The 53478-nt window shown below is 34.4% G+C and overlaps 4 protein-coding genes across 4 annotated transcripts; 2 read left to right on the forward strand and 2 right to left on the reverse strand.

The window, feature by feature from the left end:
• Window positions 1–2589: 2589 nt before the first annotated feature.
• LOC131652929 (ultraviolet-B receptor UVR8-like) lies at window positions 2590–10634 on the reverse strand. Its single transcript, XM_058922927.1, has 11 exons — window positions 10474–10634; window positions 10239–10383; window positions 9300–9410; window positions 8746–8806; window positions 7518–7636; window positions 6251–6336; window positions 5257–5458; window positions 4066–4119; window positions 3613–3726; window positions 3196–3252; window positions 2590–3058 (listed from the first exon to the last, which is right to left on the reverse strand). Exons 1-11 carry the CDS (start codon window positions 10500–10502, stop codon window positions 2855–2857), a joined length of 1182 nt encoding a protein of 393 aa, XP_058778910.1. The 5' UTR covers window positions 10503–10634; the 3' UTR covers window positions 2590–2854.
• A 3271-nt stretch (window positions 10635–13905) lies between these two features.
• Window positions 13906–16631, forward strand: LOC131647398 (uncharacterized). The gene is made up of 3 exons (XM_058917294.1): window positions 13906–14064; window positions 14214–14361; window positions 16390–16631. The coding sequence occupies exons 1-3, from the start codon at window positions 14010–14012 to the stop codon at window positions 16466–16468; spliced, it is 282 nt and encodes a 93-aa protein (XP_058773277.1). The 5' UTR covers window positions 13906–14009; the 3' UTR covers window positions 16469–16631.
• Window positions 16632–18448: 1817 nt separating this feature from the next.
• LOC131652930 (uncharacterized) lies at window positions 18449–21836 on the reverse strand. Its single transcript, XM_058922928.1, has 4 exons — window positions 21636–21836; window positions 19347–19622; window positions 18894–19097; window positions 18449–18807 (listed from the first exon to the last, which is right to left on the reverse strand). The coding sequence occupies exons 2-4, from the start codon at window positions 19584–19586 to the stop codon at window positions 18559–18561; spliced, it is 693 nt and encodes a 230-aa protein (XP_058778911.1). The 5' UTR covers window positions 19587–19622; window positions 21636–21836; the 3' UTR covers window positions 18449–18558.
• A 6262-nt stretch (window positions 21837–28098) lies between these two features.
• Window positions 28099–33820, forward strand: LOC131652931 (probable dolichyl pyrophosphate Man9GlcNAc2 alpha-1,3-glucosyltransferase). The gene is made up of 6 exons (XM_058922929.1): window positions 28099–28603; window positions 29868–30051; window positions 30168–30275; window positions 31822–31983; window positions 32255–32507; window positions 33294–33820. The coding sequence occupies exons 1-6, from the start codon at window positions 28188–28190 to the stop codon at window positions 33743–33745; spliced, it is 1575 nt and encodes a 524-aa protein (XP_058778912.1). The 5' UTR covers window positions 28099–28187; the 3' UTR covers window positions 33746–33820.
• Window positions 33821–53478: the final 19658 nt, after the last annotated feature.

A 53478-nucleotide genomic window follows, 5' to 3' on the forward strand; every position in this document is an offset into this window, starting at 1 on the left:
TCTAATGCCTAACCCTCCTTTCCCTTTGGGTTTGCACAGTCTCTTATTTTAACACTTAATCGTATAAGAGTAAAGATTTTTTAGAATAAATTAACGAAATATACAAATGTTAATATTAGAAACAGTAGTACTTTTTACTCAATAAAACTCTAGTAAAAAGTAAAAGATAAAACTTACAACGATTATGGATGATTTTCTAATGATGAATTTCATTTATTTTACTCATATGCTTCTGAATTGTCTTTTTTTCTCACAAAAATTTGGAACCCTTATGACTAATCTTATGTTAAATAATTAGCCATAGATTCAATCAAAATGACAGAGTTCATATAGTGTCAACTATTAGTATAGCAAATAGTGAAAGCTCGAAAATTTTATTGGTTGGTCTATAGTTATTATTTTGACTAATTGAAAATTTCACGACTTGACTTATGTTAAGAGTCCCACATTAGACAATATATAGCCTGAACATGTCCTTATAAGTGGGGGCAATCCTCACCCTACAAGCCGATTTTGTAGGATTGAGTTTGGTCAAACCAAATTTCTTAACATGAATCCATTGTGATGTTTAAGATGTGTCTTTTAGGGATTATGTTGTGAAAAATTAAAACCACTAATATATGTGTTCTAGTAGTTAGATCTTGATCCAATAACTACACGAATTGTTGATGATACTAGTTTTATATGTTTAACTTTGTTTTCAAATATCCCTTGCAATCTCTTCAAAATAAGTCTAGTGTGAATAATCATTGAGCAAAATCATCTGAGTCATCTCTAACTTGTCAGAATTGGTTACCAAGCTATACAATGAAGGTTTTCTTGTCATATGGTATTGTGACTCTCTAGACTATTGAGTGTTATTCCATTGGTTCTTCATTTGTGGGGATTATGTTAAGTGTTAACAATGAACTCCTTCATGATGTCTATGATATATTGGTATACAATTTGTGCTATTTGTTCCCATCAATAGCTGATATTAAAGAAATATGCTTTCCACCAAACTTATAAAAATATTTTCCATTCTTATAGGATTTTTGGTTTGGGATGTTCGAGAATTTTTCTGCATGAAAATTTTTGCAAAATTGCAAGGCTAATTATACTCGTCCTAATATATCATTAGCTGTAAATCTATTGGCAAGATATGATTCTTCACTACACAAAAAAATTAGAACAAAGTAAAACATATATTAGAGTTAAACATATACTTTGTTACCTTAGATGTACAGTAGACATGGGTTTGTTTTATAGCAAAGTATCCAGATTCGAATTAACAGGTTATGTAGATGCAAGTTACTTGTCAGATTCTCATAATGGTAGATCAAAAATAGATTATTTGTTTACGCGTGGTGGTACAACTATTTCATGGAGATCAGTGAAACAAACAATAGCAACAATTTCATCTAATCATGCAGAACTTTTAGTACTACATGAGGCAAGTCGAGAATGCGTTTGGTTGACATCCTTAATCCAGCACATACAAAATACTTGTGGTTTGTCTTTTGAAAAAACAAATACAACAATCATATATGAAGATAATATTGCATGCATCACTCAATTGAAAGATTATTACATTAAAGGAGACCGAACAAAACGCATCTCCCCAAAAGTCTTTTTCACTCACGATCTTCAGAAGAATAATGGTATAAACATCCAACAAATCCGTTCATGTGATAATCTTGCTGGTTTTTTCACAAAATCACTCCCAAGTAGAACTTTTAATCAACTAGCATAAAAGTTTGGTCCTCATCGTTGAAAAAATGAATTTTTTATTACATGGTCGGGATATTATCCTATAAATATGACTAATCTCTTTGTAAAAATACACCAATAAAATAATACAGAATTGTTCTCATCTTTCTCTCTTTTTTATCTTCTTTCTCCTTATTTTATAACATTAATAACATAATAAACACAATATCTTATATATTTTTATAGAAATAAATATATAAATTAGGAATTAATAGATATTTTGACCTCTGCGGTATAAACGAGTTTTAAAAAATCGTAAAAAAAAAATTTGAATTCGTCCTCTACCATATAAAATTTATTTATCTGTTTTGCCCCTTCAAAAAAGTTTATCATCAAAGTATATCCAATAAACGGTAGATTCACTATTAAGACTTATTAAGACTTACTTCAACAAGGATCCTGCCATAACCTTCTTCCTTTCTAACATTATGGTCTAAGCATAGTGAACACCGAAGATCTATTCTAATGCACAACAGTGTGAAACACATGTGACATCCAGTTTAAGTTATTGTTCATTCTCTTAGAAGTTGAGCAATTTGTAAAATAATAAGCTTTTGATTTACCTGATGAAGATGAACCCATTTTTGAACTCCTTGCAAAATATAGAACGCATAAGATTCATGTAAAACTATTCAATCTTCGTATTGTTATCATGCATGGAAGATCTAGAGAAATTCCATAAGCTCACACATTTTTTTCAAAGTTTGTGCTCTAATTAATCGGAAAGCTCGAGTTATTTGTTTGTCCGTTCGATAATTTTATCCAATTGCGGCAAAATTTTCACACAATGTATTGAGAATTGAAAACATTCAACACTGAAATAACTTATGAAACCTCAAGTTATTTTCGATTTATTTTCATAAACTATTTGATAGCTTTTCAGAATTCAAAGCTGGTGTGAAATTTAGCATCAAAAGCCTCATCAAACCAACTTAATTTCTACATGAACACTTATGAGATAAACGCTTATTCAATAAGCATTTATTTAAATTATTTATCCAAACACACCCGACATCAACACAAGAACTCTATCTCGTGGACTGAATTCAAAATCAGTCATTAGCCTAATCTACTTACTAATTTCCATTTAATTTTATAATTAGATTCAATCTTTAGATTCATCTTCTTTCCATTCTACTATTGCCAAAGTATGGCGACCGCCACACGCGACGATTTTGGCTATCCAACTTCCCTCGGCTTCACTGTCACTGAGATTCTGTGGAGGAGGGATGTCTATAGGGACCTCCACTGGTTGACCAGTAGTGACTTTCCTCCCATATCCAAGACGTCCATGATCACCTCTACCAAACTGCCATTAGTTCCATCAAAATTTGTTAGAAAAACGGATAAATGAGCACGTTAGTGTCTGTTTGCACGCTGACCGATATAACGAAGTTGCAACTGAATATAAGCAAAGAAAATTGAGATGGTGAGAAAACTACATACAGAAAATATGCGCCCATCTCGGGATAATGCAACTGAATGAGTACCTCCACAAGACACCTGACCACAAACCAATAAACAGATATCTCAGCAATATAAACTAGACATAAATATGTAATTCAATGGAAGCCATTTGAGAAGGCAAAAGCATTTCCACTTTGAAAGTGACTAATGTTCCCTTGCCATGATACATATGCTACATATTTTGGATCCTGAATCCTGGTGGACACGCATTTACACGCAGCATTCAATCTCAGCTTGAAAGGTTTAGATTACACACCAACAAAACATTTGAAATGATTTTGATCATTAATTTAAGATCAGACAGTTGAAATTAAAAACTACGTGACATAGTACTGAAGTAAATCCAAATCCACATGCTTGATTAGAAACTGGTAATGAGTGTTGCAGAGTTAATACCTGAACAATATCTTGGCCAGTTAAAAGTTGAACCCTCTGAGGTAACATTTTACTGCTCTTATCACTATCACCAAATCCAAGTCTGCCATGTTCTCCCCTTCCCCAGCCATATACCTGAAACAAAAACAAGAGCAGAGATATAATTATAGTTTATTCTCATTGGAAAAACGGCACCATGGACAAAAATCCACTAACATCTTCGGAACTCAAATTTCTGATTCCATGCGTATTGCAAGATTTTATCTTTTTTATTTTTGTTAGTAGGAATCAAACTTAATACTCCGGGATTTTCAACACTCACACTGTAAGTTATTAGTTTCACAAGAATAAATAGGAACGCAAAACTTTGAATAGATCATAAAAAATTGTCAAACACGCGCTTCAAATATTTGACATAGATTTCTTGAAAGTAAAACTTAAACATAATAGAATCCAGAAAAAAAGAAAGAGCACCTCTCCTTCATCTGTCAATGCAGTAGAGTGCCATCCACCAGCTGCAATATCTACCTATAGTTTCAAACAGATTAAGAAAATAAATGAGACAACTAATTTAATATATGAAAATGAACAACAAAAAACATACATCTAGTTTATCTTCTGTAACACGTAACTCATGCCAATACTAATAAAATTTCATTATTCTAAGTATCTTTTTGTTCCTACTTCCCTCTCTAAAATCCGTATAGTTTCAACACGCTATACAAGCAGCATCCGTGCAATTCAGTGTTGTCAAATAGCGGATATTGTGGCAGTGAATCATAGCAGAATTAAAGCTTTAACACCAAGTTGTTTATAGTCTGTGCTTGCTTTGTATGACCTACTACTACACTTAAGTTTATCACTGAGGATGAAATATTATCAAACTGTGGCATTACCTGTGTCTCACCGATGTCATTAGTCATTACATTGAACTAGTGTGATTTCAAGATCCTTAACAATAATCAAACTTAAGAGTCTATGCAAACTCGTGACATTTTCATAGACTTACCTCATAAAGTAGTAATAGTTACTGAATATATAAATAATGTTTAAAACATCTTCTATAGCATTTAAACACAATTTGGCACTATGTGGTAGTTTTCAGCATTTTAACCCAAGACCAGACCATAAAATCCCTGAGTACACAACTATAGCGTCACAGTTCAAAATTTGATTGAATTTACACATAAAATTACAAGATAAGTTCACAACTCAGCACACAAAGAGCACATTATTGGTTCAAGCTGAAAAAGAAACAGTTTACACACAGCAGACAAATACAAAGGATTGAATTTAAATGTAATGCCTTTAGACAGTATTTATGATAAAACATTGGTTCATTGCGTGATCCATGAAATGTAGTTAACTCTACCTAGTAGGAAAAAGCGTTGGTGGTTGTTGTACACAACAAAATATGTATTAAAGTTTAATTTTGATACACTAATAGAGTAACATGTTTTACCGTGTCAATAAATCACAGTAACCATGTGACTTTAGAAGTAGTTATAATTAAAGTTTAACATTTTTAATAATATGATGGTTATACTTGATTGACATTGTAACAAATTTTGCACTAAAAGTGTATATGAATTAAATCCATTTTGTTATGCATATTCAAAAAATGAACTGGAAATCAACGCTGAGTTTGGAAAATGAGATACAAACCACAGTAAGTCCAGCAAGGCCTTGCACGGGAATAGGTTGTGATCTTGGTTGTGTATCTCCCGTCCCAAGTTGTCCATATTCATTATTACCCCATGCCCACAAAGTTCCATCCTCTTGGAGAGCCAAATTATGAAATGCGCCTACTGCTATAAGCCTAATATTTTCAAGACCTTGCACCCGAACCGGGACTGAAATTTGTTTACTGTAACATGAAGCAAAAATATTAGAATTAGCATAAAGCAAAAGTTGCTTTGTCAGCTAAAGAGCAGATAAGCATCCTATGTAAAATAAATCCAGGCTTATATAATAGTGATATTGTTATGTAAAGACAGAATAAAAATTTAAGAAAACAAAATTATCCAGATTGGGGAAACTAGTTTTTGGTAAAAGTGAAGAAACAATATTGAGTGGCAATGGGCAATCTATACTGCAATTTGGTGCATTTAGTTTACACAAAATTCTCAGTATTTTTTAGAAGACTTCTTTGATAGGTAACTTGGTTTATGGTAAGATTGGCCATTTGGCATCTTTCTGGCTTAAGCACATGGCCATTTCAATAGGATTTCACTAATGAATATCCTACCAAGCCTTTTAGAGGCCCACGAATATCTTATATATGTATCAGACATGATGCATATGATATATCCACTTAGGGGAATGTTGATATATGAACCTGGTTTACTTTCCTTTATTCCTATAGTGTAGATATTTTATTTCAACTAACTTGATAGATATAGGCTCTCCTGCTTATTATTATAATTAAAGGATCTTGATTGTAATTTTTTCATTATAGGGGTTGGCTTTACAAGTAATTCAGATTGATTATTTCCCTATTTTCAACCAAATGAACCCTATATGATTTTGTTTTTTTTCCCTGGTTTGCCTTCTGATTTGTTCTTTTGTTTAGAAGGATTTCATATCCTACTTTCTCCTTGTATAAGTCATTCTCTTCATCACAATAAGTTATTTCTTTTATCTGAAAAGAAAAACTTACATATCACCGGGAGGCCACGGCTGACCCCATGTCCAAACATGCCCTTCACGTGTAAGTACCACTGAATGAGTTCCTCCAGCAGCAACCTGCACCATAGCAATTAGGAAAATATCAAACAGCAATCTAGAAAAGCCATTTATGATATTGAAAATAGATATAGTTTGTTGCATAATGGCTGCACAAAATAAAAAACAAATTCAATTTATCGAGTCTATATGGGATAGGGTGGTAGCACCAATTATGAATCTATGATCATGTCATACAGATGCAGTCATGCAACAGCTAAAGAATAAACTGATATGAACAAGTAAAACTTCCATGAGCCATTAAACTAATTCTTTGAACTCTAATATACTGGAAACCAGAAAGGAGAATCATAGTTAATCCTATTACTGAATAATTCAAGAAGGATTGAAGAGAATGGCTAATGGTAAGGCAGTTGAACTCAATAATATACCAATTGTGTTACGGAAGGGGTTAGGATAGAAATGTATAAGATAGCTCATAGAGTTGTTTAACAAGATTATGAGGCTTAAAACGTGTTGAATGGATGGAGAAGTATTCTTATCTATAAGAACAAATGTGGCATACAAAATTGCACAAATTATAGAGGGATTAAACTCATGCGCATGCTGTGAAGCTTTGAGAGAGTAGTTAAGTGGTTATTAAAACAAAAGACTCAGTATCATAGAAAATCTATTTGACTTTATGTCAGGGAGATTGATCGTGGAAATAGTAATATTGTTATGAAGACTGATGAAGAGATATTGGAGGAATCGAAAAGACTACACATAGTTTTCATTGACTTGAAAAACACGTGTGATAAAGTACTTCAACACATAGTTATCAACTTATCAAATCGAGATTCAAATGGTATATTGGAATAATGATTTTCTGAATTATGAATCGAATCTTTTTATGAATGGTAAGATACATTACCAATAAAAATATGACATCTTTAAATAAATATACAGGTGAAATGGAAAAACTAGAAGTTGATATATCGCATATGAACTTCTAAATAATTCAAGATTCAAGTCATGAATCAAATGACAAAAAGTTCGATTTCTAGACTAATGTTTCACTCACAACAAAACAAGAATATCTCAAACATAAAAGATAGATGAAGAATTTCATAGGAATTCTGGTTAAAGAAAGATGAAATTAATAAATATACAGACCTAAAGATTTTCTCAGAAACAAAACAAAGGTAAATCATATTTGGTTCCACTTCCATCATTGCATGGCGTAGGAGTACACGAGTTACCTGTCGAACAACAAGCTTGGGAGCACAAGGCTGAGGGATCACAATATCTCTCCTCAAAGGTCTACCATTGTCATCCTTGCGTTCGGGTTCTTCACCACACTGCCCATATTCATTTCCACCTGGCATCAATTATATTTTTCACTTTGCATTCTGGTAATATACGCATAAGTAAAATAAATTAACGCGCTTTCTGATTTTTGAAGAGCACTCACACATATTCTTCAAATGTTTTTTTCAATATAAATCATTAGAAGTTCTCTGATACTCCAATTTTTCAAAAGTAAAACATCTATAATTTACCTATGACGTATGTATATATGACACTTATATTGTTCTTCAAAATCTGTAATGCAGTCGATTTTGGTCCTATTTGAATTGATTTATTTGAGCCTATCTACCAACATAAGCACTTGTCAAATTATTTGAATCGATTTTTTGTCAGGTCTTTTGGTTTTTCTTTTTTGGGTTGCTTTCTTTCTGACTCTTTTCAGCCCTTGTTTCGGTCAGTTTGTTATTGGTTCTTCCTGGTTTTTGTCTCTAGTGGTCTTTGCCTTTCTCCTAGTGTGTTTATCTGGTGGCAGGTTCTTGGTGCTGGAACATGAATTGCATTTATGTAGGTTGCTGGCTTTTGATTCCTTCTTGCAGCGGGTTTTTGCTCAGATTTAGTTGGTTATTGGCCTATTTTTCCTCTCACTTTTTGTCTTTCGGAAACCGGGGTTTTGCATCCACTGTGTGTTGGCTTGAGACTTAGGTGGTGTAGTCAAGATCCAATGCTGGATTGTAAGATTGTAAGATCTTACGTGCTAAGGATGTTTGAGAGTGCTACGACCAGAGAAAGATCGCTTTCATCGCCGGAATGGTCAAGATCGAGCTTTCTGAAGCATGATCGTAAAAAAACTGTTTTTATTTTATCTTTTGTTATAGAAATAGCTTATATATAACAACTTATATGGTAAGCACTAAATTAAGTTGTTTATCCAAACAATTCCCTTGTCTAAAAGGTCATCCTAATGATGAGAAGACAAAACCATTAGAAGAATGCATGCCGTATTTGAAGCAGAAAATGAGAAGATACTCCATGTTGTGTTTAATCGCACTGCCTCTTTGGAGGATCATATCATTTCTAAGAATAAATTGAAAAACACATCCCTCTGTATAGACACAGAAAATGAAAGAAGCAAAATATATAAACAAACAAAAAGATGATGGTGTTGAGTGAAATGAATACCCCAAGCATAAGCTCTTCCGTGATCATCAACAGCCAAACAGTGCCACCCACCAATAGCCGCCTAACATCATTTCAAAAAATGAGACCATAACTACAAGTCAATAATCAATTAACATAACAGATTTGACTCCTCTAAAGTGAACAATTCAGTTTAAGGCATATGGCTCAAATTCCACCATATAAACTTGGCATTGAAACCAATGGTGCCGCCGCAGTGAGTAAGTCAACATTTTAGATCTTTGAAATTGTAAAGGTTGAGCAATTCAGTCCCTCAAATTTATCAAAAAATAAATTAGTCCCTTAAATTAAAGAACATCGATCAGCTTAGTTCCTTGGTCAAAATATCCCTTGAGTAAAACATTTATCAGAAGCAATGAAAGACATACATATTAACTTAAATAGTCTCTTCCAGCATCAAGACAAGCACAGATCCTTCAAAATTGTACCATTAAATTTGCAAAAAAGACTAAACTAATTGACGCTCAACTTAAAGAACTAAATGATGATTTACTCATCAAACAACAGCATAACAAAAATAGTAAAAATAGAAGTACCTGAACAATATGAACATGCGAGAGTGCTTTGACCTGGCTGGGAATGTTTTCGGTTTTAGTCTCAGCCGGGTGTCCAAGCGTTCCTCTTTGATTCCAACCCCATGTAAACAACTACACCAAGCAATAACAATAAGAGATAGAATCAAAAGAAAAACAAAATAAAGAGTTAAATTAAATATGATTATAGCCACTATACAATTTTAGATCCTTTCAACTTTAATCCTACAAAAAATTTAAACATTTTTAGTCTTCACCTTTTGTAAAAACAAAACAGTATGTAAGACTAAAAGCACCCGGTATAGGACTAACGTTTTGTTCCGAAAAACAACTTAACTAAATGCTTAAAAGCGTTTATAGAATTAGTGTAATTTTGAAATGGCGTTCACAGCAACAAAATCACATCTCAATGTTGTTTTAACGTGAAAATCAAGACGCTGGCAATCACAACTTCAATCCGGCCGTGCTATTTTTGGGTTTCAAAAGCTAAAGCAAACACATGCAAAGTGTTTGTTATATAAGTGCTTAAGTATAAGCTATTTTTGTAGTAAAAGATAAATAAAGTCGGAGTTTTTTAGTCTGTTTGGATTAGTATATTTGAGCTTACCTACTGCCATAACCACCTGTGTGGAAGAGCTTATAGAAACAGCTCTTATGACAAGTCTATATGCTGTTTTCAACTTATAATATAAGCTCTACAAGAAAGCTTATGAAAACCACTTATACCTCATTCAAAAATAGTTTATTTTATCTTTCAATATAGAAATAGCTTAAACATAAGTACTTATATGATAAGTGATTATGGTATGAATTTTTTAATTAAGTTAATTATCCAAACAAGGTTTTATAGTTATATCATATCATATCATAAGCTACCATGCAAAAGCTGAAAACAGGTAATTAGGTAATGGAAATTTCATAATTAAGTATAAGTGCACTCACCTTGCCGTCATCACAAATGGCGAGTGAGTTTCTGCTACCAGCGACAACAGAGCGAAGACGTTGAGAAGGGAGAGCTTTGACGGCACAAACCCATTCCTTATCTTCGTTGGTGCCGATACCTAATTGGCCATCTTCACCTGAGCCCCTGCAAAAAAAAGGGATTTTGAAGTGTGAGAAAGAGAGAGAACAAGAAGAAGATGATGAAGAAGAGAGAGAAAGAGAAAAAGAGTGTTACCAGGCAATGATGTGGGAATTGGAATCCATGAATGAGAAAGATAGAGAGAGTAACAAAAGATTGATTTGAAGTGAGGTTGAGTTGTGAGTGGAGAATGTTTGAAAACAACAAGATACACCAAAACCTACAATATCTATCTTCCTTTTATAAAATAATAATAAAAATACCATCATTATTGGAATTTGGAATGGAGTTTTAACTTTTAAACGTGATTGCTAATTTTGACATGAATTTTTATTTGAACTTTTTACTATTAACATAGACAAACTCTAATCCTATCCATGGGGTCTTTTATGCATCATGCCTATTGTCAAAAATGTCATCTGTTTTTTGAGATGTTTTTATTATTAACGTTTTTATTTCAAATTTTATTGGTTCCGTAGATGCATCTACGGAAGCATTTGATCTTATATACGCGTTAGACTCTTTTTCTATCTCATTCTTCATTTTTCTTCTTCACACTCTCAAACTCTCTCAACTCCCAAAAATCAAAATTCATCCAAGTTATTTTTTCCCTCGAGTTCGGTGGTAAATGTGTACATCAACGATCAACACATTCCAACAACTTTAAAACCCAATTTAATGAGTAAGTTTTCGAGATTTCGAGTATTTTAGAGTATTTCCCGTAATAGAGTTTGAATACACTTTTAGGTGTAGAAATCATTAGTTAGTTTTAGAAACATAGTATAGAGATGATGTAGGTATTTTTTATGTGTAAAACGGACGATCAAGCCACCAAAATAGGGTTTTATAGTGGCTGGAATAGTGACAGACGTCATTGTTGCGTCCTTGAAGTTTCAGAACCTTCCGTAGGTGCATCTAAAGAACAAATTAAACTTTAGGTTGTTCCGTAGATGCAGCTACGGAACAATCCCAATTTTTGGAAATGTTGGGTACTTTCGTAGCTACATCTACGGAAGATTTATGTATTTGCACCTACGGAGGTAAATTTGTTTTTCTTTTCTTTTTATAACTAAATTGTATCTAAGTCAATTTTATTTGTAGTACAATGCAGACATTATAGCCGACTAGTCAGACAGACTTATACGTGGGAGGGTTGCACAACATTGCTCCGTGCGACGTGCACAGATGCAGGTAGTGTCACAGGTGACAAATGGATCCGTTGTTCCAGCAGATGTACCTGATACATCCGTTCCAATAGAGGTACCTTTTACATTTGTTCCAATAGAGGGGCCTTCCACATCTACTACTTCATCCCAGAGGCTTTAAGATGATGGTCAGGGTTCCTCACAGACGTCGTCGGGACATTTCTTATACTCCTCTGCCTCTTGATGGTATTGATCTGTTGTACAAGGAGGCTGGTGCGCATTAAGCGCCTTTGGGCTACCCAGGGGATCCTTCAAATTTATCCTTGTTTATAGGGTATGCATATCATACACCTAGACATGTCTGAGATTGAGAGGTAAAACTTCTTACACCTATTACTTATTACTTTTTTTCCTTAGTGAAAATTTATTATTTCTAACTTTTCTAATTATTAACAATGTTTTCTTGGGAAAATTTCAGGATAGGGATTCCCATAAGTTCTGCAACCACGATCGGAAGGTTACCGCTCTGCAACAGTCTGAGGAGCCGTGGTTATAAAACTTCGGGAACCACGACTTTGTAGGCTGCTACAGAGCGGCAATCTTCCGCCAGTGGTTGTAGAACTTCTGAGAATCTCTCTCTAGAAAATTTCTAAAGAAAACAATGTTAATAACAAGCAACGATAGAAATAATAAATTTTCACTAAGGACAAAAAAGTAATAAATCTAAGAATTTTTTTTCCTGTGATAGCCCAATGGCGCCGCCTCAGGCGCACCAGACTCATCGTGCAACGGGTTAACATCATCAAGAGGTGGCACGGAAGATCCAACATCGGCCAGAGGTGGTACAGGAGTAGAAGAAATATCACAGCGACGTCTGCGGGTGAAGGGCGTCTATGAGGAAATCTCACCATCATCCTGACACCTCCGGGATGAAGAAGTAGGTGTTGAAGGCCCCTTTGTTGGAACGGAGGTATCGGGTACCTCTGTTGGAGCAAAGGTATCAGGTGCATCTGCTGGAACGGTCGAACTCGAGAGAACTTACTGATTAAATTGAGTTTTGAAGTTGTTGGTATGTGTTGATCGTTGATGTTAACGTTTACCGCTGAACTCGAGAGAGAAAAAACAATTTTGGTGGATTTTGATTTTTGAGGTTGAGAGAGATTGAAAGTGTGTTGGAGATGAAAAGTGAAAAATGAGGGAAAAGAGAGTCTGGTGCGAGTTTAACATCAAATTGTTTCGTATATGCATAGTTGAAAGTTTTTCGTAGATGCACCTTCTGAACAAATGAACTTTGAAATAAAAAAAAAAAGATGTTTCCAAAGGTACATCTATAAAAACAGAGAGCATTTTTGACAACGTGCATGATGCCTAAGAGACCCAAGAGTAGGGGTGCTCAAAACCAAACCAACCCAATAGAAAACCGCAAACCAAACCAAACCAAACCGAAACCGCAAAAAACCCCATTTGGTTCGGATTAGTTTGGGCCATTTTTTAACAAAACCGCATGGTTCGGTTCGGTTTGCGGTTTGTATTTTGTAAACCGAACCAAACCGAATCAAACCGCATTATGTTATAACCTAAAATTTACTTAACTCACATCCAACCCAAACTTAAACCTATTATACATTAACCTTATGATTCCGAACAATTTTCTCATTCTTACACATATAATTTCAGTCCTGATCTTCTCAAATCTCTAATAACATTATCGCACCTTCTTTACTACATACATCTTCTCTCTTCTTCTATAGTCTCTGTACTCTTTTATATTCTTTCTTTTTCAACTTTTCATTTTTATGTAAATGTTCTGTATTTCAGTTTCATTTTTATCCCACATCTTCTTATCTAATCTCTCAACACTTTTTTTTTTCTTTTTCACCTTCACTTATCTTTCGTCTCTTCAATTTTTTGTTTTATTATAATAATTTTTATATTATTTTATGCTATTATTTTAGGTTTAATATTCCACTTTTGTCTAATTTAATTTTTACATATTAAATGGAAAATTGTTGTCAAAATATGACGAGTTTTGTTGTTATTTGATAGTGTATGAATGTCTAAATACAAAATTATATTGTCATCTATATGTGTATGTATGGCTCAATAAAATATTTGTAAAAAACCGAACCAACCGAGCCGAACCAAACCGCATTAGTTTGGTTTGGTTTGGTTCGGATTTTTTTAAAAGCCAACCAAACCAAACCAAACCGCACTATTTTTTCTCTTGCGGTTCGGATGATTTTTTCGTCAAAACCGCCCAAACCGCACCGCGAGCACCCCTACCCAAGAGATAGATTAAGAGTTTTTCACAATAATTAAGAGGTAAAGTTAAAGGATAAAAAAAATAAAATTTGATACATCAAATTGTAGAAATATATGAAATTAATCTATTTTTCATTTTTTTTTTTCTTTCAGTTGAACACATCTACCTCTTGCAGCTACTGCGACCGAGTTGTTTCTGTTCCTTCAATCTGAAAAATCTGAACAATGGGTTACGTTCAAGAGGCACGCGAGAATCACGTCAAGAAGAAAGTCGAAGAAGGTACCATACTAAACCCTAACCTAAACCCTCGTTTTTGTTCATAAAAAAAAATTTAATTAAGAAATGGGTATAATTCAAATGCGTTTCAATTTTATGATTTGATGATTTTATAGTGAAATTGATTTGGTGGGTTATCGTAAATTTTGTAGCTTTACGCAGCAAAATGAAGAGTAAGGCACTTAAGGAGTGTGATGAGTATACAAAGAAATATGCTGAATGTGCTTTGGGGAGAACGCTTTCAGTTGTTTGGCAATGTCGTCAACAAGCTAAAGAGTTGAATACTTGTCTTCATCAATTGTAAGATTTCTTATGAAATTGATTTTTTTGTTGATTGCTTTGTTTTATTTTGAGTAGACAATTAGAATTACATACCTAAAGCATCTTTCCTTAGTCAGTTTGGTTCTCAAATGTGTTAATGTGTCTTTTGTGCCTTGGTTTGTTTCTCGAATGTGTGTTATTTTAATCAATTTGACCCGTGAAAGTTCTAACGAAAGACACTTTTAGCGATGTTTTGGTAATTTTGATAAACTCGGGGATGGTAGTGATATGTCTCACACATTTAGCTATCAAAAGGAATGTTTACTCATTTTATTTGATTAATGATTGGCCTTTGTTTCGTGGAAAATAAGAAAATTGAGGTTTAGTTTCTTGACAATTCAAATGGAGAAACTTCTCTGCCTCAACATGACTTTAGATGTACACCTTCAGAAGAAATATAAATTTTGTGTCGCCTAGACAAACACTTCTCCAAACGTGTGTTTGTTTAGAAATGTGGAGGTGAAAGGTAACCCCCCCCCCCCCCCCCCCCAAGTCGAAGACATCTCCTTAGATTATATGGGGCCGGCTGGCCAACGTTAAGTTCAGGCCTAAATCTAGGTGAGGTCTTGGAGTATACAATTCATGAAAGGGGTTGTGTGGGTTAGGTCAAGTACCTAAAATAAAGGCGTTAGTGACCTTACCCCTGACTGGCCTCGAAACTATAGGCAAATCATTAGAAGTAGATGATCATATCAAGGAAGATTGTGGAAAATAGACTTAGATAGTTTGAGCATGTATAGACCTGTAGATTCTGCGGTAAGGAGAATAGATTAGATGGAGAGGAGTCAAACAGCTAGAGGTAGAGGAAGATCTAGAAAATTTATAAGAGAAGCTATTAAGAAAGAACTCGAGATTAATTTTTTGAATAGAAGCATGGTCCTAGGTAGAACATTATGACGGGAGTTGATTCATGTAGCCGACTCCACTTATTGGGATAGGACTTGGTTGTTGTTTGTTGTAGTTGTATGGATATCCTCATCCCTGTATGCCTGCGAATGTGCATCTCTTGGTGTTGTGTTGCTATAAAATTCTAATATAATAGTTGAGTATTTGAACTCGTAAAGCATTTTAGAAGGGTTGGCTTTTAGTATTAGTTTATGCTTAGTGACTTGTGTTATTGTATTGATTTGCTTTGTCCTCAACTTTAATGATACTTACATTATGTTCATGGAACATTGGTGTTTTTCTTCTAGTTGTAAATTCTACAGCATTGGATATTCTAAGAAGGAGAAATTTCTAGTTATGCGCACACACATCACAAGATATTTATGTACTACGTTTTATTTATATCTATTCTCTTGGTCATACACAATATTTATAAAGTTTATAAAGAGCGTATGATAATTTAGGAAAATATCCGGCTCTTAGTAATTGGAACAGCATAAACAATTAAGTGTATTATTCTCTATGATTTTAGAAAACAGTATAATACACTCATAGACTGCATGGATGCATCATGCGATGTCTGCATGTTAAGCCTTTCTATCAATTAGTTATTTGAAAAGAGAACGGAAATACTGCGTTTTGGACCGTTTCGTTGTGGTATAGATGAATTTCAAAGTAATGATATTAATAATCTTGTGTTATCCTTATTACAATTTTGTAGTTGGTGTGTGGAAATACTTGATGAGATAGGATCAGGCATAATAACATTAACAAGGAGTGTTGTGGTTGCACCTATTATAGAAATGATGGTTAAAATTAAATCTTGACTTAAGCGGTTTGAGCATGTGTGGAAGAGACATGTAGACTATGTTAGTAAAGAGAGTAGATCAGATGGAGGGTAGAATCGCTAGAGGCAGAGGACGGCTGAGAAAAACTATATATGAAATTATAAAGAACGACTTAGAGATCAATGTTTTGAATAGATATGTGGTCTATGATAAAGCATGACGGCGTTGTTTGATTCATGATCATGATGACATTCTCAATTTAGATTTTTGTATCTACATGGCTATGAATGTGGAATTGATATCTTCATTTTTGTTTTTAATCTTTTATTTACAGCACCAATGATTCAGTCTTGGAGGAAATGAAGAAAGAATACAATCTAAAAGAAAGTGGAGCGGGCGCTGTTAGAATCTAGACTATTCGATTTCAGCGACACGATGTATGCCAGAAACAGAAATAGTTATACATTGATGCACCTGGCACTGAAATTTAGATGTTTGAGAAAGAAAAATAATTTGTATGATGATTGTTACTTGATCTTAAACTAGAGTGCTTTCTTAGTACCATTTTTTTATGAAGAGTGAATGGTGTTGGCAGTTTAACTCACTAAATCTTTAATATATAAGTTGAAGGAATTAATTGTCTATCTTTACAATTTTGATATGCTGCTACCTCTAAAACTTCTTGCTCCTATAACACATCCTTAGGAAACACTTTTTGCCACAATTGTGGTTCTAATAAAGTGGAATGATTATGGTGTTTCTCAAGTTATATTTTATGCGGCTATTCTTTGCAAGGGCATCAAAGACATATTTTTAGGGTGTATCATAATCCATAGAACTTGTATAAATAAAGGTGTTTGATTCATTTGCACTTCACAACACAAAACTTGTAATTTACTAAAAAAAAATATACTCTTCCCATTTATTTAAGATCAATGTGAATGTCAACTGTCTTATCTAAATAATCAACTAAAGTAAATGAATCAGCATCTCAACCACCACAACACAAGAAGAGTGATCGGTATTAGGTATTGTCATCTGACACTCGATAAAGATGGACGTATTTAGTTCACCAACATATAACTTTAAAAGGACAATGATTGTAAATTATGTTTTTGATATCTTTAGAATTCTATCAAAGAACGATTGAGTTAAATGTTATGTTAGACGTTATCTTAGTCAAATTTGTTCGTTTTATTGAACAAGTTTAATCCGTCTAAAAACATTTGATAAAATAATGACATACATGATTGAACTCAACTAAGAATTAACTAGTTTGTTTATCTTATTGTGTTCAATATATATTTTTAATTTATGTTGGTGTATGATTTGTATTGCGGATATATTATGTTGTTGAATTTAATTTGATTGGATGAAACATTTATTTTTAATTTTATTTGTCTAATAAATTCACTTTGTTCGGATTCTTAGTTCTGAAAAGATAAAAATAAGAATATCTATCTTCACACTAACACTTGCAATTTTCCACCTCTCATGTGTGAATGTGTCCATCTCCATCTCCTTCTCCTTCGTGTGCTTCTACTACTACTTTGTTTTCAGCACAAATTTTCCCTGTCTCTGATTTTTGGCCAGTTCAGCACAAATTTGCTCTGTCTCTGATTTTTGGCTAGTTCAGCACAAATTTGCTCTAAAATTTTACAGCATAAATATCTGGTGTCTTATTTTGTTCTTAAGATAATCAAACGTGGCTTGAATGAGCTTAGTTTTTTAACTAGTATTTTTTACATTTTAATAATAAAAGAAAATTAAATTATTTTATTTTAAAGTAAACTAAACTTTTTAATCAATTTGTATTAAAGGTACAAGTAATCAACTACTTATTATACTTAAGAATTTGCCATTATTATAACTTAACATTGGTCCTTTTTTTTCCTTTCAATTTTGACGTAAATTACCCATCTTCGATGTGCAACTGGAGAGACTAATCAATTGAGTAAGAGAAAACTGCAATGAGCGTCAAAATTCCCCCTTAAAGAATTAAACACTATTGCATGTCCATGATTAAATTCAAACTCGGAATCTTTGATTAAATTGTTTTTTTTTTACAATGCTCTTGAGTATTTACATGATAGTTTGATCTCCATATCTATTTTTGTTTCTTCTACACATTTCATCTGCTAATAAACTCCAACAACCATATTTCACATCAGTAATTGGCATTGCATTTTCAAAGTGAAAAATAACAGTGATTTAGGATGCAATCAACACAAGTTATAAGAGGATAATCATGTTAGGATCCTCAAATTAACACACATCTGTAGCCCTCTTATTCGGACATCAAGTTACAAAGACATTAAGAGAAATTTTCATAGCCATATTAAAAGAAAATTTGTATTAAAAAAATCGTAATAAAAGAAATTTTCGTAACCATCTAAGAAATTTTGAAATTTGATTAAACTAAAAGAATTATTCCCAAACAAAACCACAAATGCACCTATTCATCAGGTTCAACAATGTGGGGATCTAGAGCTGCTCCTAATCTCTACTCATTTGAATTTGGTTTCATGTAATTCCTAACGACATCTCTGTAGAAATCAACGATGTTCCATCGGGCCGGAGCATTTTCCAACCCATCCTCATCAACTTCCTTTTGCCCAGTAATCTTCTTATAAAGTCGTACCCATTTGTATGATGCTCGCTTTAATCGAACACTCTGAGTTCCTCCAAGCAGATACCTGATGAAGTCCCTAGCTAGCTTTGTAAGTTCCACGCCGTTGATGACATAGATATACTGAAAAAGATGGAAGATGGTGTTATCATATCAGACATGGTGACACATACATCATTATCAGAGAGAGCAAGATAGGGAGAGTGTACCACAAATATAAAGCCAATTGTTGCAAAAACAATTTGAAGGGCCTCATCCGACATTCCATCCTCTGATCCACCAGAGCCGTCGCCGCCGCCGCCACCACTTCGTCCACCTGGTGGCTTGGACCCACTTCCCCCACTGTATTCTCCCTTTCGGATTTTTTCTTGTAAATTTTTCATAGCTTCCTCCAGAGATTTCCGCTGGGAATCCTAATCATCACAATATTCATAAAATGAAGAAAAATTAAAACCAAAATTACAGAAATATAAATACAGTTTAGTAGTAACATCTAAGCATTTCCTACGTGAGCCAGCGCAAATTCGGCTCAAAATAGCCTAAAAGAATAAATTTTACATGTTCTCTCAAAGGGAATCTAAAGGAAAATTTAGCATCTATAATAAAGCAAATGATGAAGGCAGCAAAATGCATAGTATAACTCAAATGAAAGTGCATTATACCTCACTATTATCCATCATCCCTTTCCCACCAGCTAAACAAACATGGAGCGGTTTCCGAGATTTTAAAACAGGCAAACATTGTAAGCCAGATGAAGATTTTGCTCTTGGGATCAGGAAGGTCCTAGAGAGAGGGTTGGCATTCATTGACAATCCATGTGGTGTAGAAAGAAAATGGTGTGGCTGATACTTTTTTCTGATGCAGATCCCAGGATTGCTTGCGGCAACATGGATGGTGTTCATCTTTATTGAATGAAGTGGGCACCACAAGCTTCACTCCTGCACATCATCAAAGCATGATTAAGTCATATAATTTCAGCAGAAAACTGAAAGTGATGGGAACTTTGTAAAATAAATCAGAGATTTCACACATCAATCAAAGCAACTGAACCGCTCAATTAAACTGATAATATGTATCACAACATTAACCACAAAAGACAAGTTATTCCATCATCGAACTATGAAGTTCCAATCACAACATCCACTAAACCAGCATAAGTCATTATTCTCTCTAAGAACTTCCAAACAAAAACATAGGAGTGTGCATGGTTTGGTTTTAATGAAAATTCAAACAATGTACATGCTTAAACTAATAAACTTATTCTATGGATTAGATTTCAAATCTGGTCCTGATTTCCTCTAAGGTTGACTCAAAGTAAAATTATGGTTCTGCTTGCAATTATGCCTCCAAGCAAAATAGTCGTTCTGCATTCAATTATAGCTCAAAGCAGACCAGTGTGAAAGCTATTCTATGGCTCTGCATATTGAACCACAATGTTTAATATGTGCATGCAATTATGGTGTCATTGGTGTGCAAAGAAAGCCCGGGCTATGAAGCCCAATGATCTTTGAGTCAGTTATACATAGCCTAAGCTTAACTAACACCTAGAGATGTATAGGAAAGATAAGACAGGAAAATTACTAAATTGATAGAGAATATACTTCCTTTAGTGATTCTATCTGTGATCTATCTGTGATCTGACTAAGAATTTGAGGGGAAACTGTTAGGGATCCTATACATACATACTACTTCAAGAAATATAATTACTGGAGTAGAGTTTATTTTAGAAAAAGGGGAAACATTGTAAATACTTAAGTAGTGGTTATTAGTTTGTTTAGATAGGGATGACCTTATCTAAGAAATGTTAGGAATTCATTTTATTAAACTTGTGTAAACTAGAGAATGCTCTATTTTGAGGGGATCAGAGTCCTCCGTGTACATTTTCCCTTTGTCATCAATAAAACTAAAGCGGCAAATAAACATGGTTTGCCTATCGTTTCAAGGTAGGAATTTCAAGTTCCTATCAGAAACTCTACATGGAAACACTTCAAACTACATACAAATAAATACATCTCAATATGAATGTGTTAAACTTCAGTTGAAGTGGCAAACAGAGAATTAAGATACAATGGTCACCCAGTAAAACTATCAGCAATTCAGCAGCAACAGGACCATAAGACTTAAAAAGAGTTGATGCACACTCAATTCCTTGTAGCTAATTTAACATTTGACTACAATCTTTTTTATTAAAAAACTACATGTTCTGCATCAGGTATATGGCAGTAGCCTTTACAACCAGAATCATGTCATTAACAAGCAATACCCACAAAAAAATTAAAACATGATCATTTCCTTCATATACATTTATACAAAATATGCAATGTCCATATTCCAATCAATAAATTTACAATAATTAACCTAAGCGTCTGTTTGGGAGGGAAATTTGAAGGGCCATTTAAGCTTATATTTTAATATATAAATAAGATTTGAGAAAAATTGAAAGAATACCATGATATATGATTATATATAAATTCAATTTCAATCACAGGAATATTTTATAGCTTCATATCTTGTAACAGCAAAACCTTTTGTAGAGACATAATTAAGATTAAATTCAAAGCACCTATCACTATTTAAATAACATTTACTTCAATATGAACATGAAGTTGCAAACCCAAATTCTAGGCATGTAAAAAACCCACAGAAACAATAAACTAATATCAACCTATGAAGCATGGACACCGAAACACGACACAGACAATACCGATAAGAATTTAAAAAGAACAATTTTACAAAGAACAAATATTGAATTGAAATCAAGGAAGCATATTGCATGATCAGAACCCTAACCGAAACAAAAACAAAGATAATCAAATACTCAAAAGCATATTACAAAACCAATTGATTCAGCCTATCTAGAAAGAACATATTTTGAATTGAAATTAGTTCATAACATTGAAAAATTCGATGGAATCAAGAAGTACAAGAGAAGAGTGTTGATTGAAACTTACCGTGAAGTTGATTTGGATACTGAGAAGAGAGTGCAGAGAGATTTGGAAGAAGGGGGTTGCGAAATGGAAACGCGATTGAGATGTGAGAGAAGAGAAGAGGAATGAACGGTGAGACTACGCCGGTCCGGTAAGAGGCGGCGAAGAATCGTAACCGATAAGATGATTTCCAAATGGTGTATGTCACTTTGTTTATAACGTGTTAATTGTTAAGCATGGTTTATCTCACATTATTTTTATTTATCTTTTTTATTTTTTTTAAATGTTCTCTTTAATTTTAACCTAGAATTAGTTAATTATATTTAAGAATTACAGTAAGGCAAAGGTCGATATGATGAATTACTTATATTTTTAACGATATAATTAACTAGTTATATTTAAGAATTAGTTAATTGTATTTAATAATTAGCATGGTTTATATTTCTAAGAATTACTATGATGAAAAACATATAGCCAAACGGGAATATGAGTACAGGTAGAAAAAATATTGAGGTTAGACCTGCAATGGTAGAAGTGTTCAAAATTAAACCAATTCAATAGAAAATTACAAATTAAATCAAATCAAATCGAAACTACAAAAAATTGCATTTGGTTTGGATTTGTTTGAGTCATCTTTTAACAAAACCGCACGGTTCGATTCGGTTTGCGGTTTGTATTTTGTAAACCGAATCAAACCGCATTATGTTACAATCAAACTCAAACTTAAACCTATTATACCTTAGCCTTATGATTACGAATAATTTTCTCATCCTTACACATATGATTTCAGACCCTATCTTCTAAAATCTCTAATAGTATTATCGCGCCTTCTTTGCCACATACATCTTCCTTCTTCTTCTCTAATCTCTACTCTCTTATATTCTTTCTTTGTCACACTCTCATTTTTATACAAATGTTCCATATTTCAGTTTCATTTTTATCGCACATCTTCACTAATGTCTCGTCTCATCTATTTATTTTGTTTCATTATAATAATTTTTATATTGTTTTATGGTATTATTTTATGTTTATTATTCCACTTTTGTTTAATTTAATTTTTACATATTAAATGGAAAGTTGTTGTCAAAATATGACGAGTTTTGTTGATATTTAATAGTGTATGAATGTCAGAATACAAAGTTATGTTGTCATCTATATGTGTATGTATGGCTCAATAAAATATTTGTAAAAAACCGAACCAACCAAACCAAACCGCATTGGTTTGGTTTGGTTTGGTTCGGTTTTTTTCTAAAAGCCAACCAAACCAAACCGCACGATTTTTTCTCTTACGGTTCGGATGATTTTTCTCGTCAAAATCGCCCAAACCGCACCGCGAACACCCCTAGGCAGTGGGAACCAAAAATTCATTTAAACAATTCGTTCTTAAATAGGAGAACGGGCCAGGCCAATCGACAATCTAGGTTACATGATAAGGTAGATAAAAAACAACAATTAGATCTTGCCTTAGAAATACAATGACATTTAAGTGTACTCAAACACTCCAATAAAAATGTCATGCCCTAGCTTGCGAAGTTAGATCCACGTGTACTAAATTCTACAAAGCGACACGACGAAAAGACTTGCATTTAGTGCACATGTCTCCCACTTTCTCTGCAACCAATTCTTAGAATTTTCCACGGCTAATGGTGGTCAACCTAACATTATGCAGTTGACACAAATCTAAAAAGATTTTATGTTCAATACATCACGACAAGCAAAGGCTTTGTAAAAGAAAATCCACTTGTTATTCCAAAGAAAGTCCAATAACTACTTGACTACATGTGTAAGGTTTAAGGTACGCACGCTTTTCATACTTCATTCTATCCCTTTTTGAACTCATTCACTAACTTAGACATTGAAGTGTTAATTTTACAGATCTACTATCATGTTCTTCTGCATCAGAGACTTGCAAAATTGTATAAGAAGTCAAGTACCTCAATTCAAGCATAATTCTATTCCAATCCATAACAGTTTCAATACATATCTTAAATTTTATTTTTAGTCCTTTAAATATTTTCAATAAATTTTGATCAGCCCTAAATTTTCTGTCACGAGTTTTGATCTTCGTTGTTAATTAGATCTATCAGAAGATAACGTGCCACAATCACATATATTACTTTAATAGCATGATTTATATTGTAAGTTGTTTTACTTTGAATTTCTTTCATTTTGGAATCTTAGTGGATAACTTTGCTCTCACGTCTTCCACAACGTTGTATTAATTTTTGAAATAGTCATCAAAAGATACATTAAAAGAACGATGACAAGAAGTTAATATCTTCCAAGTTTATTACTTCAAAACAGAAGTACTTCTTTTGAAGATAAGATCAAGAAAGTTTCTCAAGAAGTTTATTGTACAATATTATGCTCAACAAATCCACTACAAAAAAAGCATGTGTATTATTCACAGAAATTGTGTCCCACTATCTCATGATAACACTGCAAGCTACATGCATATCAAGTGACATGTCGTACTCTCCAAACATCTACACTTAAATCTACCAGTTGGAAAGTATTTGTTGATATTGGAAAGGAACTTTATATCCTCACAACGTCTCTCTTTTGAAAAGGCTATAAAAAATATCAAAGATTTCAGAAGAAGTATCGAAGCTCATATACTCAAGCATATGCGGAAGCTGATGCAAAAGGTATGCGAGTTTAAGCCAAACAGTAAAGGAGATAAAGAATGAGAAGAAAATAGAAAAAGAAGAACACTACAAGATGCTAACCAAGTGCTGATCAAATACATCTTTGTAGAATTATGTAAAAGCAAAGAGTTGTTGCTCATAACTTGCTTAGCACTTTTGTGTTATTATCTCTTGTACTTAACATTTGATTAATCAGCTTATAAAAAGCAATCATGTAAACACAAATCATTAAGCAACTGATAGTTGTTTGTTCCTTAAGAGACTAATGTTAGTATGTAGACTCAAAAAGACTTTGACAAATTGTCATTGTGGAAAAATCTCCTCAAAGGGACTAGTTGGGTCAGAATCCTTAAGGGGTCAATGACCGTTATATCTCTTAAGGGACCAGTTGAGTCACAATTTTTAAGAGATAACTAACAGCTTGATCATTGCTTTAGTTTTTAGTCACCGGCGGTTAGCCCGTGCATTTGTAATCATTTTGATGATAGTGGATTAAGTCTTTTTCTAAGGCAAAATCACCTTGGCGGATGGACAAGATTAACCTTCTCTAAGGTGAACCTGGATAACATGAATGTGTCATTTTTATCTTCATTGCACTCTTTATTGTTCATCATTTTGAATGCATAGAATTTCTAAGGGAAAAGTTTTGAAAACCCAATTCAAACCCTCATTTCTTGTGTTTTTCTCTACTTTCAATAAAACACATCCATAATAAATTTGAGAGTTTAAATCATTAAAAAAATTACATTATGAGACTAAAAATAATGGTTTATTTATCTATAATCTATAATATAAGAAAATTTGTTGTTTTGGAAATCACAAAAATACATTTTTGTTATCTTAGTCAAAATTATAAATTTAAGGGAAAAAAATGTCTTTTGTTGTTTTTTTCCAACTCACTTTTGACTTTCCAACTCACTTTTCACTTTTTTACTTTTCACTTTTTATTTATCCAACCCACTTTTCACTTTTCACCTTTCACTTTTCACCTTTCACTTTTCACCTTTCACTTTTTAATACATTATAGGGTTAAATAAGTTTTTGGTCCCTATAAATATTGCTGTTTCATTTTTAGTCCCTCCCTACATTTAGGCCACGGTTTTAGCTGGTTTTGGCAACGGTTTTCTTGTAAAAACCGTTGCCTAAAGGCAGGGAGGGACTAAAAATGAAAACTGGAATATTTATAGGGACCAAAAACTTATTTAACCCTACATTATAATTATTTTTTCTAGTAAATTATTAATCAAAGTATTCCAATAAATTATTTTTTAATAAAAAGATTATTATGATTATTTTAAATGATTGTTAATTTACATTTAAAATAGTATTTAATTTTTATTTTAAGATATAATATTTTTTAAGAAAATAATAATATTTTTAGTTTTTTAAAAAATTCAATTAAAATAAATTTAAAAATATACTCGAAAAGATGTGTTATTGGATAAAATACAAAAAAGTGTGTCACTTATCATTAACTTTAATTTATATGATTCAAAATATTATTATATTAATATATGTCATTAACGAAGTTTATACAATTAAAATAATATTTGCACAAATAATTTTTAGTAAAATTAATTGTAATTGATGTCATTTCACAAATATATGTTATCAATGTAAATAGGAGAAATATATATATATATATATATATATATATATATATATATATATATATATATATATATTAAGATATAATATTTTTTAAGAAAATAATAATATTTTTAGTTTTAAAAAAAATTTCAATTAAAATGAATTTAAAAATATACTTGAAAAGATGTGTTATTGGATAAAATACAAAAATGCGTGTCACTTATCATTAACTTTAATTTATATGATTCAAAATATTATTATATTAATATATGTCATTAATGAAGTTTATACAATTAAAATAATGTTTGCACAAATAAATATTAGTAAAATTATTTGTTATTGATGTCATTTCACAAATATCACAAATATATGTTATCAATGTAAATAGGAAAAATATATATATATATATATATATATATATATATATATATATATATATATATATACACGGAAAAGTGTATTACTTATTCAATTGTAACATACTACTATTATTTATAGTCAAATTCTATTAGTATCAAATTCTATTGAATCCAATCATTTTGTTAATAATTTTATGGATGATAATTACTATTTGGAAAAGGAAAACTAAATGCAATACAATTCTAATAAACTTATTTTCTTCTAATATGAAAATTATATAAAATAGAACAATGAAACTATTCATTCAAATATTTAAATATGAAATTAATCAACTATTAAAATATTAAATATTAACGGGAACTTGAAATTACTGATCAAAATATTGAATATTAACGGGAATAAGAAGTTAATGATCACAATAGTGAATATTAACGGGAACCTGAAATTACTATTTAAAATAGTGAATCTTAACGGGAACATGAAGTTACTTATCACAATATTGAATATTATGGGAACATGAAGTTATTGATCAGAACATTGAAAATTAACGGGATCATGAAGTTTCTGATTAAAATAGTAAATATTAACGGGAACATGAAGTTACTGATCACAATATTGAATATTAACGGGAACCTGAAGTTACTGATTAATTAAAATATTGAATATTAATGTGAACATGAAGTTACTGATCAAAATAGTGAATATTAACGGGAACATAAAGTTACTGATCACAATATTAAATATTAACGGGAACCTGAAGTTACTGATTAAAATATTGAATATTAACGGGAACTTGAAATCAGTGATTAAAATATTGAATGTTAACAGGAATATGAAGTTACTGATCACAATATTGAATATTAACGGGAACCTGAAGTTACTGATTAAAATATTGAATATTAACGTGAACATGAAATTATTGATTAAAATATTTAATATTAACATGAACATGTTGTTACTGATCAAAATATTGAATATTAACGGAAACATGAAGTTACTGATTTAAATATTTTGAAATTAACGACGAGAACATGAAGTTACTGATCAAAATATTGATTATTAACGGAAACATGAAGTTACAAAAGGTTGTTTAGACACAATTTAATTTTGCTGCTTTCAATTTTGTTCCCGAATTTTTTTAGACACAATTTAATGTTAATTATTCTTATTTTTTCCCACAAAATATTAAGTATTTTAATATACATTTTTTTCTATTAAAAATATACATCTGAAACAAATGCGCGTCCGGTACTAGTACTCGTGCGAACGCACGGGTTTGTTACTAATTTATATTCTAAAAAACAATCCGGACTTCGTTTTGGAGTGTTGAGTTAGTGTTCTTTCTTCTTATACATTCTCAACAATGGCAGGATCTCATCACAAAAATGACAAACAAAATGAAGAAGAAACACACAACAACCTCAACAATCTACGACGACATAAACAACGACAACATTCGATCTTCCTTAATCCACAAAGGAACACCAACAATATTCACAACAATCACTTTATTTGCATTACTCATCCGTTACTTAGTCATTTTTGATAAGAGGGAGTGTTTTAATTGACACATTTGCTATTTATTGATAAGCTCATATTAGAGTATAATTTATTTGAATAAGAAAGATAAAATCGGCATATCTTGTAGATTTGAGATTTTAAATACTCCCTTCATTTCAAAATATTAACAAATAAAATTTATTTTAAAATAACTGTCCTTCTCATTTTTTAATCTAGTAATAAATTTACACTACTTCTAATATATTAATAAATTTAATTTATTAATGTCTTATCACAAAATTATAATTTGTACGTAAAAACCTTAAAAACGAAACTCGTAATATAAAAAGTTTACAACTTGTTGAGACTAAAAAGAATGTTTTCTAGTATGCGACGTCGTTTTGTAGTAGACTGCGGTACTTAGACAGTGTTCTTTCTTCTTCTACACTCTCATCACTGTCGCGATCTCATCACAAAAATGACAAACAAAACAAAGAAGAAACACACGACAACATCAACAACAACCTACGACGATGTAAACAACGACAACATCTGGTCTTCCTTAATCCACAAAGGAACACCAACAACATTCACAACAATCGCTTTATTCGCATTCCTGATCCGTTTCTTAGTAGCGCTATACCCTTATTCAGGCCTCGGAAACCCACCGAAATTCGGAGATTTTGAAGCGCAGAGACATTGGATGGAGATAACAATCAATTTACCGATTCGTGAATGGTATAGAAATGGAACGAATAATGATTTGAGTTATTGGGGTCTTGATTATCCTCCTCTCACTGCTTACCAGAGCTGGATTCATGGAGTTTTGCTTCGACGTTTTCATCCCAGTTCTGTTTCGCTTTTCAGTTCAAGAGGTCATGAATCGTATCTCGGGTAAGCGTGCTTTTAACTCCTTTTATATATTTGACTTATTGGTTAACAACTTAATTAAGCGCTTCTAGCTTAAGTGCTTATTGTATAAGTGATTAGTAAGAATTAGAAATTAATCAAATGGTTAACCTGCTTTACTTGATTGAATCAGATAGTTTATGAGTTTGATCTTGATTTGTGGAGGAAACAATCTTTACTGAGAGCTAGAATTTAATGAAGTGATTAGGCGTAAGTGTTTAGTATGCTTAGGTTAAGATCAAATTGAGCTAGAATTTGATGAAGTGGTTTAGGCGTAAGTGGTTAATATGCATAGGTTAAGATTGAATTGTTTGGTTAGTACCCAAGTTTGATCTCTAGGAAACAGTCCCTAGTGAGAGACTGAGTGCTAGAATTTGATCAAGTGGTTGGGTGTAAGAGGTTAATCTGCTTCAGTTATGATCAAATTGTTTGGATAGTACCTTTGGAAACAATCTTTCGCGAGAATTAGAATTTAATCGAGAGTGGCTAGTTAGTACTAGTAAGTGGTTAATCCACTTAAGTTAAGATAAAATAATTCAGATAGTACGTACGTGAGTTTCTTCTATCACTTGAACAATAGGTCAATAGCAGACTCGCCTTCTCGCCGGTTACTAAACCCATTTCTTTTAAAAACCGGAGGGTTAGGATAAAAAAAAGTGACAACTAAAATTTGGAAATTGTAGTTTTTTTGTTTTTTTGTTGATGTTGGCTTTAATTAGAGTCATGCAAACATTGCTATGAAATGAACACTAGGGTCAGTTGGTTGTTCAGTTTTAGTGCGACCAATGAGTTAACTCCCGTAAAGTAAAGAAATTACTATAGCTGATAAAGTAAGTATTTTGAGCCATTGATAAGGTGTTTCACATTGGATATTAGGTGGCCATCTATTGTAAATTATGGTTATTTTGATATCAATGGATGAGAAGATTATAGATTTGTTGGGGGTATTATCTGAGATATGTTGGAGTATCAGGTGTTGATTATGTCATTGATTGTGATGTCTAATTTACTCTATAGCCTCTCTACTCAACTACAGGGAAAAATGCTTTTTTTTGTTAAAATAATATGCTATCTTTGAAACAATGAGTAAATTATAAGTGGGTTTGAGTTACATTTATAGTGATCACAGTTTATGTCCATTTAGGATCCTATAAATGGCTGCAATTTCTTCACTTTTGATTTTGTTGCTAAGTAGTGACTTAACTGCTATTTTTCTTTTTCTTTAAAATAATTTGACCTACTTTTGCAGAAAACAACTGATGAGGTGGACAGTGATATCTTCCGATGCTCTGATATTCTTTCCAGCAGTTTTGTACTTTATTATTGCTCATTATAATCAACCTTCACGGAGCCGCAAAACTGATATAGCATGGCATATTACCATGCTTTTGCTAAACCCATGTTTGATCTTAATCGATCACGGCCATTTTCAGGTTTCTTCATAACAGAAGTTCATATGCTGTTTAATTCCTTTGGCTCTTTCCTTCTTTATCAGCCATACGTTTGTAAGCGCCTTGATTTTTCAATGTTGCATTTTGTTATATTTCAGTACAACTGTATCAGCTTGGGCTTTACTATTGCAGCTGTTGCTGCTATCCTCTCTGGGAAAGATCTTGTTGGCTCTGTTCTTTATTGTTTAGCCCTAAATCATAAACAGGTTAGTCTCCTCTATCATAGTTTTCGTCTATTTCATTTATTTTTTTCTCCAAGCTATTTTACTTTGTCTATGTGATCATTTATGCACTATGCCCTACCTAAGATACTGGGGTCTAGGTGATCGATGCGCGGGGTGTGATTGTTGTAAACTCTGGGGATACTGAGTTCGACTACTAAAGTACTAATAATAAAAAAAATACCCTAACTAAGATGGAATGTTTTTCATTTATTTTGTTATATGCATATAATCTGATACTACGTCTTTTTGTTCTTCTGTCAGTCTAATGCTTCGTTGCATTATCATTGTAGTTGTGATACCAATTAGTTGACCTAATTGGACAAATCACAAAACTGAACGTTTCGGTAAAAGCCAAGCAAGTAAATTTAGTGTTGTAGAGATGAGAATGTTACGTTGGATAAGGGGCTTCACACGAAAAGATACTATTAGAATACAAAGACAATAATTAGAAACAAAACTGAAGCAACCTTTATAATAGAAAAGATAGTAGAAGAACCCTGTCTTGTGGTTTGAGTATGTATGGAGAAAACTCTTTGAAGCACTGATAAGGAGGGTGTTAAGCGTCCTATCGGACAATATGTGGCCTAGACATATATTTATAAGTGGGGGCAATCTTCACCTTATTGTGGTAGAGGGATACCCAGAAAAATTACAGGCCACCAAATCATTAATAGTGATTTAGAGGTAAATAATCATCTTTGAACCATGGACATAACAAGATTTACAACATCGATTGATTTATGTAGCTGAACCTAACCTGCCTAATGGGAAAAGGCTTTGCTGTTGTAGTTTTTTTGTATGTCCCATAATGTTGATATAATGCTTGAGAACACACTTGTTTGAAACAAATACAATTTTTAAAGCTTAATTGCAATTCTAGTCCCCTATTTTGTTAGGCTCGTGAAAATTGTTCCCCCCTTTTAAAATCAATCTTTTGATCCCTCAAGTTTAACACTTGTTGCAATTTTGGTTCCCAATCCAGCCTCCGAAAATGGCAATTCTCCCCTCCCCCAAAAAATAAAATGATGATTTATTGCCCCAGTTTGAACCTTAAGATAAAATACCACTTTTGTGGGCAAAAATCACTTTTTTGGGCCACAAATCACCATTTTTGGGCCAAGAACACGTGTTCGTACCGGAATTTGCCATAAATGCGAAACTTGAGGGACCAAAATGTTTGATTTTATAGTGGAGGGACTATTTTCGCGAACCAGATAAAATCAGGAGATTAAAAGTGTAATAAAGCAAATTTTTAAACAATTCACCGAATCAATTTGAAGTCTTTATGAATTTGATAGTGTCTTCCGTGTATTGCAACAAATAATTAACAAAAATTCTTCGGTTAGTTAGTGAAATATGGTCTTTAGCTGACAGAGCCATGTAGTTGCCAGAAAAAAAATTATGTATGCCCGTGTTGGTTGATAAGCTAAGGATATCATGAACTATATCTAAAATCACAACGACACACCCTATCATTTCTCCCCTTTACTTTCCTTCGAGATATGATATCTGTTGTGTTCTTTTACAGATGAGTACATATTTTGCGCCTGCTTTTTTCGGCCATCTACTTGGCAAATGCCTGAGACGTGAACATCCTGTCCTTGAGGTGTCAAAACTAGGATTTGTCGTCTTAGGAACCTTTGCAGCGGTGTGGTGGCCTTATCTTTATTCAACAAATTCCTTTCTGGAGGTAACAGTATATTGTTAACTTATGGTAAATTTGCATAGAAGTCATGAATATTACTTTTTCCATCATGCTTCCTTTTAATAGAGATTTTGCCAGTTTTACTCTCTTTATTTTTTGAAAAATATCATCTTCGTTTGATCTCCTAAAAATGAATAATGCAGTTTTTCATGTTAAAACCTACATGGCATTTCTGTCTTCCCTACTCTTAAATTTCAATCCATTCAGAAAAGGGTTGATTTTTACCCTTGTTATTTACATGTGAAACTTGTAACAGGTCCTCTCTCGTCTCGCCCCCTTCGAAAGAGGAATATTTGAGGATTATGTGGCCAATTTTTGGTGTGCCACTTCAATTCTCATAAAGTGGAAGAGATTGTTTACAACAGGGCCACTAAAACTTATCAGCTTCTCTGCAACAATCATTTCATGTTTTCCTTCAATGGTTCAACAAATAAAGTCTCCAAGTAATAAAGGATTCCTGTATGCACTGCTCAACAGTTCTCTCTCATTTTACCTGTTTTCTTTTCAAGGTTCGTATTTTTTTCTTAGAGTAAATCAGCATTTTAATCCTTGAAATTGTGAGCGTCGGTCAATTTAGTCCCTTAAATTTACGAAATAGCAATTTATTCTCTTAATTTAGTCATTTTCTCTAATTTAATACCACAATTTTAACGGTTATGCGATTGCCATGACACGATAGAACTACCCGAGTCAATATTTTGGTTTTTTAGTCAATGTAGTCAAGCACGAGATCTTTCGTAGGATTGTCTGGCTTGTGAAAGATCGCAAAACTCGGATAATTAGCATGGCACGTAAGATCCTACTGTAGGAAAAAGGGTAATTTCATGCATATATATGCACTCACATACACAAAAACATGAAAAATCATAATACAGGCCCCAGAAAAGGCCCAACACGTTTTTTTTACGATCTTGCTTCAAAAAGCTTGATCTTGATTACGTCGGCGACGGAAATGATCTTTCTCTGATAATAGCACTCTCAGACATCCTTAGCACTAAGATCTTACGATCCAACACTCAATCTTGACTACTTAAGTGGTTTTGACCTATGAAGCACCAACACTTAACATTGAAAACGTGTTCAGTGTCCATCTGGCGTAAATGCTTTATTGGTTTTGATATATTTTTACTAAAGAAATATTTCGATAACGACTAAATTGATTGATATTTTTTATTGTAACAGACTAATTTGCTATTTTCTCAAGAGACCAAATTTTGCTCGACGCCTCCAATTTGGAGGACTGAAAAAAAAAATCTTATTACTAATTATCTCTGCTCCTGTTATGTCCTTTACAGTGCATGAAAAGTCCATTTTGCTGCCACTTCTTCCAGCAACCATGCTGGCCCTGGAAGAGCCCTTTATTTTTAAGTGGTTCATGAAATTCGCAATGCTCTCCATGTTCCCTCTAATCTGTCGTGACGGCTTGATTGTTCCATATTTCGCTCTACTCGCTCTCTTCATCCTGGTACTCAACACACCCGGTCAACGCAGAGTTAAAGAGAACAACAACTATGTTTATAACTATTTAGGCACAACAACGATTCGCCTTATTTTATTTTGTTCTTTAATTCTTCACATAGTTTATTTGACAATGCAAGCTCCTAAGAAGTATCCTTTTCTTTTTGAAGCAATGATTATGAATCTGTGTTTCTCTCAGTTTGTGATTGTAACTATTGGTTGCAATGTAAAGCAATGGATGTTAAACAAAAATGTCAAATTAGATGAAATAGAAAAGAAGCACATTTGACATTGGTTTTAACTTTTGAAGTTAGATGAGTTTTTGTTTTCAACTATGGTTTATAAATTATATAAATTGAATTAAGAGTTTGGCCTGCATTGACATATATTGTAATAGTTATTATTTTTTATTTTTAGTCTTGTGGTTTGTTGTTCTTATCACATCTCTATTAATATTTACATTTTAATTGTGCCACACAAATTTTATTAATATATAAAGCATGTTGGGTTATTTGCTCTCATGTATCCTTCAGAGCAGGCAGGGTTGAAAAAGAATTATTAATTTACTTAAGATTATCCCCTTTCTTCTTTATGTGCCTCAACAAACTAAAAATATACGTGGTAACTCCTATATCACTTGTGTTTTTATTTAGAGGTTAAAAGTAGTCCATTGACTGTCAGTGTAAAAAAGTTTTACACTGTCATCTAATAGAAACAAATCGTTTTACCATGTTATATAAACTTTTTTAAAATTACAGTCTGATTTGTCCTGATTCATGGTCGTGATTGGTTGACAGTGTAAAAATTTTTTACACTGTCTGTGAAAATACAAGATGAAGGAAACAAAGTAACTAACTTGCCAGCTAAGCACTAGAAGCTCTAACTGTTTTCCAATTGTTTTTATGCTATTGGTTGTTTAGCTTTAGGCTTGTTATGTGGTGTGTATATAAGCCAAGTCATCATCTTGTAAATATTAGATTTTGTGAGCAATAAACAATATCAGAAACTATCTTCTTCTATCCTTTGAACTTTCTGCATTTTGCTTGTTAACAATGGTATATCACCATTAGTTTTTACATGGTCTCAGAGCCTGGTTTAAGATCCGGTGGGTCACCTTCTATGGTTTCCGCTATCGGGCCACCCACCATTTATTTCCACGCCCCAATTGTCTAGTCCTGGGCGTGAGGGGGTGTGTTAAGAGTCCCACATCGGACAATATATGGCCTGGACATGTCTTTATAAGTGGGGGCAATCCTCACCCTACTAGCCGATTTTGTAGGGTTGAGTTAGGTCAAACCACATTTCTTATCACTTCTTCTGGCTATGTTCAATCCAAGTCTGACTATTCCCTTTTTACAAAACAAAGATCTTCAGAATTTACAGTTATCTTGGTGTATGTTGATGATCTTGTTTTATGGGGGACTGATGTTAAAGAGATTGAACACATCAAAAATTTACTGGATGAAAAATTCAGCATAAAGGATTTGGGAGCTCTCAAATATTTTCTAGGATTTGAAGTAGCAAGGACAAAAGTTGGTATATCCTTATGCCAAAGGAAATACACATTAGACTTGATCCAAGATGCAGACTTACTTGGTGCAAAACCCTGCAATATACCCATGCAACCACAGTTGCAACTACACAAATCCTCAGGAGAAACTATCTCTAATCCTACAGCATATAGAAGACTCATTGGAAGATTACTGTATTTGACTCACAGCAGGCCTGACATTGCTTACACTGTAAGTAAACTTAGTCAGTTTCTTGATGCACCAACCAATGAACATATGCTGGCAGGATTACACACTCTCAGATATCTCAAGCAATGCCCTAGACAAGGATTATTTTTCAGTGCTGATTCACCTCTTTATCTTAAAGGTTTTTCAGATTCAGATTGGGGTGCTTGTCCAGACTGTCATACCCCAATTTTTGACCTAAGATACCACCTCATATCATTTGCATATGCATCATTTGCATCTCTAACAAATTGCATAGCTTGTGTTTGCTACTTGTGCTTAGCAGGGTTTAATCAGGAAACCACTCATCAGTACAAGTAACAATCAATTAGGGTTTTGTTCTCCCTTCATTTCAAATGAATCATCTTCATCAACAATCAACATTTGGTCCTCAGAGATTCACTTCAACAAACTCAACAGCTTTGAATCGACTGAATTAGGGTTTTGACTGAAGACAGCATACTCCTGACTTTTGCTCAGGATTTGACCTAATGACTTGGGACATGACCTCAAGACCCCAAGTGCATCATTTTGACCTAATCCATTGGCTCAGAACATCTCCTACACAAAGATTGATCAGACAAATCCTCAGATCAGGGTTTTTTGAACTATCAGGGACTAAAATCGGGGATCACATTTGGGAAACCCTAAAAACCCCCAGGAAGTCAATCAAAGGTTTCAATCATCCTCAAATAATCCCTATGACAATATACAATGGAAATTACATCTCAATTCAAGACCTACAGGCATCAATTTCATCAGGTCGACAATTAGGGTTTTTGACCTAATTCACTGAGCAACTGACTTTTTAATCAGGACATGGTGCCACAACTCAAATCATGGTTCAATATCCTCTAATACCTCAATATGATCCATTCATACTATTCATTTGATGAGGATAGCTTGTTTCACTTGAAATCTCCAGAAACGCGATTCGTCTGAAAAAGTCAACTGTACAAGATCACCATTGACTTTTGGGGAATTTTGGTCAACCATGACTTTTGAAGTTTTGAATCATCAATATATGATATGAGAAGTCATTTGATCAAGGAAAAACAAGAAAATCAATCAAGAATCAAAAAGTCAAAAGTTTGACTTTCATACTTAGAAAATTTTTCTAAGTGTTTTTCATGGTTTTTTCCAAACTTTGGAAGGGAATTTCTCAAAATTTCACCTACAAACTGAAAAAAACTTCCAACATGAAAGTTGTAGATTTTGATCCAATAAACAACTTTGACACATATAAATTTTTTCCATAAGATCAACCATTTAAGAGATATGGTGCTTCAAAGTTGGTACTTTTTGAAAATTTCACTTAAAACTTCATTTTCTTCAAAGTTCATGGATCTTTTTCACCCATTTCCTTAAAGGTCTTGAAGAAACTTTCAACTAGGGTTTTGAAGTGTGTAACATGAGCTTTCCAAAATGTCCAAGAGCATGAAAAAATATGGAGTGTAGCCATGGTTTTGAATTTTGTCATTAGAGGTCATTATGCTTAAAGTTACACACCATTTTCACCAAGTTTCAACATTACATAGTCTATGATCCATACAATGACCTCTTGCAACTCCAAAGGGCAAGATTCTTATCATAAAAGATCAGATTGGAAAGAATATTATGGCACTTGAGTTCCTTAACCATGGTTAAGCTTTGTAATCATTGAAAAAATATTCCATGCCATCTTTTTCCACAAAATTCATCATGGCATTTTCAAGTTGCAAATCATCCAAGCCATTTCTTGCTCTCACCATATCAGAATGTTTGCCTATAAATAGAGGTTTCTATTTCACTTAAGACTCACACCAAAGCATTGAAAAACTTGCTTTCTCACTTCTTACTTATTTGCAAGTTCTTTCCATTTTTCAAAGAAGTTAGAACTCCAACTTTCAAATCCTGAAAGTTCTAACTATTGGTGTCATCCAAGCATTCTCTAAACATTATTTTGAAGTTGTTTGAACCATTAAACCATCACAAAACTATCCAAAAGTCAGTTTCATCACAAAAACTCCATAAGTGCACATATTGAGCCTTAAACCTTCAACTCTCCATCTACTCGTGCATCTTCCAAACCAACACTTCAAACATCTTCCATACATCAACTAGAAGCGATCCAAGCACCTGGAACTCTTCTGGATGTAGAGAAACACCATGGCCGTTTTCAGTTTGGAGTCAAAACAGGTGGAGGTCTGTAGAATGATTCAGGAGGTTTCAAGCAAGTTTAAAAGCATCAACGTGATCCTTGAACATCACTGAAGCTATTCCAATCAATCCCAAGCCTTGAAGGGCCCAGAATCGAGCCCCATAGCACACGGTTTGTCAAGAACAAAACCAAGTTCTAATTCATACTTGCACGCACTTTAAACTTAATTTGATTACATATTATTGTTGTCTATATGCTCTGATCATTTCTGGAGTTTTAATTGGATTTTAATGGTTGTTTGCAAGATATGCCATTTTAGGGTTCTTGAAGCTCAAAAGAGGGGTCTTCGTTTTAGGCGAAATTTCAGGAAATTAATGGTTCCATTGGGTTCGTGAGATCCATACGAGCTCAACCATGTCTTCATAATCAATTTTCATTGCTTGTGTCACGTTTTGCTATGTGCAGGGGCTATGGCTACGGATAAAATCCGTAGCTAAATGTTTTAGCTACACTTGCAGGGTTCTAGCTACGGAGAGAGGAAGAAGATGAAGAGGTGGCAGCTCCTCATTGGAGGCCTTGCGCGCGTTTGGATTTTAAATTCTGACCATTCTGGTGTTTCTCAGTCCACGCGCCTATGATGCTCTCTCAGCCATCAGCCATCAGATCTCATTTAAATTCTCATCCAACGTTCAGAAACACGCCAGTCCACCATAGACCTTCAGCCTCGCCACACAGGATCCTGGTTTAAGTATTTTCTTAATTAATTTAATTTTCTTTGCATAATTAATTAAAAATACTTTCAAAAATCCAAAAATCATTTTAATTTCACTTTTTGGTTGATAAAATATTTAATTATCTTTTGACATGAAAATATTTTATTTTTATTCATAATTAATTTATTTTGTTAATTAATTAGTAATTGTGTGATTATTTACTATTAATTAATATCAACCAATCAAAAAAAACCCAAAAAATTATTTTTCTTTTATTATTAAATTGATAAAATGTTAATTTAATTTTTGGACCAAAAATATTTTAGTTTTCTTCATAATTAAAATATTTTGTTAATCAATTAGTATTCATGTGAATATTTGCTTTTTAAATTATTATTCAACCTATAAAAAAATCCAAAAAATATTTTCTTTTTATATTTAGGTTTATAGTTGTATAATATAATTTTAGACATAAAAAGAATTATTTTTTATTGTTAAGTTTAATTATTTGTATAATTATTTGTTTAATTAGCATTATTAATTGACTTAACTTCATTCAAAAAAACACAAAAAATATCTTCTCTCAGATTATTTTCTTTTGAATTTGATATTGTCATATAATCTTTGTGTAAGTTTCATTTTGATTACTGTTACACATATCATTTGAATTTTCTAACTTCATCCGGGACTTCGAGATTATTTCTCTGTTGTTCTCTGTTTTGTTTGGTCTCCCATTTGCTGTAGGAGTTCTTGAACAATTACTGGAAGATCATAAAATGCTGAAAGCTGTGAGCTTATCCGACATTCTTTTCTGCTGGTCAGGATGCTTAACATCTGGATCAAGGTAACACCTCAAACTCAGAAATCCATTTTCTCACTCTTCGAGGTAAGCCTAAAACTCAATCAACTGTTTTCACAACAGTAATCAAGTCACTTTCAAATCATCCATTGTTTTTCAAAACAGTGGGGCCTCTCGAATATTAGAGAGTATAAGACCCACTCTTTTTTTTCCCTTTTACAGTTTTTCTTTGTACAGAAAACTTTTTCAAAACAATACTTTTCAAACTGTTTTTTAAAACAATAAATCTCACATCTTTTTTTTTTTCAAAACCATCCACCCTGTTTTATGTAAATAAAACAGGGGCCTCTCGAATATTAGAGAGTGTAAGTCCCACTTCTTTTCTTTTTGTACAGTTTTTCTTCAAACAGAATAAACTTTTCAAAATAACAAATTTTCAAACAACTTTCAAACAGTTGTACAAAAGCGAAACCTCGCGTCTGTAAATAAACAATCAACGATGTTTTGTAAATACCACGGGCCTCCACGTAGGTATAAGTCCCAAGCCCTTTTGTACATACCCATTCCTGTACATGAAATTAGGTATTTCATTGTACACACACATTTTTGTACATATCTTAATTTGTTTTTTAACTTTGAATAACAAACCAAAAATGAAGGTTTCTTTAAATCTTCCCAAAAATATACCATGGGCCTCCATGTAGGTATAAGTCCCAAGCCCTTTTGTAAAAACCTGTTTACATAGCTTTGAATAAACTCAAGTGGACCTCTCCCCGAGTGTGAGTCCCGAGCCCCTGTGTATACAAATGGATCATGCTTACAGGTATATTTCCTTCATAAACTCCATTATATACACACACTTTGTCATATATATATAATTGTTCATACCTGTTCATGTTTGTCCATACTTGTTCATGTTTGTTCATATGTGTGATATGTGTGCTTGTTCAACTTAGTATAACACTAGGTTCCCCATAGCCTCCTATTGGGCTTCGTGCAAAGAATCTCCACTAGTTTAGGTTAGGACATAGAGTATGGTTTCCCGGTGAAATCGCTCTAAGAGCTCAGACCAACTATACCATGCCTCCCCTTGGGCTTTGTACAAACGAGTGACCCTCCCATAGCCTCCTCTTGGGCTTACAATGCAAGGACCCTGGATTGTCCCTCCCATAGCCTCCTCTTGGGCTTACAATGCAAGGACCCTTGTGAAGGATAGAAAAACACTTAGAAAGGGGGGGATTGAATAAGTGTGACTTGAAATCTTGGACAATAAAAATAAATTGCACAATTATTTTTATCCTGGTTCGCTGTTAACGAAGCTACTCCAGTCCACCCCCGCAGAGATGATTTACCTCAACTGAGGATTTAATCCACTAATCGCACGGATTACAATGGTTTTCCACTTAGTCCTCAACTAAGTCTTCCAGAGTCTTCTGATCACACACTGATCACTCCAGGAACAACTGCTTAGATACCCTCTAAGACTTTTCTAGAGTCTACTGATCAACACGATCACTCTAGGCTTAGTTCACTCCTAAGACTTCCCTAGAGTATTCTGATCACACTGATCACTCTAGTTCCTTACAACTTAATGTAATTCTAAGAGTATTACAAATGCTTCTTAAAAGCGATAATCACAACTGTGATATTTCTCTTAACGTTTAAGCTTAATCTCACTAAGATATTACAACAGCAATGTAGTGAGTTGATGAAGATTCTGAGTTTAGATTTGAACAGCGTTTCAGCAAGTTTGATATAAGTTGTTTTGGTGCAGAATCGTTAACCTTGCTTCTCATCAGAACTTCATATTTATAGGCGTTGAGAAGATGACCGTTGAATGCATTTAATGCTTTGCGTGTTCCGTACAACATTGCACTTAATGTTATACGCTTTTGTCAACTACCTCGAGCCTTGTTCACGCTGTGTCTACTGACGTAGCCTTTAGTAGCTTTTAACGTTCCTTTTGTCAGTCAGCGTAGTCTGCCACCTGTACTTCCTTCTGATCTGATGTTTGTGAATACAACGTTTGAATATCATCAGAGTCAAAACAGCTTGGTGCATAGCATCTTCTGATCTTCTGACCTTGAAGTGCTTCTGAGCGTGATACCATCTTCTGATCTTCAGTGCTTCTGATCTCATGTTCTTCTGATGCTTCCATAGACCCATGTTCTGATTCTGCTTCGACCATCTTCTGATGTTTTGCCAGACCATGTTCTGATGTTGCATGCTGAACCATTTGAGATACAACTTCTGAGCGCTGAATTATGCGTACTCTTTATATATATTTCCTGAAAGGGAAATTGCATTGGATTAGAGTACCATATTATCTTAAGCAAAATTCATATTATTGTTATCATCAAAACTAAGATAATTGATAAGAACGAATCTTGTTCTAACAATCTCCCCCTTTTTGATGATGACAAAAACATATATAAATGATATGAATTTGCGATCAGAAAGAGTAGACGGCAAAAGACAAATTACACAGCTATAGCATAAGCATATGAATATGTCTCCCCCTGAGATTAACAATCTCCCCCTGAGATAAATAATCTCCCCCTGAAATAAATACTCGAAGAACTTTGATAAAAGACTTCCCTGATTATTTCGGTAGAGACGATCATATAAGCTTCTGCCTTCAGAGAATTCATAGCTTCTGACTTCTGCTTCCATTGGACAGCTTCAGAACTTGAATTTCTTTAGATCCTTAGAACACTCACAGCTTCTGATTCCTGCTTCCATCGTGGACAGCTTCAGAACTTGAATTTCTTTGATCTTCAGAACATTCACAGCTTCTGATTTCTGCTTCCATTCAGGACAGCTTCAGAACTTTGAGTTTTCTGGATCTTTTTTGAACATTCACATCTTCTGATTTCTGCTTCCCTCGGATAGCTTCAGAACTTTGAATGTCTACCAACATCACTTCATGCTAGATTTGTATCAGAACATTGTCGAATGTACCAGAGCATCATCAGAGCATCTCTACATCCTGAAATGTTACAGAACAAAAACTAAACGACAAAAGTCAGCATGAACGAGTTAGAACATAAAATGTATGTTTGAACACATTATATGTATCAGAGCCATATAGGCTGAAATAATGTATCAGAGCAAATAATGTATCAGAGCCATAACATTATATGTATCATAGCAAATAGAATTTTGTCAGAACAGGATAGACAATGATATTCAAATTCTATTATCAGTGCTTCTGATTCATTCTTCTTTCTTGCTTCTGATCTCTGAAGCTTGACAGCACTCAGCTTGCTTCAGTTTCCATGGTTTTGCTTCTTGTGTTTGCTTCTGAAGATTCACTTCACTTCTCTGTACCTGCAAAACACTCAAACCATATAGAACTTGCAGTTCTTGTTAGTGAATGTGTGGGAGCCTTTACCCAGCAACTGATAGATTAATCAAATCATTTATCATTTATCTTCTCCCCCTTTTTGTCATAACATCAAAAAGAATATTTAAAAAAAAATTCAGATGCATAAAACGACAAAAGAAAACATTTACTGGAATGTAAAACACAAAGAAACTTTTCATTGATAATCAAAAGATATTACAAAAGGTTCCTATGTTTAACAAGATGAGAAACATTCCTAGCAAATACAAAGTAGAATTTCCAAAGAGGAAATGACTACAAAAATTAAAAACAGAACCCTAGCTAGACACGCTCTGTGTCAACCCATCAAGAATCCCGGAGGACTTCTTGTCTTCCAGACTGAAACCTCCACTGTAGGAGAGATCCCAGAACCAAGGAGGAAGTGAGGGACAGTTCACAGACAGAGAGCTAATGTTGCAAACGGGGCTTTCCATCAACATAGAAGTCAAGAATATCATTCTTAACCTCCTCCCATAACTCAAGAAAGTCTTCTGTCTTTGGATGAAAGTTGATAACAACATCAAAGAAGAGTCTGACTTGAGCGGTATTAGAAGAGCCATCCCGAGATGCACAGAGATCTGTCGCCTTTGAGTCATGGAGCTTCAACAGACTTAGAGTGAACGCTAGGTTTTGAGAGAAGAAATGAAAAACGAGAGAGAGAGAGAGAAAAAACTTTAAGAGGAAGACAGAGAGATAGGAAACCAAAAACCATTTTGAAGAGTATTTAAAAGAAAATAAAGTGAAACGAATGAAGAAAAGCATTTAATGTTACGTGACGTGAGGAGAGATAATAAAGACAAATGAGGTGACTAGCACAGTTACCTATGGTCGGCGTCCCTTCAACTGCACGCGCGCTTATCCATGAATAGTAACGACAGGTTTACCATCCCGAGATAAAACGTAACAGCTGTTTTGCTTTAAAAGAGGTTCTGAATCAACTTAGACAATGAAACGTTAGTAATAACCGAATCATAATTTCTAAAAGATTTCAATCAGAACTTCTGACAAAAAAAAATGTTCCACATTCATTTCAGAAGATACTCATACATGAGAACTTCTCATCTTCTCATTCTGGGCATAAATCCATACTGATGTTCTTCAGAATGAACTTAAACCTATCTTCAGCCAGGGGTTTTGTAAAGATATCAGCCCATTGATGGTCTGTATCAACAAAGTTTAAAGATATGACACCCTTCTGAACATAGTCCCTTATGAAATGATGTTTAATCTCAATATGTTTAGCTTTTGAATGAAGAATAGGATTCTTAGATAAACATATAGCAGAAGTATTATCACAGAATATAGGAATGTTACTCTCAAATATCTGATAATCTTCTAACTGACTCTTCATCCAGAGCATCTGTGTACTACAACCAGCAGCAGCTACATATTCTGCTTCTGTCGTTGATAGAGCAATAGTTGCTTGCTTCTTGCTGTACCAAGAGATCAAATGACTTCCAAGAAATTGGCAGCTTCCTGAAGTACTTTTTCTTTCAATTCTGTCTCCAGCATAATCAGCATCGCAGAATCCTACTAAGTTGTATTCTTTAGATTTTCTGTAAACTAAGCCAACATTAGTAGTACCTTTCAGATACCTTAGAATTCTCTTAACAGCAGTTAAATGAGATTCTCTAGGATCTGATTGGAATCTAGCACACAAACAAACACTGAACAAAATGTCAGGTCTAGAAGCAGTCAGATATAGAAGAGATCCAATCATACCTCTGTATAACTTCTGATCTACCTTCTTACTTACCTCATCCTTACCTAGGATGCATGTTGGATGCATAGGAGTTTTGGCTTCTTTGCAGTCCAGAAGATTAAACTTCTTCAGAAGTTCCTTCACATACTTGGTTTGGTGAACATATGTTCCTTCTGATGTTTGATTTATTTGTATTCCAAGGAAATACTTGAGTTCTCCCATCATGCTCATTTCAAACTCAGCCTGCATAGACTCAGCAAACTCCTTTCCAAGTGTAGCATTAGATGTTCCAAAAATAATATCATCTACATATATTTGACAAATTAAAATATCCTTTTCAAAGGTTTTACAAAAGAGAGTAGTGTCCACTTTTCCTCTAGTGAAACCATTATCTAGAAGGAAAGAACTTAAGCGTTCATACCAAGCTCTGGGAGCTTGCTTCAATCCATATAATGATTTCTTTAGTTTAAACACATGATTCGGAGACATAGAGTCTTCAAAACCAGGAGGTTGATGGACATAAACTTCTTCATCTATATAACCATTTAAGAAGGCACTCTTAACATCCATTTGATAGAGAGTGATGTTATGTTGAGTGGCAAAATAAATAAATAGACGAATAGATTCTAACCTGGCCACTGGTGCAAAGGTTTCTGTATAATCAATCCCTTCTTGCTGACTATAACCCTGAGCCACCAGTCTGGCTTTGTTTCTTACCACTTCACCTTTCTCACTGAGCTTGTTTCTGAAGACCCATTTTGTACCAATTATATTGAATCCATCTGGTCTTGGAACAAGATCCCAAACATCATTCCTTGTAAACTGATTCAGTTCTTCTTGCATAGCAATTATCCAGTCTGGATCTTCAAGAGCATGATCAACAGAAGTTGGCTCGATCAAAGATACAAGACCTAATTGACAATCTGCATTGTTCTTAAGGAATGCTCTTGTTCTGATTGGATCATCCTTCTTTCCAAGAATGACATCTTCTGAATGACCAGAGATGAGTCTGGATGATCTTCTGACAGATGGTTCTTCAGAAAGACTTAGATCCTCCAGAGAAGCCGATACTTGATCTTCTGGTTCTTTGCTTCTGAGGAGCTCTGCTTCTGATGCGTTGCTTCTTGGCTCAACAACTTCTGATATATCAATATCACAATCTGCAAAATTATCAAACTGCTTTGGTTTTTCAGAACCAAGCTTATCATCAAACCTGATATTGATTGATTCTTCTACAACCAATGTTTCAGTATTGTATACTCTGTAGCCTTTTGAGCGTTCAGAATATCCAAGAAGGAAACACTTTTGAGCTTTGGAATCAAACTTACCAAGATGATCTTTAGTGTTCAGAATAAAGCATACACATCCAAAAGGATGGAAATATGAAATGTTGGGCTTTCTATTCTTCCACAATTCATAAGGAGTCTTATTTAGAATAGGTCTGATAGAGATTCTATTCTGAATATAGCATGCAGTGTTTATTGCTTCTGCCCAGAAATGCTTAGCCATATTGGTTTCATTGATCATGGTTCTGGCCATTTCTTGCAGAGTCCTATTCTTTCGTTCTACAACCCCATTTTGCTGTGGAGTTCTAGGACAAGAGAAATCATGGGCAATACCATTCTCTTTGAAGAATTCTTCAAAGGATCCGTTCTCAAATTCACCACCATGATCACTTCTGACCTTTATGATTTTACACTCTTTTTCAGATTGAATCTGAATGCAGAAATCAAAGAACACTGAATGAGTCTCATCCTTGTGTTTTAAGAATTTTACCCAAGTCCAGCGGCTATAATCATCTACGATGACTAATCCATATTTCTTTCCTCTGACAGATGCTGTTTTGACTGGTCCAAACAGATCAATGTGCAAGAGTTCTAATGGCCTTGAGGTAGAAACAACATTCTTAGACTTGAATGCAGGTTTGGAGAACTTGCCCTTCTGACATGCTTCACAAAGAGCATCTGATTTGAATTTCAGATTAGGGAGTCCTCTGACCAGATTCAGTTTGTTAATCTGAGAAATCTTTCTCAAACTAGCATGACCTAATCTTCTGTGCCAGACCCACTGCTCTTCAGAAACAGACATAAGACAGGTCACCTTCTGACTCATAAGATCTTGCAGATCTGTCTTATAAATGTTGTTCTTCCTCTTGCCTGTAAATAGGATTGAGCCATCCTTCTGATTTACAGCCTTGCAAGACTTTTGATTAAAGATTATATCATAACCATTGTCACTCAACTGACTGATAGATAAGAGGTTATGAGTTAATCCTTCTACAAGAAGTACATTAGAAATGAAAGGAGAGTTACCAGACTTTATAGTTCCAGAGCCAATTATCTTGCCCTTCTGATCTCCTCCAAACTTGACTTCTCCTCCATACTTAAGCACCAGGTCTTGGAACATAGACCTTCTTCCTGTCATGTGTCGTGAGCATCCAGAGTCCAGGTACCATGACATGTTGTGCTTTGTCCTTCTTGCAGCCAAGGATATCTGCAATAGGAATAATCTTATCCTTAGGTACCCACATTTTCTTGGGTCCTTTCTTGTTAGATTTTCTCAAGTTCTGATTGAACTTGGGTTTAACATTATAAGCAATAGGAGGAACAGCATGATAATTTTTAATGTGAGTTTCATGATATTTCCTAGGTTGTGTCACATGCTTCTGTGTGTGTGTTATGTGAAAACTTTGAGCATGTGAAGTGTGCCTAATATCATGAGAGTGGTCATACTTGAACTGATCATACAATGGCTTGTATGTAATTTTCATTTCATCAACAGGTTCAAGTTTGTATGGGGTTTCACCCTCAAAACCAATGCCAACTCTTTTGTTTCCAGATACGGCATATATCATAGAAGCTAGCTGACTTCTGCCAATACTTCTAGATAAGAACTTCCTGAAACTTAAATCATATTCTTTCAGAATATGGTTTAGACCAGGAGTGGATTTTTCTGAATCAGAAGGAGATCCAACATTATTGGATAATTTTAAAAGTTTTTCTTTTAATTCAGAATTCTCCAACTCAAGCTTCTTTGTTTCAAATTCAAATTGCTTTTTCAGCTTTTTGTATTTGAGACTAATCTGAGACTTGAGTTCCAGAAGTTCAGTTAGACCGGAAACTAACTCATCTCTAGTAAGTTCAGAAAATACCTCTTCAGAATCTGATTCTGATGTAGATTTTGATCCGTCATCTTCTGTCGCCATCAGCGCACAGTTGGCCTGCTCATCTTCTGAATCATCTTCTGACTCATCCCAGGTTGCCATAAGACCTTTCTTCTTATGAAACTTTTTCTTGGGACTTTCCTTCTGAAGATTTGGACATTCATTCTTGTAGTGTCCAGGCTCATTGCATTCATAGCACATGACCTTCTTCTTGTCAAATCTTCTTTCATCAGAAGATTCTCCACGTTCAAATTTCCTTGAACTTCTGAAGCCTCTGAACTTCCTTTGCTTGGTCTTCCAGAGTTGATTTAGCCTTCTGGAGATCAGGGACAGTTCATCTTCTTCTTCAGATTCTGATTCTTCAGGATCTTCTTCTTTGGCCTGAAAAGCGTTAGTGCATTTCTTGATATTAGATTTTAATGCAATAGACTTACCTTTCTTTTGAGGCTCATTTGCATCCAGCTCAATTTCATGGCTTCTCAAGGCACTGATCAGCTCTTCCAGAGAAACTTCATTCAGATTCTTTGCAATCTTGAATGCAGTCACCATAGGACCCCATCTTCTGGGTAAGCTTCTGATGATCTTCTTCACATGATCAGCCTTGGTGTATCCTTTGTCAAGAACTCTCAATCCAGCAGTCAGAGTTTGAAATCTCGAAAACATCTTTTCAATGTCTTCATCATCCTCCATCTTGAAGGCTTCATACTTCTGGATTAAGGCAAGAGCTTTTGTCTCCTTGACTTGAGCATTTCCTTCATGAGTCATTTTCAAGGACTCATATATGTCATAGGCCGTTTCCCTGTTAGATATCTTCTCATACTCAGCATGAGAGATAGCATTCAGCAAAACAGTTCTACATTTATGATGATTCCTGAAAAGCTTCTTTTGATCATCATTCATTTCTTGCCTTGACAGCTTCACGCCACTGGCATTTACTGGATGTTTGTAACCATCCATTAGAAGATCCCATAGATCACCATCTAGACCCAGAAAATAACTTTCCAGTTTATCTTTCCAGTATTCAAAGTTTTCACCATCAAATACCGGCGGTCTAGTATAACCATTGTTTCCGTTGTATTGCTCAGCAGAGCCAGATGTAGATGCAGGTGTAGATGTAGACTTTCCACTTTCATCAACCATCTTTTAAATGAAGCGTTTTTCTCTTCCTGAATCTTTTCTAAACACGGTTAAGTGCTTGCACCTTAGAACCGGCGCTCTGATGCCAATTGAAGGATAGAAAAACACTTAGAAAGGGGGGGATTGAATAAGTGTGACTTGAAATCTTGGACAATAAAAATAAATTGCACAATTATTTTTATCCTGGTTCGCTGTTAACGAAGCTACTCCAGTCCACCCCCGCAGAGATGATTTACCTCAACTAAGGATTTAATCCACTAATCGCACGGATTACAATGGTTTTCCACTTAGTCCTCAACTAAGTCTTCCAGAGTCTTCTGATCACACACTGATCACTCCAGGAACAACTGCTTAGATACCCTCTAAGACTTTTCTAGAGTCTACTGATCAACACGATCACTCTAGGCTTAGTTCACTCCTAAGACTTCCCTAGAGTATTCTGATCACACTGATCACTCTAGTTCCTTACAACTTAATGTAATTCTAAGAGTATTACAAATGCTTCTTAAAAGCGATAATCACAACTGTGATATTTCTCTTAACGTTTAAGCTTAATCTCACTAAGATATTACAACAGCAATGTAGTGAGTTGATGAAGATTCTGAGTTTAGATTTGAACAGCGTTTCAGCAAGTTTGATATAAGTTGTTTTGGTGCAGAATCGTTAACCTTGCTTCTCATCAGAACTTCATATTTATAGGCGTTGAGAAGATGACCGTTGAATGCATTTAATGCTTTGCGTGTTCCGTACAGCATTGCACTTAATGTTATACGCTTTTGTCAACTACCTCGAGCCTTGTTCACGCTGTGTCTACTGACGTAGCCTTTAGTAGCTTTTAACGTTCCTTTTGTCAGTCAGCGTAGTCTGCCACCTGTACTTCCTTCTGATCTGATGTTTGTGAATACAACGTTTGAATATCATCAGAGTCAAAACAGCTTGGTGCATAGCATCTTCTGATCTTCTGACCTTGAAGTGCTTCTGAGCGTGATACCATCTTCTGATCTTCAGTGCTTCTGATCTCATGTTCTTCTGATGCTTCCATAGACCCATGTTCTGATTCTGCTTCGACCATCTTCTGATGTTTTGCCAGACCATGTTCTGATGTTGCATGCTGAACCATTTGAGATACAACTTCTGAGCGCTGAATTATGCGTACTCTTTATATATATTTCCTGAAAGGGAAATTGCATTGGATTAGAGTACCATATTATCTTAAGCAAAATTCATATTATTGTTATCATCAAAACTAAGATAATTGATAAGAACGAATCTTGTTCTAACACCTTGGATAGCCTCCTCTTGGGCTTCGTACAAGGACCCACGGGCTTCTTATAAGCATCCCCCAATATCCAAATCAAAATACCCTAGGAGATTAGACATTTTTCATCTCTATACTAGGAGTATCTCTTATATATCATCACAAACAATCAATCAATCAAACTTTTTTGCCACAAGGCTGGCTAATCAATCAAATTTCTTTTTGCCACAAGGCTGGCTAATCAATCAAACTGTTTTACCACCGTACTGGATGATTAATCAAAGTTTTTGTCACAAGGCTGACTTCATTGAAACTTTTGCCACAAGGCTGGCTGATTAATCAAAACTTTTTGTCACAAGGCTGACTTCATTGAAAGTTTTTGCCACAAGGCTGGTTAAACAAACAAAAATCAAATGGATGTATGTGATGATATAGATTAGATACATCTAGCATTTAGACGACATTTGTCTATTTTCCTTTGCTTCCACTAGCATAAGTGGGAACTACGATTGCTCCGACTTTCTCAACATCCCTTTGAGAATACGTAGGCACAAGGTCGATCCTTGGCGAGCAAAATAAAACAAAAAAAACCACTCAAACCTTAGCACCCGTAGACCCCGAGCTACAGATGCTCTGATTCCCTCTAGGGGATATGTATGCAGAGGATCGCGATGATCTTTGCGAGCATAATCAAACAAACACCTTAGGTCCCACCTATTTCACAACAGAACCTCTCAATAACATGGAATGAAAAAAAGCAAAGAAACCTATAGAGTACTATAGATACGTTGGGTGCTAATACCTTCCCTTCGTATAACCAACCCTCTTACCCAAAGATCTCTCCCCCCACTTTTAAGGTTATTGCAACTTTTTTTCCTTTTCCTCTTTTGGAAACAATAAAAAGTTTGGTCCGTACAAAAGAAAAATCATTTTTTGAGCTCTCGAGCCCAAAGAAGGCATCAGGTGTCTCATCCCAAAAAAGACAAACGATTTTTCCCCGCGACAGAAAAATGGCGACTTCACTGGGGAACATCTTTTTATTGTTTCCAAAGGAAGGGTTAATTCTATTTGCTTTATTTTTCATTTCATTTTTTGTTATATGTGTGGCTCTGGTTCTGTTACTTGCGTGGTTCTGTTACAAGTGATACATTATGGACAAATCCTAACCCGGATTAAGTACACATAAGAAATTAGGTGGAGGGTATAGTCATGTGCAGGCGCACTTGAGAATCCTTCCGCTCAGTGGAGGTTCCTTGTTGGTAATATATGTTTAGCATGTTTCGTAGCGAAGACATTATTACTTTCATTGAACTGTAGAAGCTGAGAGACCGTAGAACCCCAACCCATCCTGGCCTTATTAGGTTGTGGTGCAGAAACTATTCAGGTGAAGACTTGGATTAGTTGTCATGCGGAGAACCACACTCAGACGAGTTTTTCTTGAGAATATTACTGGCTCATGAGTTTAATTGTGGAAGGCCGGTAATATCCGAAAGAAAAATGTAGACTCTGACGTATCAGTAGAACATGTTGTGCAGGTGATTAACTAGAACTATCCCATTTTTGGTTCTCTGACCTCATGCTCGTGACTTTGGACCTGTGAACCTATGCGTTACCATGTTTGCGTTACCATGTTTGTGTACCATGTTTACCATGTTAGTGTTACCATGTTTGAACTACCATGTTTGCTTTACCATGTTTGAATATGTGGCATCCATGCATCCATGCATCCATGCATTCATACATTCATTAAAAAACCCATCTTTTTCCATAAAAAACATTATTTTTCCAAAAATTTAGAGAATTTTCTTTGCAAACATTATAGGATTAAGTTATGGAAAAAAGATATACCAAAAAGTACGGTTTCAAAGCGCCTGATGTAGAAAGACTGATAGAGTTAGCATCTTCTGTACAAGATCCTTCTAATTTTAGGAAAAGTTATGGAAAGCTTTTGCCTATCTTGAACACTCATGTTGATGAAGGACTTCTCAAAACTCTGGTTCAGTTCTATGATCCCGTCTACCGGTATTTTACCTTTCCAGACTACCAGTTGGTACCAACCTTGGAAGAATATGCCAATCTTTTAGGTATTCCTGTGTCTAACAAGATACCCTTCAATGGTTTGGAAGCCATTCCTAAGTCACACGTCATTGCAGCAAGTATTCACATGAAAAAGTCTGAAGTAGAGAGTAATTGGACTACCAAAGGAAACCTCCCGGGTTTAACTTCACACTTCCTGGTAAAGAAAGCCTTTGATTTCATCGAAACTGGTAGCATGATAGCTTTTGAAGCTACACTAGCCTTGCTCATCTATGGGTTAGTTCTGTTTCCCAATATCGACAACTTTGTTGATATCAATGCCATAAAGATTTTTCTTATTGGAAATCCTGTTCCGACTTTGCTTGGTGACATGTATTTCTCTATCCATCATAGGAATCGCCAAGGCGGTGGAATCATTGTTTGTTGTGCACCTCTGTTGTTCAAATGGATTGTTTCACACTTACCTCAGTCTCCTATTTTCACAGAAAACCGAGAAGGTTTGCGTTGGCCTCGAAGACTTATGTCTCTTACTAATAATGATATCCGTTGGTACACCTTGGCTCGCTGTGGTACAGAAACCATTGATAGTTGTGGAGAGTTCGCCAACGTACCCCTCATTGGTACACAAGGAGGAATTAACTACAATCCGGTCCTAGCCCGACGACAACTCGGGTATGCAAATTCAGCTAAACCCATTGGACCTACAGTGGAAAGTTACTTTTATCAGGAAGGAAATGATCCTCAGGGGTTGAAAACAAAAATGGTGAAAGCCTGGTACGACATCCGATGGAAAGAAAAAGGTGAGACAAAGAACTGTATCGCTACGAGCGCCTACACCTGTTGGGTAAGGAAAAGAGCAAGGGAGTTTCAAATGCCTTATGATTATGAAAAACCCATGTTCCCTGTGGTGCCTCAACGACCCAACATTCCCGCTATGGAGGAATACCAAGACACTTTGACCAAGATGAGGATAGAAAAAGACGCTTGGAAAGAAAAGTTTCGAAGAACTGATATGGAAAATAGAAAGTTGAAGAAACAAGTGAAAGAACACGAAGAAACTCTCTATTATCAGGATGGATGGCTCATGAACAAAAATGAGAAGATCCGTCGGAAAGATGCCGCAATCAGAAGATACATCAAAGAAAGCAAGAAAAAGCTTGAAGGCTCAACAAGCAACGCTCCGATACCTGACAATTGGAAGAATGTGGTTGACAAGCTGAGAGCTGAAAAGGCCGAGTTGAAAGCTCGCTATGGGAAAGAAATCATGAAGCTCAAGTTGCACAATGCATTTGGTTCTTCGTCTGATGAAGATGCTTAGGATTTATTTAAATTTTCATGTATCATTTGATTCTGTAAGGAGCTACGCTCCAATGTTGTAACATTTCCCATTATTGTAATAAAAAATGAATGAATAAAAGAATAGTTTGTGTTCAAATGTTTGCAAAGGAAATAATCTTTAAAATGTTTGGAAAAATCATAAATTTCTTTTTGCATACATCATTCTGCATATCGAGTCTGTTGTATAGAGTCTTATCTTTTGGATCTTTCTCCAATAGATCGTCAAGCTGTCGCGTCTCAAAGTTTCTCGACCGCGCTCGCAATCAGATCACAGATACAATACTCGTTCAAACAGAAGAAGAGTAATGGAACACTCTGAACAAGAGAATATTGAGCTTCGTGGTACGGTGACCACCCTTCAGGAAAAGTTGGAAAGTCTCACTACTCTGGTTGACTCCTTAATGACCGCACAAAATCAGCCGCCACCACCCAACAGTCAAACAACGGTAACATCTGAAGTCACTACTCCAGTTTCTACAGTTGCGTTCGGTATTCCATCTTTCTCCATGCCAGAAGGTTGGGGCACGCCTTTCAGCTTTGGTACAGGATTTCGCCATAATTTCTCTGGGGTTCAAACAGCTACAACTGAAGCGCCTGCTGCACAAAGTTCACAG

The sequence above is a fragment of the Vicia villosa genome, linkage group LG2 (genome assembly GCF_029867415.1).
Source record: "Vicia villosa cultivar HV-30 ecotype Madison, WI linkage group LG2, Vvil1.0, whole genome shotgun sequence".
Classification (NCBI taxonomy): domain Eukaryota; kingdom Viridiplantae; phylum Streptophyta; class Magnoliopsida; order Fabales; family Fabaceae; genus Vicia; species Vicia villosa.

What these genes read in the sequence shown, in the direction of transcription:
- LOC131652930 (XM_058922928.1), bottom strand. Translation starts at nt 19,586, where the DNA reads ATGAACACCATCCATGTTGCCGCAAGCAATCCTGGGATCTGCATCAGA. An exon ending in GGATGATGGATAATAGTGAG is followed by an intron (nt 19,098 to 19,346) that starts GTATAATGCACT and finishes TGTGATGATTAG; the next exon opens with GATTCCCAGCGGAAATCTCT. An exon ending in CAATTGGCTTTATATTTGTG is followed by an intron (nt 18,808 to 18,893) that starts GTACACTCTCCC and finishes CATCTTTTTCAG; the next exon opens with TATATCTATGTCATCAACGG.
- LOC131647398 (XM_058917294.1), top strand. Translation starts at nt 14,010, where the DNA reads ATGGGTTACGTTCAAGAGGCACGCGAGAATCACGTCAAGAAGAAAGTC. An exon ending in CAAGAAGAAAGTCGAAGAAG is followed by an intron (nt 14,065 to 14,213) that starts GTACCATACTAA and finishes TAAATTTTGTAG; the next exon opens with CTTTACGCAGCAAAATGAAG. An exon ending in AATACTTGTCTTCATCAATT is followed by an intron (nt 14,362 to 16,389) that starts GTAAGATTTCTT and finishes TTTTATTTACAG; the next exon opens with CACCAATGATTCAGTCTTGG.
- LOC131652929 (XM_058922927.1), bottom strand. Translation starts at nt 10,502, where the DNA reads ATGGATTCCAATTCCCACATCATTGCCTG. An exon ending in CGGAAGAGCTTATGCTTGGG is followed by an intron (nt 7,637 to 8,745) that starts GTATTCATTTCA and finishes AATTGATGCCAG; the next exon opens with GTGGAAATGAATATGGGCAG. An exon ending in GAGATGGGCGCATATTTTCT is followed by an intron (nt 3,059 to 3,195) that starts GTATGTAGTTTT and finishes AACTAATGGCAG; the next exon opens with TTTGGTAGAGGTGATCATGG.
- LOC131652931 (XM_058922929.1), top strand. Translation starts at nt 28,188, where the DNA reads ATGACAAACAAAACAAAGAAGAAACACACGACAACATCAACAACAACC. An exon ending in CAACAAATTCCTTTCTGGAG is followed by an intron (nt 31,984 to 32,254) that starts GTAACAGTATAT and finishes AACTTGTAACAG; the next exon opens with GTCCTCTCTCGTCTCGCCCC. An exon ending in TTACCTGTTTTCTTTTCAAG is followed by an intron (nt 32,508 to 33,293) that starts GTTCGTATTTTT and finishes TGTCCTTTACAG; the next exon opens with TGCATGAAAAGTCCATTTTG.